Raw genomic sequence first — 62,512 nt, forward strand, 5'->3', positions numbered from 1 at the left:
ATCGGGGAGTGTTTCGTGAAATTCACAGATAATTTTAATATTTGTCCTGTCATTAACCACAACTTGTATTCTTTTTGAAGTGTTGATGACAAACATGGGTCTCTGTGCTTTGAATTCATCTGGTGTGTAATACATGTCAGTATTGCCAGTAGTGACCCTTTTGAATGCTGAAAATGCCTCATATAATTTGAGGAAATCATCCTTGGACATGTCTAAATTATAATTTTCTCTAGGAAATACCTCATTTCTGCCATTTTTAAGATATATGTTCTTGATGTTGCAGTTATCAAATTTACTTGAATTTTTTTCCTGAATGTTGTGTCTTCCAGTCTGAAACAATACCACCACAAAATCCGGCATGTCATATTGTATACTGGAGAATGAATTTGTAGCATCAAACTCATAATAGGTACCAGATGCGGGCTTCTGTACACATTGATATGTATAAAATTGTAGAGGAATCTGTGGATTTTTTATTATATCAGCTTTGTATTTAAGAGCATAACTGGCCTCATATTCAACAACAGGGATTCTTAGCTCCATAGTCTGAATAATACACTTGCCTTCATCAGGTAGGGTATTAGGCAAAGCTACCCCTGTAGAGTTTAATGTACTGTACCTCATCAAAGCATTATTATCATTGGCAGCTCTTCTAAATGTGATTCTTAAACCACCCTTCCACATAATATCTTTGTAATCTGAGAAGAATCCTGGCAACAGGCGCATAGGGAACAGCACTGTGTGGCTCTTGGATATAATTTTTTCACCAGCCTCAAATCCACCTATTTTGTAGTAAGAAGCCTCGGTTTTGGATAATTTTAGTGTGGCCAAAGCTGTGGAGGTAATGCCGGGATAATCTACTCTGTTTATAACAACGCCATGCTTTCTGATCTCAATTTCAGAGAACAGATGTGGCACAAAATTGTCCACCAATCTTATATTTGAATTTGCCGGATAATCTGTTCCATCGAGCTTTACAACATCAAATTTGATGTATAGATCTGCTCTGTGGGGGTGTATAAAGCCATCCCCTACATCAAGATCAACCTCAATCTCTGTGTTGGGTTGATTTAAATTTGCAAATGTCCTCCTGTTTGGAGGGAATGATTGTAGCTCATAACTCTCAATATTTTCCATTTTTTTCTTGTATGTATTTTTATTTAAATATTAATTTCTATGATAGCAGTTGTTGTGGCTCCAGCAAAATCAACTAATTCTTCTTTTTCATTAGTGACCATCAACTCAATATAATCTATTCTATTATGGCACACAGGAAAATATAATGTTGGTGATGGATTGTAGATGATGGGCTCCATAAATTCAGAGTTAGGTTTGAATGTTGCAATGATGCCAGTTTGTTTGTGAGTGCCTATGCCATTTGATTTGGTGATCATACCCTCGGCCACATTACAGTCAATATTTAGAGTCTCTATGGCCAAGAATTTATGTATATTCATAGCAGTGTGTTTGATGGCCGGTTCAAGTTTTGTGTTGTTCTCAAATCCTAACAGCTCTCCTATAGTACCCAGATCCACTGTTTCTGTAGCAGATATAATCTCTACTCTGTGAGTGACAGAATTTTGACTTAACACTACACCTCTGGGTAATTGAGCATTTAGAGTGGACAGATTATATTGCCCTGGAGTGATGACAATTTTTTGATCCCCTACTGCAATTGTGTTGTTGTGGTGTGTAATATTAGGGATCAAGTACATGCCATAAAATGCTCTGAGAGCTATTGTTTTGGGATACACTATATCATCATGTAATTTGAGTTTCAATATTGAATTTTGGCTGGTGAGATGGAATACCCCCATGATGTTTCAGATACCACAAGGCTTTTTGAAAATCTTCAATTGATGGTTTATTTATTTGAGACATATATCTAAGAACAGATAAACACAAATGTCCGCAATTAACATCTTTGAAGTTTTGAACACGGGCATTATTGTAATAAAGATTAGTTGATTTTAGATATTTTATTAAATTTTCAGGTGGAACACCTCCAAATGAATCAAACACAAATGCCTCATCTTTTAAATATTTAAGATAACAGATCCAGTGAGTGCCCTGATTTTTGTACTTATCCAAATTAACAATGCCACACTCTTTGTTGAGTGGTTGTTCTGGTAAAGAATCAGACATGTACACACCTCTAAAATGTTTGATGCACAGTGGCTTGATTAAAGCTTCAATATCTTGGTTTGTAAGCGGCTCTTGTTTTTTTTTAAACTTATTCATGGCTCTCTTAACACCTTTGCCTTGTTTCTCCATGGCCAGGTTATGGCGCCTCTGCTCATCTAATTCTGCCCTATTCTTCTTGGCATCTATTACTGTTTTTGCTATGGCAGCTGATCCCCCAGCCAAGCTCCCCACAGCCCCGAGAGCAGCTAAGATGGCCGGGATGGTAAATATAAATCCACCCACATATGATTTTTTTCTTGATTGCTGTATTTTTTTTTAATTGGGGGGTACTAAGCAACAATTTCATACCATGTCCTTTTGCAAGACAAGAATTTTTTTTCTTGCGCTGCTTTTTAGTTAAAAGGCTGTCAATAGTTTTAAGAGATTTAAGACCTGCATAAGGTACTTGATACATAACACCCTTGGCCTTCATCCTAGATTTATTATATACATATTCACAACCCCCACCCCAGTTTTTGTTTGGTGTTCATAGCTATGGTGGTCCCCAATGCTGCTATTTTTTCACTTAAAGAAGCATCTTTGCTTACAAATCTACCAAATGCAGCCTCTTCTAATTTCTTGTCTGCAACATGTCTCTTGTCAAGATCAGAATGTGTGTTGTATGCTATGTCATGGTCTCTACAAGCAGCATCTAGGGGATTAACACCAGGATCACCTCTGTTTAATCTATGGTCCAATTTTGTGCCTGGACCACAATACTGATAACCTGGAATGTGTAGTTCAAATGGCAGCTTGTTTATAATGTCATTAACCAAGCCCCGACCCTCAGAAATATTCCAAAATTTAGGTGGTAGAGTATTAATAATTTTTATAAGATATCCAATCCCCTTAGTGTCATTTACTATAAAATTAGACAATTTTGTGCTTATCATGTCCATAATTCCAACTTTTTCATTGTAAAAATTGTGGTTGCCAGCATTTTCCTCCCCAGCTATCACCAATAACCTATCTACAAGTTTCCTGACATCATCAACCCACACAAATTCTTTAGGCAGGGTGTTGTATTGTTTGATTCCACTACCTGTCTTGATCTGTGACCATATGGGCTTGATTAAATTGTTGTATTTTGCCCCACTGCTAGAATTGACTCTTTTTTGTGTGGGATCATTGTTCTGGTATAGAGCATCTGATTTTATTAATATTTCTTTGTAATACTCATAATCTTGATCTGTATAGCTGCCAGGTCTCTTCCGAGTCATCAGTTCCCACAATCTAGGTGTGCCGGGGTACTTAACAAAAGCACCTTTTTCTCCAAGACGAGATTCTGAATATACAATCAGATCATCTCCCATAAATGTTACTCTGAAATTGCCAATTCTATGTATGATGCTACCATCACGCTCTGTGTGAGCATATAAGCCAAAAACCTCATCTTTGTTGTCTTTAGGTGTGCTTAAATATTTTTGAGCAAGAAGACCCAATTCAATAGGATCCTGAGTAGCTTCAATTCTTCTAGGAGCAATAGGACTAGGTGTATGAATACTAGAAAGTGGGGTGAATGGATAATCTAATATGTTCCTTGCAGCTACAGGTACAAGCTCTGTGATCAAATTTTGATTTTGCTCTGTACCAGTTTTGATATTTTTACCTAATTCACTAATAGCATCAATAATAGGCTTTTTTGTTTGTTTGTGTTTTTCATAAATTCCTCGGTTGTCTGATTTCCATCCCTTAAATCTCTTTACAAGATAATCTCTTAATTTAAGATCATCAATGATTGGCCTTTTCATGTTTATTTATATATGTTTCAATGTCTAGAAAATTGTTGATTTTATTTCTATATTTACCACTATTGGGTGTTCTTGTCATATCAATTGTGACAAACCCATAACAGTCCTGGTTCCAGCACCTGCTGGAAAACTTAGAAAAATCATTGTAGCTCAAGTCCCCACCTACATATTCATCATGTATGTGTTTGAGGTTGGTATGATCCTGATGAAACACACATATAAAATTGCTGTTGTCTCGGATCAGTTGCTTCGGTATTTTTGAAAAAGTCTGTGCCAGGTAGAAGCAATCAATGTTTTTGTGTCGGCCCTGTGTAAAGAAATTTCTAACCTTGTTTTGATTATCCAGTATAATGTCATCAAACACAACAGAATTATCGAGACATTCATGAAGTGGCTTAACATCTGGTTCAAAAGTGGCAATATCTAATCCATCATATAGCTTCATCAGCTGCTGATATTTTAATTGTTCCAAGCTCTTAGAAAAGACATACAAGTGCCTGTTTTTTCAGTCTAACCAGTTGGGTGCCAATAAAAAATTATCAACCATTAGTGTAGTTTTACCACAAGCAGATGGCCCAACAATAAGACATCTAATATTATCAGGCAGCAAGTTGCCATTTCTCTTATTCTGCTGTTCAGGTTCTGGCAGCCTCTTTATAACATCCCAGGTGTTCATATTATTATTTTGTTTGCATCGATCCAGCTGTGTTCTGGGAGTCCTAGCCATTTGACAAGTAACTTGTTGCCTTTTCTGCGGATGATTTTTTCTATGAGATATGTGTCAGGCTGTTTAGTTTTGCTGAGCTCTTCTTCATAAAACCTGCCTTTGAGAATTTCTCCTCGGTGGTCTTTTATTATATATGTGTTAAGGGTCCCAGGTTTAACTTGAACCACTGTAAATAATTCAGTGCTCCAGTTTCTTGTAAAGCCTCTTTTGAATAAGTGCTTATATTTGCTGATTCTTACTTGATCACCCACCTTGTATTTGGCTTTTCTTGTTGTTGGCTGGTATCTAGGATAATAAACAGTGCTGATCAATTTTTGCACATCAGATGAAGTTACTTCAGAGGGTTTCATGTTGATTGTGGAATGGACCGAGTTGTTATATTTATGTAGAAGTTCTGGAAGAATATTAATCCATTTATAATTACCTTGCAGGGTAAATTGCTTATACATATGATTTTTTAGGGTTCTGTTGAATCTCTCTACAATTGAGGCCTTGAGATCACTGTAACTCGAGTAATGTTGTATTGACTGGCTTTTAATAAATTGTTGGAACACAGAATTATAAAATTCTTTGCCATTATCTGTTTGCAAATAGCGCGGTGATCTTCCACTCTGATTGATGATTGTCCTGATGGCTTCTGTAACACATGCTCCAGTCTTGGATTTGAGTGGCACAGCCCAGGCAAATTTTGAAAATGTATCTATTACAGTGAGTAGATACTTGTAGCTCTTGTTGATTTTGTCTAAGTTTTTCAGCTGTGCACTTGCCATCTCAATCAAGTCGCTCTGCCATAAATCATCTATGCCTTTTGTGACTACTGGCAGTCTCTTAAAATTATGTCTGGCTTGTCTGTGTAATTCATCAACAATAATTTGTCTAGACATAATATGTAAACAAGAATATTGCAACTATAGGGTGTTCAGCAGCTGATACTACAGGATTTTCTAAATATAATTTGTCCCCTATTTGTATTTTAAATTCCAGAGAGCCATCATCTTCAACATAGGCTGTTTCTAATGTATTGGGGTCTGTAAAATCCTCTAATTCTACACTGGTGATTTTTACTTTGTTATCAGCATTTGTTATTGATAAGGTAGGGTAGTGGTGTGCCTGTGTTTGAAGCCAATATTTGATCTTGATTGGTCTCAGTGTGCCCCCAACAAAAAAATGGTAATAAAATTGTGCAGGGGACAGCATATATATTTTGCCACCTCGTGTAAATGGTGAATCATATTCTTTGTTGGGGATGCTGTACAATTCAAGAATTACTGTATGTTTAGGATTCTCGATTATGCCTGTTATTTCTTTTTCTGCTGTGAGCAATCTACTTGTTACAGATTCAAGGTGCTCATTGATAGTCCTAACAACATCATCATGGCCTGGCTTGATTTTTATGTCCACAACAAGTTTCTTGTATTGTTGCGCAATCTCTTGTAGCTGGGTGGCAAAAACAGACAGAGCATTTGCTTGATTGGATTCCATGGTCCCTAGCTGTTGCTTGATATTAGCTACAATTTGCTGTAAATTTTCAACAACTGCCAATTTTGAATTTTGAGCAGTAAGATCATGGACCTGTCTTCTGATATCCTCAAACAGGGCATGCAGTTCATTAATATGTTGATTGGTTGGAAGAGTGGCCACTGTCTGAGTGAGTTGTTTGATCTCTGCCTGGATATTCTTGATATCTTCTGATTTCAATATGCGATTCACTGCCCTCTTTATATTTTTAAGTTCCTGTGATGTGGGCAGATTTGATACAGTATTTTGCAAAGATTCAAGTGCCAATTTCACATCATTTAATTCAGAAGCATCAACCACACCACGCATAGCATCTTGGAGCAGGGCTATATCTGCCTGAGAGGGTGTTGATTGTTGTAAAATTTCAAGTTTTGTTTGGATATCATCGATCAAGTGATGAAAATGAGATAGCTCAAATTCAGTTTTGAGGTTTTCAAGCTTTGTGATTTGTTGCTGGACACTGACAAGGGTATCTACAATACCGGGCAGGCGGGATTCTAGAGATTCTTGTACATTTGTCAAATCACTTTGCACTGCTGCTATTGTACCTTCAAGATGGGTTATGGTACTTTGAATTTTTCCAAAATCTTCATATGTTTCAAGTTGCAGCTTAATATTGGCAACACTCCGAGTTATTGCACTCAAAGCATCAGAAGATGGCAAGTTGTTCATAAAATTTTCAAGTGTCTCAATTTTTTCTTTAATCTCGGCTATGGCATTGTTCAGAGGGTCCAGATTAGGTATTTGGAGTGATTGAATCTGTTCTTTTAGAGTGGAAATCACTAGATCAAAATCTTCTTGTGATTTTATGCTTTTGACAATTGTTTGGAGCTGTGTCTGGACATTATTTATTTGCTCTTCCAATTGTTGTTTCAATTGCTCAGAGTTGGTGGCCTGGGTCTTAAATTTGGCTTGAAGAGCTGCTACAGCTTCTTCTAAACTTTGAAAATTATCTAATGTGGCCAAATCAGTATATTTCTGAAGCAGCAATTTGAGTTCAGAATCAATTTTAAGAAGAGGGTCCATGCATTGTGATTGCAAATTTGTAATTTCTAATTGAAGACTGGCATTGAGTGTAGTTTGTAAAGCTTGTAAATCACTTCTTAATTTCTTGACTCTGACATCAAGCATCAGAATCTCATCACTGTGATCTTCATGTCTTGTATGGCCAAATATATCATTAGGCATTTTTGTTTTAGTGGTTATTTATTATTGAATATCTAATTCTTAATTCTATAAAAAAAGGTATAAGCTTGTCATAGGATCCAGGGACCTCAATATATAAGCAGTCACCAGCAGAAACAGTATAAACAGTGCCAGAAATCATGTTTGAGTGCTTAATTCTATAAATATTTCTCCCTACTGAAATTTTAACATCACCCTCAGGGGTTGTAATAAATTGTAATTGACCACCTACAGGTAATTGGTAATAATTTAAATTATTGTTAAATATGTACAATGTTTTACCTGTTTCATCATCAACATCTGTAAGTATGCTGTTCAGATGAATAATTAACAAAGCACTTAGTTTAGATATTATATCAGAAGAGGCTTGTGGTGTTGGCAGGTCCATAATAGCCTGTTTTTTGAACCCAAATAAGTTCATAGGCATGTTTATTTATTTCAAATCATGCTCTGTAATTGGGCATTGATTCCCACTTTTCAAATCACAATGACCCCATGGTAGAGTATGTATTCCACATGACAAAATGCATCTCTTATCATCATGTGGGTCCAGAGCCACTTTCCTTACAATATTTGTAGTCAACAAGTGATCCACACTCTGAAGTCTGGATTCTGATGTTCTGATTGTGCTACATGATTTGAGGCAATTTTTATAATCTTCAAATTCAAGCTCTTTTTCCACAGTTACTCTGCCAATGCCCTTGGCTTTTTTGGCAACAGCACCACTACATGTTTCAAAACTGTACATCTTGGCCCTTAACCCAGCAAATGCCACAATAACATCACCAAGTGTCTCATCTTTTAACTTGCCAGGCACCTTTTTGTTGTGGGGTTGAATCTTTGTATGTTCACTGGTATCAAAATATTCAAGCAATTCAGGCTGTGATATATCTTGATAAACATCTTCTGTTTGAATATCAAGAACAAAACTATCAGTGTCCATGTACATCAATTTTACACAATCACCATAAAAAGGTTTCAACATATCATAATACAATTTTAACATGTGTAATTTGGCCAATTCCAATATCACAGCCCCTACATAAATAGGTTTATCAAACTTAATTTTTGTTTTTTTTCATGTTGAAAAGTGCAATATTTTCATCATAAATTCTTCTATAATTGAAATTAGGCTTTGCAACCAATTTTTTGCTCAGGCTGGGGTCAGTAATTATTTTAACATCGGTATGTTTTCTGACATTTTCAATAGTTTTGCCATACACAGAATTGACCATCAAATTGGCTCATTGCTGATGTTCGAAGCTCTGTGTTTGTATCAATATATCGCTTCAACCATCTTGAGTGCCTGAACCTCAAAACTTTTCCAACTTTGGTCACTTGAACACCATGATTCATCAGGAACTGGAGGTTTTTGTAATATATGACATAACCCTGTTTTGGCTCCAGTGTCATCATGAGCTTCTTCTGTTTAGAGCCAGGTGAGCACTTAACCTCAGGAATTGGGGGCAGATCAGAAAATTTGTTGTGTAAATCATCAGGAATTGTCAGATCAACCTCTAAGAAGAGGCCATAGTCACTGTAATCAAAATCCTTAAGATCTTCAATATTGAAATCTTCAACCCATTCAAGCCCTGCATGTGGCAGTTTTTGCATCATAGCATAGCCATACAGGCTGTTTGCATCCACATACAGTATATAATTTGATGGCAGTGCTGGATTATAATCGGGAATATATTTGTTATTTGCTCTGGCATATTTCTGAGAACATTGCACCATCCCCCCTCTTATACATTGCTCCATAAACAGATACATGTCTTGATCTTGGATCAGATCCAAATGCTTTTTAGTGTTTAAAAACATTGCAGCCCATGCTAGGCCTGGGGCACTGTAAAAATATATTGGATCTAGTTCATAATTTTTCATGGAAGATTTTCTGAATGCCTGCAATATATCAGCTAAGAGGGTCACATCAAGTTTTAAATATGCCATGTGATAATCACCAAATGTCTGGCATTTTAAATTGTTCCACATCAATTGGGCATGGTGATAATCTTCATCAGTGATTCCAGATCCTCCGATTTTGCTGCAAAACTCTTGTTGTGGTGGCAGAGAACACTCATCAAATTTAAAAAAATCTGTAACATAATCATATGGATATACACCCTTCCGCCTAATTAATTTCAGGTCCTGATTTGGAAACAAGGCACATGTGATTTTGAATTGATCATCAGATAATTGAGTGGCCAGTGTAGCCAGGCTAGCAGATAAAATTCTGTAGGAATCAAGAAATCTTAAGTGAATAGGAACACCATTAACTTTAATTATTTTGCTAATGGCAATATATTTCTCATCATTTTCAGCTAAAATATTTAAATTCTGCTTCTCAAACCCCTCGTATCTGATCAGATGATGGAAATCATAATTGGATGCTCCATGGCAAAATATTGGGACAAATTTTGGTCTCTGGATCTTAATATTACAGCTATTACACAGGGCCATTTTGAATTTACCATCTGTATGAGAATGGTGTTTCACCTTGATTTTTGTATCTGAAAATTCAGAATCACATACCGGGCATTTTTCAGCATTGTTGAAATCTTCAATCTGTTTCTCTGTCAAAGGCAACATGGGTTTTGATTTTAATAAGACATTAGATGCTATGTCACGGCACTCAATTTCTATTCTATGTGCAAATTTTTTGATGGCATCTGGTCCCATGTATGAATCTTTTTTACTAACAACACCATCCTGTACAATCACATAACAAAAGCTGGAAGGTTCATGTAGCTGGTATGGTGTAATTGAAGATTCTTCAGGATCTGGATTGCAGAATGCAAGAGGTTTGAGATTTGATTCAAAATCACAGACTATATATGCTGGGTGTTCCAACAAGGCTTCAAACTTTTTGAATTCTGCATTTTCACTTGGATTAGGCATCACCATATGAACAGGTTTATGGTTGCCACAATATTTCAGATGCTCAATTAACTTGTTTTTAGCAATTTTTGCATTTTTTTCCTGAACCCCATTTACCATTTTTTGACCATCAAATACAGTTAAACATCTTCGGCACAACTTAAATATTCTATTAGATTTGTCTAGTTGTGTTCTGACTAAAGCTTCAAGATTATGTATCAGAGTGTAATGATATGTCCCATCCCCTTCAATTAAGAGCAAATCAATCGGAATAGCAGATTCATCATCAAATGTACTGATTCTGAGAGGTGCTATCAAGCAATTGCCACGGCCAGTGGAACAAATAAATACATTAATAGATAATTGTTTACCATTAATATCCCGGGCCTTTTTTTCAAATTTATCAATATTCTGAATAGACATTGGATATTCTAAACCCTCCATTGCTTCATCAAAATTCTGTTCATATTGTTTATAATAACTTATTCTCTCTGGATTCCTTGAAACTGGAAACAAAGCAGCTAAAATACACCACAAAAAGCATTTCTCATCATTATTTTTTATATTAACCACGGCTGTTTTGTTTTTAATATTGGCAGGTAATGGCAGATATGTAGATCCTTGTAATGGGCTGAATTCAGAAATATTAACATATAACTTGTGTGGAGATCCGCATAGGCTCCATCCAGACTCTTTTGCCGCAAATTCAGAGTGTTTAATATTCAATTGATCTATCAAACTGCTTATTATTTTGTCTGAATTTGCATTTGAATATACCGGTACAGTTTCTGTTATGTGGGGCTGTGTAAATTTTGTGCCATTTGGCTTCTTATATTGTGTAAACAATTTGAGGGACAGCTTATAAGAGCCATTTTGTGTATTTAGAATTGCCTGCAGATCAGAATTTATACTGTTCAAAAAATTCTTAATGTCACATCTTGGCTCTGATACAAACCGGTAATCCCTTAATTGGCTATTAAAACTGCTATGGATGGGTTCATAGCGTGGCTGCTTTGTTGTTCTAGCATTAACAGGTGCTTCGTGCTTCCTTTTCAGACCAGATGTAGACGGTTGTGGGGGCAATATTGATGACTGTGCAGAGCAAGTATCTTTATGTTTATATGTGAAATATTCCATGCTATATTTTCTATGGCATTTAGGGCATATTTTTGTGGTAGTTCTGTATTTGTCTGGATTACAATTCCTTTGATGCTTAGCCCAATTGGGGCTGGATATATTTTTTTTGCATTGATTACAATGTTTTTGATTTGGCATTTTTATTATTAGTTTATTATTTAAAATTTCTTGGGGTCCAAATCAAAATTCTATGCTTAATAAAAAATATCAGTTGGGTTCAGCAGTGTGATTTGTGTGTGTGTGTGTGTGTGCGTGTGTGTGTGTGTGTGTGTGTATGTGTGTATGTGTGTTAATATTTTTGGCTTTGGTATTTATATAAAATTTCTTGGGGTTCAAATCAAAACTCTATACTTAATAAACCTATGACAGGTTGTCAAAAATTCTGTATATTAAATCAAATAGATTTGTAATTCAATTTATACAAATCTGCAATATTTTTGTGTTTAAAAAATATGAGCAGCACTGCAACAACACACCCTTTCTCTTCAACAACTCTCACAATACTGGCTGATATGCAATGCAAAATCTCTTTATATAGCCTAAACACGGACCGCATTGAAAATATCTGAAACAATAAGCCAATCAGAATATAACACGTCATCACATTATGTCATAACCAACCAATCAGAAAACAACACGTGTCTAATAATTTATTGCATAATATTAGGTAATAATTTGTTGCAAAACTTGATGCAATATAAATAAACCAGAAATAGGCCACAAGTGGACTGGAAGTAGGCAAACCGGAAGTGGACCGGAAGTGGACAGGAAGTGGACCGGAATGAACCGGAAGTGGACCGGAAGTGGACCGGAAGTGGACGGGAAGTGGACCGGAAGTAAATATGTGTGGGTGTGTGTGGGTGTGTGTGGGTGGGTGTGTGGGTGGGTGTGGGTGGGTGTGTGGGTGGGTGGCTTTTTGGTTTAGTTTTAAGTGTGGGCAAAAAAAAATATCAAGAGGGGCATATTTTTTGACAGGATTATGGACAACAATCTCACAGAAGTGCCTTTTATAAGTGTAGGCAAATCAATCTGAGGGGGGTCATACTTTCCCGAGAAATTCCCGAGGGCATTTTTACAAAAATCTTGGATTAGACAGGGTTCCACACTTGAGCAATAAGCTCATATGCTCATGTTGAGCTAGTTTTAAGTGTAGGCAAATCTGCTTGAGGTGGGTCATACTTTCTCGAAATGGTTATAGCATTAATTATACTACTGTGTGAAACCCCTGTCGAACGTTCGCTTCAATTTACTGATCCTCACCTGGTCTCCAATTTTGTATTTAGCTTTTTTCGTCGTGGGTGTGTACTTTGGACAGTAAACGCTAGAAATTAATCGCTGCTCGTCGGACTTGGTAACGTCAGCTGGCTTCATGCCTATCGTTCTGTGCACCGTGTGATTATAGTCGTTGACGAGTTCCGGAAGAATGGTGACCCACTTGTAGCTTCCCTGAAGCGTGAAGCGTGACCACATGCGCGATTTCAGAGTGCGATTGAATCTTTCCACGATGCTGGCTTTGATGTGACTGAAAGTCGAGTAATGTCGAACGTCGTGTTTCCGAATAAACTTTTGGAATACGGCGTTGTAGAATTCCTTCCCCTTGTCCGTGTGCAGAAACCGAGGTCGTCTGCCGTCGCTTTCGCGAAAAATTAATTTGAATGCTTCCGTGACGCATGTTCCCGTTTTGGATTTCAAAGGTAGAGCCCATGCGAATTTCGAAAATGTGTCTATGACGGTGAGGAGGTACTTGTTGCCCTTGTTCAATTTATGTACGTTTTTTAACTTGCCGCTACTCATCTCGACGAGGTCACTTTCCCAGAGGTCGTCGATGCCCTTGGTTACCACCGCCAAACGTTCGTAGTTGCGGCGTGCAGGTTTATGCAATTCTTGGACGATGGCTTGCCTAGACATTTTTTTTTTTTTTTTTTTTTTTTTTTTTTTAGAGATTACGTTTGAAAAGAAGCACCAGCGTGATGGGATTCAAAGAGGGTGGCACCTCGCTCGTGTTTTGAATGATCAGCTTATCGCCGGCACTCACGTCGAAAACGGTAAGATCTTCGTCTTCGTGTATTTCATATATGTTGCGCGTTTCGTTCCAACGTGCCAGAGGAATGTTTCCTGCTTTCTGGACACCACGATTCGATATCAAGGTCATGGTAGGGACGCTAGCTTTTCTGCCGTGAGACCAGTACGAAAATTCGTTTATCTGAATCGTGCCATCGAGGAGAAACTTGTAGTACGGATGATAAGGATGTAACATGTACAGTTTGTTACCTTCGACGAACGTGGAGATTCTCTGTTGATTGGGTACGCTGTTGATTTCGATGGCTTGCAAGGTGAACAATTTGGCGAATTTAGTGTCGACACCGAGCAGATTACTGTGAACGTGTCCGAGTTTATTTTCGATGGGCAACAAATGCTCGACTATGGTATCCTTTACGGCAGAAAATGACGGTTTGATTTTCACCTCCACGTTCAACTGCTTGTAGTTTTTGTTGAGTTCTTGCAACTTGGCACCGAAAGAGGCCAGCGTCGATTCCTGCGTGGATTCCAGCACTCCAACTTGATCTCTGATGTTGACGACAATGTTCTGAAGGTTCTCGACTTGATTCAATTTCGAGCTCTTCTCGGTAAAATCGTTCACGATGCTTCGCATCTCTGTAAACTGCGTGTGAAGGTCGGCGACGCTCTGCGAAGTGGGCAGCGTCGACACCAGCGAACTAATTTCGTCTCGAATCCGTTCCACGTTTGCCGTTTCCGTTTCCAGTCGTTTCAGCATACGTGATATGTTCCTTTTCAAAGCGTGCAATTCTTTGGAGGTGGGGAGATTGGCCACCCTACTCTCGAGATCGCTCAATGAACTTTTGATATCGCTCGAATCGGATAGTGCCGTCACCGCCGTTTTCAATTTTTCCAAATCTTCGCTCGAAGGCACGCTCGTCCGTAACGATTCCAAGTCACCCTGTATGTTGTCGAGTACGTGATGAAAATGAGCAAGATTGGATTCGACGTTCAAATTTTCTAAATATTGGATCTTCTGCTGAACCGTGCTTAACGTGTCTTGAATGCTCGTCAACGCGCTCGCTTCAGCGTGAATATTTTTAATTTCTTCGTTGATCAACTCCAGAGACGCCTGAAGCGTAGCGATGGTGGTTTGAATGTGTTCGAAATCTTGATAAGCCTCCAATTGAATTTTTATGTTCGCGACGCTTTTACCGATGACCTGCAGTTCGTCTGACGATGGTAGGTTCGTCATGGTATCTTCCAAAGTCTGTAACTTGGATTTGATTTCTTCCAACGTGCTGGTGAATTCTTCTTGTAATTTGGAAACGACGACATGCAAGCGTTCTACATCGATATCGTTCACGACGGTTTGAAGTTCAGAGAAATTCTTTTCGATTGCGGAAGTTCGTTCTTCGATTTCGAGTTTCAATTTTTCCAAATCTTCATTTTTCGATTGAAATTGCTGTAATTTGGTCAAATCATTTTGAAGCGAATCCACGCTCAACTGTATATTTTGAACGTTGTCGTAAGAAGGTACGTCGACATAATTTTTTATGAGTGTTTTCAGTTCGGAATCGATTTTCAGAATGGGGTCGAGACATTGCGTTTGGAGCGTGGCGATCTCCGACTCTAAACTTTTGTTTAAGGTCTCCTGCAAAGCGATCAAATCGCTCCTCAACTTTTTGACTCGAACGTCCAACATGAGAATCTCTTCTGCGTGGTCTACACGCTTGGTGTTGCCGAAAATGTCGTTAGGCATTTTTGGTTAACGGTTATTTATAATAGGATAGACGATTCGTAATTCTACGAAGAGAGGAACGAGTTTGTCGTAATCTCCGAGGAGTTCCACGTAAAGACAATCTCCTGCGGAAACATCGTACGACATGTTAGAAAGCACCTTGTCGTGCTTCATTCGAAAAATGTTCTTGCCGGTAGAAATTTTAATATTTCGCCCTTCGTTCTCCGGATTCACGGTGATCCGAAGTTTCCCGTCGATCTGAATTTCGTAGAAATGTAAATTGTTATTGAAGACGTAAAAAATCTTGCCCACGTCCTCATCCAATTTCGTCCAAATGCTGTTGAGGTGAATGATCAACAGACCGTTGAGTTTAGTTAACACGGAAGGTAGAAATTCATGATCTGTCGTTCGGTGTACAGTCTCCATTGTTTGCTTTCGGAAAGCAAAGAGATTCATTGTCCTTGCTATTTATTTATTGTGTATGTGAGACAGTTAAAGTTTATTTTTTTTATTTTAGTTATAGTTATTTAAGTTTATTTTTTTTTATTTGCATTGCCTACAATTTTTACTAATTTCTAAACGATAGTGTCCCCAAGGCAACGTGTGGATTCCACAAGACAAAATACATCTTTTATCGTCATGCGGATCCAGCGCAATTTTCTTAACTTTGTTTGTGGTAAGCACGTGGTCTACGCTTTGTATCCTTGTCTCCAAACGTAGAATCCTCGACTGTGAATAGAGGCAATTGATGTAATCCTCGAACACAAGCTTGTTTTTCACGGTATTTTTACCAACACCTTTGGCTTTTTTGGTGATGCTGGTTTCTGTTTTCACCACATACATTTTGGAACGTAAGCCGGCGAACTCCAGAATGATTTCTCCGTTGCATTCATCCTTCATTTTACCAAGCACTTTTTTATTGCGAGAAGGGAGATCAAATCTGTTTGGTTGAGGGAAGGAAGATGTGTCTAAATGATCAATCATTTTCGGTTGTTTTTAAATTGTTTTAGGGGTCAGATGTCTGTACGGAATAAATAAAACTGTCCGTGTCCGTGTACAAAAGTGTTATATTTTCATTATAGAAGGGTTTCATGACATTATAATGAAATTCAAACATATGCAGTTTAGATAAATCCAAAACCGTCGCCCCCACGTAGATTGGTTTGTTGAACTTGATTATTTTTTTATCCATCACAAACAGGGCTAGGTTTTCATCATATATATTTCGTGATTTGAATGTCGGCGATGCTATCAATTTTCTACATTTATTTGAATCGGGAACTAATCTCACGTCCACGTGCTTCCTGACATTCTCCATTGTTTTTTCGTAAACAGCATTATTCATGAGTTTAAAAAAATCTTTATCTAAATCTGACGTGGCGCGTGTTCTATGATACGTATTTTTTCAATGTAAGGTTTTAACCACTCGGAATGTTTGAATTTCATTATTCTTCTCACATTTATTACTTGAACTCCCTTCTCAATTAAGAATTGAAGATTTTTGTAATGGAGAACGTATCTCTCTTTCCTATCCAATGTTAACAGAAGCTTACGTTGATTTGAATCAGGCGAACATTTTAGTTCGGGTGCAGGAGGTAGATCTTTGAAGTAATCGTGTAGATGGTCGGGGAATTCGAGGTCCACCTCTATAAACAAGCCAAATTCACAGTCGTTGAAATTATTAATGTTAATGGAAGTGGTATCCACCCATTCGAACCCGCCGTAAGGAAGTTTTTGTATCATAGCATGTCCGTATAAATTATTTGCATCCACATAAAATATGTATTTCGATTGTTCGTTAGGATCGTAGTCTTCTGTCATGTGAACGTTATTTGCTTTTGCATGTCTCTGTACGCATTGCACCATTCCACCTCGTATCCCCCTCTCGATAAAATATAACATGTCCACGTCCGGTATCAATTCGAGTTTTATTTTTGTCTGTAATAACATGGCAGACCACGCTAAGCCCGAGAGACCGTAAAAATATGCAGGATCTAATTTGTAAATATTCGCTGACGTTTTCCTGAATGCTTGAAAAACATCCGCGAGTATTGTCACGTCCAGTTTTAAGTAGGCATCGTGATAATCGCCGAGTGTCCTACATCCTAATTTGTCCCACATCCGTTGCGCGTGTTCGTATTCATCGTCCGTGATTCCTTTCTCTCTGAGTCGACTGTAAAATTCTTTTTGAGGTGGAAGAGTGTCGTCGTTAAATTTAGAATTATCACTAACATATTCGTATGGATAAATCCCTTTACGTCTAATCATTTCTATGTCTACGTTGGGAAAATTAGCTCTCGTTATTCTAAATTGTTCAGCCGAAAGTTTGCTGGCAAGAGCATCCAGGCTGGCAGATAAAAATCTGTAAGAATCTAAAAATCTCATCTCCACAGTTTCGTTTGTTCCCGGAATCAATACTCGCTTGCTGACACTGATGTACCTTTCTTCATTCTCTGCTAGAATATTTATTTTTTGTCTATCATATCCAAGATTCCGTATTAAGAGATGGAAGTCGTAACCGCTGCCATTATGAAGGTATATGGGGACAAACGTAGGTTTTTGGATCTTTAGATTACACGTGTTACAGATTCCACCGATGTAGTTTCCGGTGAAGTGATTATGGTGAAATACTTTCCGGTTCTCGTCGGTGAAACGTTGATCGCACACCGGACACGTTTCAATGTTATTGTGAGATTGAAGTTCATCGCTGGATAATGGAAGCATTGGTTTCGATTCGCGTAAGAGGCTGCCAATAGTCTCAACCTCTTCAACCATCTTTTCAAAAAAATGTTTGATTACGTCTGGTCCTCGGTAAACATACGGTTCATCTATCCTATCCTGTCGCACGACAACATATCCGAAACTCGAGGCTTCGTGCAACTGATACGGTGTTGTGGAAGAAAGTTCTGGGTCTGGTTCGCAGTACGACAACGGTTTGAGAAAAGACTCAAAATCAGCAATGATGATTGCGGGATGTTCCAACAATGCCTTATGCATCCTAAATTCTTCGACCTCTTTTGATTTCGGCATCAACATGCAAGTCGGTCTGTTGTCACCGCAATAAATTTTATGTTCGGCAAGTTTATCGATAGCAATCTGACGTTCAGTGTATTTTCGATATTTGAGTTGTTTTCGATCGTCGAACGTGGTTAGGCATCTCGGGCAAACTTCGATGTGGTGTGCATACTTGGTAGTTTGACTTCCGACCAAACGTGATAGAGAACGAATTAGCATGTAGTGATGAACACTGTCGTTTGAAATTAGAAGAAGATTAATCACACGAGCATCGTCATCGTCGACATCGCTTATCCTGACGGGATGCACGAGATATTTATCTGACGTGAAGGAATATACATTAATAGCGATGCGTTTTCCGGCACGATTTTCGAACTTTGTTATATCCGACAATGTCACCAGGTATGCGATGCCAGACATTACACTTTCAAACTCGGACTCGTATTGTATGTAATGTCCAACCCACTGTGGATTATTTTTGCAATAAACAGGATGCAGTGCAGCCAACACACACCAAAGGAAACACTTGTTATCGCTGTTCTGTATATTTAACACAACCCTCTTGTGTTGAATGTTCGGTGGAAGAGGAACGTAGCTGGAAGCACGAAGAGGCGAGAATCGGTTCACGTAAACGGTTAACGTGTGAGGAATTCCACACAGAGACCATCCCGACCCTTTAGCCTCGAAATCGTCGTGTTTCTTAACCAGCTCGTTGGTAACTTTATAATAGAAGTTGTCCAAATTTTCGACGTCAGCAAAATAAAGAGTCTGGTTTTTTGTACGATGATAAAAAATACTCGTTGTGCCATCAACTTTCTCGTATTCAGAAAACAGAACAACGAATACTTTTATAGAGTTGTTTTCAAGTTTATCTTTCAAAATATTTAGTACAGATGTTTTCGTTTCATCCAAGAAACTAAGGATGTCACGACCTGGTTCTGACTTAATTGAAAAATCCTGGAGTTGGTCGTTGAACGCAGATCTAATTGGTTTTCGTTCATCGGATAATTTAATTTGCTTGGAAGTGGAAGCTTCCGTTTCTGAATCATCGGTTTTCCTTTTCGATGCTTGTCCGGTCGATGGTTTGCAAATTTTGAGGTGTTTACTTAAATGTGCAATGCTGATCATCTTTCCGCATCGAGCACAAGGCTTAGAAGGTAACGAACGATTAATTCTCGAACCTGTTTCGCTACATCTTGCCCTGTGTACCGATAAATTGTTCCTTGAGATTAGCTTCCCACAAGTAACACATTCAGTTTTATCATTTTTACGATGGAAACTGGTGGTGGATGCCATTGCGCTTTCTCCAAAAAAATCACAGAAATCAAAAAAAGTCTAGTATATATAGCGTTACAATTTTCAGGTATGTTATTTTTATATAGAATTTCTTGGGTATGAATACAAAAAAAAACTCAAGAATTCAATCTATACTGTGAATAGAATTTCAGGTATGTTATTTTATATAGAATTTCTTGGGTGCGAATACAAAACTCGAAGAATTCAATCTATACTGTGAATACAATTTTCAGGTATGTTATTTTATATAGAATTTCTTGGGTGCGAATACAAAACTCGAAGAATTCAATCTATACTGTGAATACAATTTTCAGGTATGTTATTTTTTTATAGAATTTCTTGGGGAAGGGCGAAAAATTTTCTCGGGGCCGCAGCCACTTATTTTTTTTTTCACCGCGCGCTTTTCTTTGTCAACAGTTTCAACGATGCTCTCCGAGCCACGACATGTTCCATGCATATGCTCGGAGATAGCAGCATTTCCTTGATAGCAATTCATCTTGCCGAGAAACGAAAAGCTTTCTTGGAACTTGTAAGTAAATTGAATGTCGAAGCTGAAAATCGTTCAAATGCCATGGAGGTCGACACCGAACCCACAGCTATTACGGATGCTTCGAACGAGGAGGTACAATTTCATTTCACCTCTCAATTTTTTGGTACGAGAATTTGTTGAACCTTTCGTTACGGCCCCTTCCCTCCGTACTACGTTTCAACTTTACAACAACGTCCTTAATTCGATACTCGAAGCTTCCGTGCAGCAAAAATACATATCGATATTCATGGGTGCGGCTGTTTCGAACCTTCTGCGCTTGGATAGCAGGTACGAAGGCAATCCGCCCATCATCGAGCAGGTGAATTCGATTTTGGCTCCTCTCACGGACGAGAAGAACATGCTACACATGTTCATCGCGTTGTTGGAGATTGTAGTCGAATGTTTCGTTTTTTCGATCTTGTACGGGCTTCACCATCTTGCGCTCGCTGCCAGCATCAATTTCGATCGTCCCAGGGTTGGGACCACAGCCTCCTGTACTTGCGAGGCGTTGAAATCAGCATCCCTGCCTCCCGGACACATCAACCATTTGGACGTGGGAGCCCTGCTCGAATTGTACGAAAAAAAAAAAAAAAAACATAGCTTGCGTTTCGAATCGCGAGCACATAAAGCAGCTCGTGCAGACATTGACCGATACGTTTTTGATAGCCGACGAGAAGATGCGGACGGCCAGGTTGCAGCAGATCATGGCCGAAACAGTAACCAAAGAACTTTTCATCATTGCGATGGGTTGGGCCAGATTACAAGCGCGTGACCGAGGGAAGCGTGGACGTGTACTACGCGCCCAGCGAATTCAAAGCACGCAGGCCGATGTTCGTCATCAACACCACGAAGAGGAAGCAGGTCGTGGTCAACGATCGCACCAACATCAAGATCGTCTGCGAGTTCCACGATGCGCTGCCCGATGATACTCTATGCAGCGTCATCCTGGTCGCAGAGAAGTCCTTCGTCCACGACGTGAAGAACGAGAGGGTCACGGAGCAGTTTTAAAATATATTCCTAAAAAAAAATTGCCACATACTAAAAAAAAATCAACAAGGTTATATAAAATATAATGTAAGTTAGTTCGGTGCGCAAATAAAAAAAATAATAGGTTAAGTTATATCACTGAAGATCGTAAAAAAAATCGTAAGATAGGTTAAGTTATATCACGTAAAACCATTAAGGTGAACCCCAAATGAGTAAAGTGAGTTTTTGATGTTTTGGTGCTGTTTTCTTCGCTGCGAAACATCGTCAGCGCAATAAATGAGGCGCGGAACGTGGAGAGAAAGTGAGTTTTTGAGGTTTTGGTGAACGCCACTTGATGTTCTTGAACTCTCTATTTGGGTCTACTTTCACATCAGACAGACACTTGAAAAAAAGTGGGAATATAATCAAAATGTCCATCAGCTATTCATTGATTTCAAAAAAGCATATGATTCGGTCAAAAGAGATAAACTATATAATATATTAGTCGAGTTTGGAATACCTAAGAAGCTTGTTAGTATGATAAAAGTATACACCAGTGAAACAGAAAGTAAAATTCGTGTGGGTATTAATATGTCTGACAAATTTACAATTCATGATGGGTTAAAACAAGGAGATGCATTATCTCCATTGCTCTTTAATTTTGCCTTAGAATATGCTGTTAAGAATAATGAATAATAATTAAGAATAATGCTAAAATATTTTTCAAAACTGCTAAAGAGATAGGTTTGGAAGTTAACAAAGAGAAAACTAAATATATGCTTACAGGCCGAAACCAAGTGTTAGGTAATAATCAAAATCTAATTATTGATAACAACTCGTTTGAACCAGTTTCCAAATTCAAATACTTAGGAGTAATATTAACAAATGAAAATTATATTAAAGAGGAAATAAAAAGTAGGCTTAATTCAGGAAATGCATGTTACTTCTCTCTTCATAAACTTTTGTCTTCTCGTTTAATATCTAAGAAACTAAAAGTTAAAATATACAAAACAGTAATTTTGCCTGTAGTATTATATGGATGTGAAACTTGGTCCCTTACATTGAAAGAGGAACATAAATTGAGAGTATTTGAAAATAAGATCCTTAGGAAAATCTTTGGACCTAAAAGGGATGAGGAGACAGGTGAGTGGAGAAGGTTACATAATTTAGAACTACATAATTTGTATTCATGTCCAGATATTATTAGAATAATTAAATCAAGAAGACTTAGGTGGGCAGGCCATGTGGCACGAATGGGAGAGGAAAGAGGAGTTTACAGGATTCTTGTTGGGAAACCTGATGGTAAGAGACCTGTAGGAAGGCCAAGACGAAGATGGAGGGACAACGTTGAGATGGACCTAAGGGAAATCGATAGGGATGGAAAAGAGTATATAGATCTTGCTCAAGATAGGGACAGATGGAAGGCCTGTGTTGCTGCAGCCATGAACCTTCGGATTTAAGAAGGCTAGAGAGTTAGTTAGTTAGTTAGTTGGCAGCGATGCTCAAATGATGGCGTAGTTCAACTTCTGTCCAACATTCAGCGCCGCCATTAGATGTGCGACGCGTGTCACAACACAGGGCCTCGCGCTCCCAAAGTACAATTCTATCGAATTGTTTATTCATTCATTCATTTCTTGTGAAAGCGTGATCCCATTCAAATAGAACGTGGAAGAAAATTGAAAAAAAAACACAACAACATACATATGTTAGCAACCTACTACTACATAAAACGATTGATTGATTACTTCGCTTTTCTGCCACCTTTGGCTAATCGCGAAGATGAGGATGGTGAAATTATGAAACGACACTCATAAAGAACACACATGTCCTGGTGGCCTGGATATTAACCTGGGACCCCTGGCGTCGTAGGGCGTTGTACTAACCACTCCGCCACGTAGAAGTGATTTCAAACGGGTACAGCAAGATATGGCAACAGCCAAAAATCAACATTATTGCTATAAAAACATGTGAAAATAAAATTTTATCCGCAACACAGTTGAATTTCTTGATTCGGAAAACGGTGTTCATTTTTGGCAAGTATTTGTCACTCTTATACTACCACTACCAGTTAGTTCAAGTTCGCCGATAAGGAGCAACAAGCGACACTTCTGTTGTTTGTGACCCTGACGCTTTCTACTGGTTTCCTGTCATAAACCACTGCTCGAGAGGGTGCAGGTACCGTAATATGGTCTCCAAATTTGAGGACATGCCGCCCCTCGTATCCTTGGAAACTTCACCACATTGGGTATGTTGTTCTTCCCTTTGTAACAAATATGTCCTCATAAAGATCTGGAGATACTTCTATTTTTACTTCGTGAAAGAAAACACCTCCCAGAGAAAGGACGCTTGCTTCTTCAATGTTCCAAAAAGTTTCAAGTCATAAGCAGTGGCGGATCCAGATCCAGAAGTTACAGTTGGGAGGGGCGAATTTCAGTCGGGTATCTCACCTTACCCAGAATCAATTCTAACCTACACTTGCTCTGTATTATATAAGCGAGACAGGCCCGTAGCTAGAATTGATCTCCAGGGGGGCTCACGGGTTATCAGGGGGGGCTTTGTAAACCAAGTCAATTTTTCAAAAATTTAACAGTATTAAATGAAGGTAAATTATTTGTGTGTGTATGGGAGGCTCATTAATTTATAAATATCATATACTACACAAATACTACATTTTTCTACATCTTTTTAAACATCTGTTGAAGTGTTAATTGACTGGTACTGAAATCATCCCTTACACACTCCATACTAGTTTAGATTATACAGATATTTATATCACACACAAAAAAATGCACAATATTCAATCACAGTCTAATGTATATTCCACCCACCGGCCGAAGCAATTAAACTCCCCTTCGTTCCCAAAACTTGGGACATCGCGCTGCGACGCCAAGGGTCCCGGGTTCGAATCCCGGTCGGGCTTGGTTGTTTGTGAATGTCCATTCATCAATTTCATCATTTCATCACTCATCCCCATCTTCGCAAATTAGCCAAGAGGCACAAAACGCGAAGTAAAATAAACTAAATCAATCAATCAATCAATCAATCAACCAAAACTTGGGAGCTGTTGACCTTCGACGCAGATGCGTAGGAAATTTGCATGATGACATCAAAGTCACAGATTTCTGTCTAAACGGGAGGTCGCAACAAGGACAGTGAAGGTACAGATAAAGAAGCTCCCATATGAAAGAACTTTCTGAACAGGTACTTCTGCTCATAAACAAAATGAGCGAATGTAATAGATGCTGTTCATTTTTTGTGCATTTATCCTTAAAGTTGTGAATTGTCTACATTTTCACTTTACTACAAATAAATTATGCAAAATAGTTTACCTAATGTCAAGGAGGGCTGATGGAAGTGTCAGCGGGGCTGGCGGCAGTTCCAGGGTAGCTGAGCCCCCCCCCCCCCCCCTGGCCCCTGCCTGGCTACGGGTCTGAGATCAGTACAATCTTTTTCATCCCATACATATTTCTTTTAAGTTCTTTTCAACGTTATGCCTCCATCTTCGTCTTGGCCTTCCTACAGGTCTCTTACCATCAGGTTTTCCCAACAAGAATTCTGTAAACTCTTCTTTCCTCTCCTATTCGTGCCTCATGGCCTGATCACGAAAGTTTTCTTGATTTAATTATTCTAATAATGTGGACATGCATACAAATTATGCAGTTCTAAATTATCTTCTCCGCTCAGCTGTCTCCCCTAAACTATGGAAAAATTGCTTTCAAAGAGGCCACACAACGAAGAAAAATGGATGATATTTGAACTCTCATGTAAAAATATGACTAACGATTTGACATAATTTACCTTAGAAGTTATAATTGACTGTAGGCAGTGCTCGAATTGAAGAATAGGAGGAAGGGGGTTGAGCCATGGAGTTTTGCCCTTCCCACATTTTATTTTCCAAACTCTGCATGTTTAAATTAATTTCTAACGAGGGAATGACTTTTTTCTCCATTCCGCCATTGTTGTTATTAATTTTATAAATTGAAGTAATAATTATCGGTTAATTTCAAGTTAATTCACATTAATAAAACAGTCTACATTGTAACTTTTGTACTACATTTTACATTAAAAATCGATGATTGTAAAATAAATCTATGTAATACTTGTATTACCCTGGTCTGTAGGTGAAACATTTTTTTTCTAAAAGTTATATGAAAGTATTGACGCCATTAAATTACTATTTTTGATGGTTTACCATATGCATAAATAGCAAATATCTTACTCTGAAATTTATCTGATTAAACAAAAAATTCGATAGAAGTAATAGTTCACAGAAACCCTCGAGATATGGAAATAAGTCGGCCATAAAGTTTGAGATAAAGAATTGTTGACACCTCCAACCTCCGAAATTCTGCCTGCACCTTTGGCTTCCGAAGAACTACATATCAGGGAACAATCTCAAAATGTAAAAATAGGTAGCTCTGAAAATTTACCCTCTTTCCACGTTTACTTCTAATCGAACACGGGGGAGTAAGGGCGGGGGGAGGACTCACGTTAGCCTCCACATAAATCTGGGCCTGGCAATGGGTGAGTTGAAGTGACAACGTTGGGACCGTCTTCACAAATGCATCTTCATGATGGGCATCGCGAGTCATCTCATCTACAATCTATCCAGGGAATCTTCTGGAGCAAGGCCGCGCATAAGGGTAAAAAGCGAGTGCGAGGAGCGAAGCAGTACACGTTGCTGCAGAGGCTGGTAACTGCAGTTGCTTCTCTCCCCTCCACGAAATCCCGTTCCCTGGCATGTTTTCACTGGTTGAGCCATTTCACGTCATGACTTGTGCAGAGTTGCTTTCCTTCGCTCCTGGACAGAGTATAATGTATAGGTTATGCGGTTATGCGGCGGCATACGTTAGAACAATTATCACCAAATAACCTATGCCAACAAATTACCTTCTTTATCCTCTTATTGTATTAGCGATTCCTGTAAAATGTAATAATTGTACTAAGTACACTACATAGTAGAGCCTTGTATATAAATTACTCCATAAAATTAGAAAAATAAATAATATTTGTATTTATTTGCATTTTCCTTGTGCGAGCTGTACGCTGTACGCACTACATAAATTTTACTTTACACACACTTTCTCTTCCCTTACAGTCATGTATTAATATTGTACCCTCTTTACGTTAATGTAAAAATACTCTTAGTAATTGATCAGATATAAGAAAATTAGACATAATAAGTATAGTTTAGCAATCCAAATCTTGCACATGCAAATAAAGTTGTATGTCTGGTTTCATTATGCAGAGTCCATTTCTAACTTCTTGTCGGGTTACACTTTTATTTCAGGAAGTGAATTTTTCGCTTGATATAAAACACATGTAATTTTTTCTACTGATTACCAGAAGCAGAACGCGTGAATTTGTACAGGAGACACCAAATTCTATTCCATTTTTAGAAATCTGAGTACGGCTCTATAATATATATAAAATGTATGAAACAAATTGGAGAAATACGATATACATTATTAATAGGGTCAATAGGGTACGGGAGGGAGATATGGGGAGCAAAGGGGGGCGATGCACTAAACAGAATCCAATGCACATTTTACAAGAGGGCTTTGCATATCAGCATGGGCACTGCAAACTGCGGGGTACTACGGGAACTTGGATTGGTAAGGGAGAAAACGTGGAGTATGTTGAGAAGGGTTAAATACTGGGCGACATTAATATCGAGAAGGGAGAACTCGGTAAAAGGGCAAGCGCTGATGCAACAGGTACAAGGGGAGGAAATGGGAACATGGGCGAAAGAGATCAGAGGTAAACTACACGAAATTGGGCTGGGATTTATCTGGGAGGGGGAACAGGAAATATAGCATTGTTCGTGTGACGAGTATTGATTAGAATATAAAAGTTACTGACGCATGCCAAGTTGACCTTAGTAAGGGAATGTATTGACGTACGTTAGAAGCTTGCACAATATTGCATAATAAATACGTATGTTTTCAACGCTCTTCATGATGTCATCTTTTAGTCAATGGTAAGTTTTTTAAATCGGGGTTTCCCCGTTTTTATTTATATTGCATTCGTAAGGTATAAAAGGGATCGCATAAGAATGCTCGGATATTTCTTTGTAGCAGGGGGTGGTGAACAGACATGCTTGCTATAACTAAAAGATATGTGTTAAAAATATATATAGAGAGAGGCACAGTTCAGAGACTTGCTTCCTTCAGAATTTTACATACTCTACATAGCACTGCTGTACTCATAACTTAGAATATACTATACACACATTTAAGAAATAATTACATACGCAGCACTGCTGTACTCATAACTTAGAATATATACACACATTTAAGAAATGATTATTTACGCAGCACTGCAGTACTCATAACTTAAAATATATACACGCATTTAAGAAATAATTATATACGCAGCACTGCTGTACTCATAACTTAGAATATATATACACACATTTAAGAAATAATTATATACACAGCACTGCAGTACTCATAACTCAGAATATATACACGCATTTAAGAAATAATTATATACGCAGCACTGCAGTACTCATAACTTAGAATATATACACACACATTTAAGAAATAATTATATACGCAGCACTGCAGTACTCATAACTCAGAATATATACACACATTTAAGAAATAATTATATACGCAGCACTGCTGTACTCATAACTCAGAATATACATGCATTTAAGAAATAATTATATACTCAGCACTGTACAGTGCTCATAACTCAGAATATACACACATTTAAAAAATAATTATATACGCAGCACTGCAGTACTCATAACTCAGAATACACCCACATTTAAGAAATAATTATATATACGCAGCACTGCAGTACTCATAACTTAGAATATATACACACATTTAAGAAATAATTATATACGCAGCACTATACAGCATTGTAAAATAACTCAAAATCACTATCAATATATCTATTTATCTTAAAACATGTAATAATTGTAAATATATGCTTAAAATATACTAATATAGACTCAAAAGTAAATTTTGTCCCCTATGAGTGAGCTTTGATAAAAAAAAAACATAATTATTTTTTATTCTATAAAATAGTAAAAAATTGGATTTTTTGGATCTTTCCCCCTTAGAAAATTAGCTGAAATCAGGGTAAAATAAATAAATAGCAAATAAATTTTTACAAACGAACCATTATCTCTACTTTTTACATTCCCAATTTCGCCTTCAAATAAACACTCAAAGAATCTGTTAACAATTGCATAGGAAAGGTAACCTTACTTTCGAGTAAAAGGTTCCGAAGAATTTTGCGGTGGCGGAAACGCATCACCCATCCCATCTCTTCACCACACCCCTAACAGCGGTGCTTGGAAGGGAACCAGCGAAAAAGAAAGTCCTTGCCATTGGTAACAGCCTTGCTGGGATACAAGAGATCTGACCAATAAGGACGTTTGAAACCCACGTGACTGTCACCGAAAGAGCTCTCCCCCCAATTTGTGCTGGAAACAGCAAAAGAAGATGGCCGCGCCATCTATTGGCCACCGACGGAACTGCAATTTTCAAGCGCAGCGAGGTTTAAATATAAGGTAATCTTCTATACACTAACTATTCTATGGTTATAGCCCAAGGTGGTGTCCCTTATCGCACGACGATCAGACAACCTTGAACAATAAAAATTACCAAAAAACATATATTTCCCAAACAAATTGAAGGAAAACAATTTAAAATAACGAAAATAATTTACAGCTAATAAAAAATAGATACATCAATATCCAAAAATAAATTGAAAACACGAAATAAAGAAAGTTGAATCGTAGTGAAAATTAGCATCTGTATCCACGTTAAAAACCATAGTTCGACCTGGCAATACTGTGTGTGTACAGCATGAATGTTTACGTAAGGAAGCTATGGTAACTAATGTAAAGATGTTTGTATTTCACAGAACAGGATCGTCTAATTGAAAAATGCAAAGTGCCAAATCGGAGCTCGAATTAAGTACTACGAGTGAACATATATTTTTTTACGCCGAAATGGTAAAACACAAGGGTAGATTGTTCAGTATACATTCTTAATTATAATTTAAATACTACACATCATTGGCTAAGTACTGCCTGTGGCACTCTCATAAAACGCTATAAGTAAATAACTCGGTAACACTTTACTATACCGGAGACGGATTTCTTCAAATTTACAGGAGAAAGTACTTCCGCAAATCATTTTCTGTAGCGTTGTTGATGTTCCGGAATGTAGTTTTGATCCATTTTCATGTGTATACATGTGATTTTCTACGAAAATCTATTTCCGACGCGCTATTGCTTCTGCTACAAGCCGATATTGTCCGTATATGCTAAATTGAACGAAAGGAATGCTAATGGAACCTAACCTAACAGGCATACCTCATCCCTGTGATGGTTCGTGGGGCTATCGTGAATTTTTGGGCTAACGTCAATGGTTTTTTGGGACTACCGGTGGATGGTTTGTGGGAAGTAAGGAACAACAGTAAGTACTCGTTAATGTATGAAATAGACATTATTTTTGTTAGAAATTCATTATTTCACTTAAAGAAATGTTCCGCAATGCAGAATAGTATGTTAGCTATGTAAAAAATTGCAAAATAAATCATTGATAGGTGTCTCCGGTATAGTAAAGTAGTACCATCTCGAATAATCCCTGTTCCTGCATACCCTTGGTACAGCACTTGGGTCCATGTCGAAATCTTACACCCTCGATTTCGCAGGAGATTTTTTTTATATATATAAAGAGTATGTCCTGCTAATTGTGAATAATAAAATTCTGGAGCGCGTAAATAAGCATTTACAACTTTACAGCCGTTTGAAGTTGCGAGGTGGTTGCTGTGTTGAAATTTCCCACTGATTCCGGGCCCCGGCCCTGGGGCCATTAACCTACCACTACCGCAGCCCTGTCTTTCTGTATACAGTCCCTTTTAAAGGTATGTTAGAAACTGGCCGGAGCCACCTGCCCCTAATACTATTTTTTGCACCGACACATTTAGGTACCAAAGAAATAAGGCTAAAATTAAACCTCAAATGGTAACTTACCTCTTTATCTCAAGTGCAGCCTGATTTGCTGGCCGGAGTTAATTTGAAAGTTCAAAAGAGAAGTCAGTTGTATGTCAAAAGTCTTTGTTGTCCTTTTCCACAGAATACTACCCTCCCCTGTCCGTACCATCATAGAAATAAGAAGTTGCAAATTATCCCATACCACAAGTCATGGCTATACTCTACTTTGGATCCTTATTGTAACCAATGGGAGTTAACAACACTGCAGGCTCGTCTTTGTGTCTGCGTTGTCAATGTGTGTGCTTTGCTCATTTGCATTCTGCGTGGTGAATGCTTCTTTGTGTTCTCGGTGCGTTGTGCATGTGTATGGTGCATGAAAAAGAACAGGTTCCAAAAAACTTGTACGAGGGACGTTCATTAAAGATTTCCCCTGACCCAGTTCTAGTTAATGTAGAATACTGAAATTTTATATGGGTAATAATACATATGTGCATAGGTCATGAGGTAATTTGCAATTATGAACTCCTCTTAGTTTTTCTCTTACAAGTACTGAATTGAGACAAGGTGTAGTGATGGATCCAGTGGAATACCGAGCATTCATCCAGTTTCTTTACTTGAGAGGCTGCACATCAAAGGAAACGTTTGATGAGATGAAAGTGACCTATGGAGAGGATGCCCCATCGTATGAGATAGTGAAGCACTGGCATCGTCAGTTCAAGTGTGGTCGGACTTCAGTAGAAGCAACCCCATTCCCGGGTGACACCAGTCAGCCATTGACGAAGACACCATTGGGCAAGTGAAAGCCGCCATCTTGGAGGATCGCCGCATAACCATTCACCAACTAGCTGAAGATGTCAAGATCAGTGTGAGGTCTGTGGAAAAAATCATCCATGACCATTTGCACATGCAGAAGGTGTCTGCCCGATGGGTTCCTCGGCTACTCACACCTTTCCAAATGCAGGAACGAGTCACGTGCTTCCAGGCTAATTGACCATGTGCCACGAAAACCAGGAGGAAATTTTTGACAGACTAATCACCCAGGCTGAAACATGGGTCCATCACTATGACTCAGAGACCAAGGCCCAGTCAAAGCAATGGAAGCATGCTGACTCACCACCACCAAAGAAGGGCCATGTCCAACCCTCAGCGGGCAAAGTGATGCTCATGGTTTTTTGGGACCAGCATGGAGTAGTTATGATGGATTTCCTGGCGAAGGGTACCACTAATACCAGGACGTATTACGCTTCACTGCTGCAGAAATTGAGGAAGGCCATCAAAACCAAGAGGTGTGGCATGCTCGCCAAAGGCATCCACATCCTGCAAGACAATGCTCCAGTTCACAACTCGAATGTTGCCCAGACAGAAGCACGGTCCTGCAAATAAGAAATCCTTCCTCATCCCCTGTACTCTCCAGACCTCGCACCATCAGACTTCTACCCTTCCCAACCATGAAGTCATTTCTGAAGGGGACGCACTTGCACGACAATGAAACGTTGATTTCTGAGGTCAAGTCATGACATCTGGAACAACCTGCAGACTTCTACAAACAAGGTCTCCATGGGTACATAAAGTGATAGGAAAAGTGTGTGTCCATTGGTGGTTCCTATGTAGAGAAGGACTAATGTCTGTACCAATTTTCGTTTGTCTCCGTCCATGGGAACTGGTTCAGGGGAAATCTTTAATGAACGTCCCTCGTAGATAATGTAAAATACGTTTATCCCCAGTAATAATTTAGTGCATCGTTCAAAACCGTGCTTTTCTTTTTACACTTTCTGTTCACGATAGTCACACTAACCATTCACGGGTAGCCCCACTAACCATTCACGGGTAGCCCCACGAACCGTTCACAATAGCCCCACAAACCATTCACGTTAGCTCCAAAAACCATGCACGGGTAGCCTCACAACCCATTCACGATAGCCCTACGAACCATTCACGGGGACATGGTATGCCTACGAGGTTAGGTTAGCACTCATTTCACCCCTAAATATGTGCTTCATCATCGAAAAATTTCCTCAGTATGTTCAATTACGCATATCTGGACAACATCGGTTTTTATCGATTTCCTCCTCCAGGTAATTTTTCCTTGCTTTGGGATTTACGTTGTTGAATTCCTTATACAATAAGCTTTCCAACGATATATGACACGTATTCCTTAGGAAAAGGACGTAAAGTAGAGTCTTACCTCATTTCTGGCCCACAGTTCCAAAGAGAAATGTGCACGATGTTCCACAAGATAACGTATTTACACACGCTGAGGATACCGTTCAACAATATGTTGAACGATATTCCTCATCGTGTCTCGTCGCTGTTTTCCATGCCTGTCAAACCACATAAACTCATCCAGATACTCCTCCAAAAAATGTCGCAAATTATCCCATTGCACAAGACAATCATAAGAAGAAAAATAAAATGTTTAGATGTGCACCTGTGACATGAATCCAATATGGAATCCCTGAAAAGCCGTATAGACGCAACATACGTTAGGAACTTCAATATCAAAAAAACGTAAGTTTCGTCGCCGTAGATGTAAAAAAAAAACCTTCCGCACTATTTAGATACACCCTTTGTTACAAGAAACTTATTTATTTGACGAAAACATTTGAAATGTTCGCGTAATCCAAGGTGTAAGATTTTGGCACCGAGCCCAGCACCTTGAATACGTAATGTGGAAAAGGGCAATGTTCTGGCAACAAGCGGCTAGGGACAGCATTAGCACCTTAAAAAATATATGCTAACAGCACCAAACCCGGCCTGCCTAACCTTTCCATGTAGGCACATAATAGCATAAGTAAGCATGTAAATAGGTTTCGTAAGTTATATTTTGCTTATTTAAGCTATTGTATGCATACGTGGATAGGTTAGGCAGGTCAGGTTTGATAATGTTAGCATGTATTTCCCAGTTGCTAATGCTGTCCCTAACCACTCGTCTATGGCAGATTCAACTCAGATATGATACCGCTAGAGGCGCTGGTGTTGGTCCCGCTACATGGTATTCATCTGCTTATAATGGAAGTAGCTAAATGCAACGTTTCGGTGCAACATCAGATTCTTTACATGAAGCATTTCTATGAATGTGATAATTGCTATGATATTTGGTACAGTAGTTGCAAATATATTAACGAACAGTCGACCACATCCTGTTATCGTTACTTTCATTAATAATAATGGGAGAAAATATACGGGTGGAATGCTCTTGGTAACTAAATGTTTGTATATGAATTAGGTTCATTATTATTATCATCATCATAATTTCTTTCAACGATATACATACTGAAGCATTTGTATTTTTTATATTTACTGTCTCTTTTCTTCTGCTTGAAACTAATCGCAGCAATGATGATAATGATGATTGCATGAAACTACAAGGGGAAACCCACAAAACTTTCTTAGTGCCACGTGGAAGTGACACGGGATGTTCACACTGATGTGACTAGTGACACAGATACTTCCAGACTGTAAAATAGCATTTATTGCGCATGAGGGTCCAAAGAGCAAACGACACGTTCAGGTTCAGCTCATGTTCATATGCCGTATTTGCGTGCTAATTGTTACTTTGTTCGGAAAGCTCCTTAAAGGAAAGGTACTTAGACCGAAGCAATGGGCCACAGGGGAAGTTGCCAACGAAGTGACAAGTGACATTGTGCCTTCAGTCTAGCAAGCATTTGCTGCTAATTTGCGAACAACAGATTTAGGCAACACAATAAACCACACATTACAAGAACAGATCTAGGCTACACGATAAGATGCATGTGTCGCTTGCATGTCATTCAAACTGGCCCATTTCCTCAATAGCTTGCAACGTGTTGCCCTGGTTAGTTGTTCGTGCATGCGCGATGCAATGAGTATCTTGATTTAGGGAGGTTGTGCATCAAAGCAACAAGTGGCAAGCGACACTTATCGCTTGAGGATTTCATGAACCGAATGCTGGCCTGTGCTGTCCGTCATGCCGCTACGATGTAATATGTTGCTCTTGATTGGCTTGTTTCCAAGCAACATGTGTCGCATGTCGCTTCGGTATGAGAGTTGCCTTGGACAGAAGGACCTGTGTCACTTTGGTGTGAAATCCCTGTATTGTTTGTCGCATGTCGCTTTGGTCTTTTATCTCCTTGAGGAAACGGTGCAGCCAGAGATTATGTCCCTACAGTTCGAGAGGCTGCATTGATTACCGACCTCTCGCTTTCAAACGACACTTGTGGTTTGTAGCCTCAGTATGAAGTATCTCTCAGGATACTATTTACATTCTAATAACATAGGAAAATAACAATCCAACACCTGACGTCCGGAATCACATTGCGATGTTTCTTCTTGTGTTACGCACGGATTCTATTTATTTATTCATTTTATTTTACTTTTCCTTCCAAATTAATGCCATTTCGTGACTGCAAATCACTCCACAAATATAACTGTTTCCATCAATTCACGTACCGCCTTTCAAGATAAACAAATCTACGTAATATAATCCCAAAACTAACTAAGCCACATTACTTTCATAAGGAAATTAGCAACGATACTGATTGCACTGCCATCTATGTTATATTCCATCTCGGGGAACAGTTTCTTGGGTCGTTTTCCACACTACGTACCCTTGGTGTGGGGTAAACCAACAGTGAAGTAGACGAAAGAAAATTATCAAAATAGAATCTAAGTCATAGAGATTGTAATTTTTCAGGAAATTTTCTTATCATTTAGACCACAGTGCATTTTTTTATATTTTCTTTTACCAAAAAGCACACTCGTATTCCACATTCACTCAAGGATTTTACCCTTGATATACTTCTAGATAATAAGGTATTCCTGGTTGCTTCTCAAACACAACACTGTTCCTGAACCTAATAGGATTACCGCATGAACTGTTTCCATCCATGTCTTGCAAAGTATTTTATCATTATTTTCATCGTACTTCTCTGGTTGGTGGTTGGAGAACTTTTTTTTTTTGTTCGAAGATTTCACATTTAATCATCAAACTATTTTTGTATCATCTCTCTTCCTTGAATTCTTTACATCATTATTCCTCACTATTTGGATCCTAGTTGGTAGAGGGTTGTGTCACAAAATGATCAGAATGTCAGTGAAGCATTTCATTTTATCTAATGTAATTTTTGGATCTAGGTAGTTCATGAAAATGGAATTTTTTGTGGTTTCATTTACAAGGAAATCAAGGATGCTTTCATCCCCCAAGAGTTGAAAGAAGCAAATGAATGATATATTTCAACATGTATATTTTCACAAACATCATTAGCATTGTTATATGTCATGCTAGACAGATAAGAGTTAATCTGGAGAACAGCTGAGTATTGATCATGGCATGTGTTAGTTTCAGTTATATATTTATTTTTCTTTGTAACAGGGTAATTGTTAAAAGTCTCTCTAACACAATGGTATTTGAATGTATTTTTCATAACAAATCATGTCAGTTAGTGAAACTAAGCATGTTAACTAATAACTTCTTAGAAGGGTTTATGGAAGAAAAATAATAATGCATTTTTGGAGTTTTTTAATATTATGTATACAGAATGAACCACCAACTTATGTTATAGGCCTAGTAAACATATTGTCAACGGTTCCGATTGTTTTATGATTATTTTTTTTTCAAATTATTTTAGCAGGAAGACTAATTATCGTAGAATTTTCGCAATCATTGTCACACAAAATTTGAACCTTCCTTAAAGTAATGAGCAAAAGGTAAAAAAAAAAGGTAAAGTGTTCCCCTGTGCATAGCACCACGCCATGAAGGCATATAGGGGGTGTGGGGGTAACGCCCCACACTTTCTTGATCCGGTCGTGAGTGGGGGTGATGTGATTAGCATCACGCCCCTGACCGCCTTTACCCCCCAGGGTTTCCCTCAGGTACCCATGTCATTCGACGCTGGGTGGGCTCCGGGGCCGCTTCCACCGTTAGAAAAGTTCCCGGATTGAACCGGCCGGGGATCGAACCCGGGACTTTTAGCATGGTAGTCAGACGCGTTACCGACTGAGCCACCGCGGCCAAACAATTATGGTTGGGAATGAATTGAACCCATAACTGCATAACGTCACCTTAAAATCACTTATGTGAGGGAGTAATTTCTGAAAAGTAGAGAGGTTACTGAACCCTGTGTACATAAATAGATGAAATGAAAATCGGTACTGTCGACGCTCCGTACACCCGCGATAAGGTGATGATTTTTGTGTCATTTGTGAAGATTACGTTCTATACGAATGATTTGTGTTATTCTAAGCTTTAGGAGATGTATTATAGTGGAGTAATGAGAGTTTTTTGATGGGACTATTTATGACATGATATGAAGGAACATGTTGTTACGTTATTTGTGTTTTGTAACTTGGAGCTGTGTTGGAAATATCTGAGATTGAAGGTTGGCAATCCTGGCGTTACGTCAGGCAGCGTGAGATTTACTGCAGACCATGTTTCGGTTCATGTCATATGGTACTGGGATTCTGTTTGGAAGGTGGGCGTACGTTTTAGTGTGGAAAGTGCTATGCATTGAAAATGCATATTGGGGTGTGTATAGACATTTTCAGCGGAAGGAAAATGAAAGGTTGTGTAAGTATTGAGACATGTTGTTTCCCAGCCTTTCTTCAAAAAACTATAACTCCGGCTGTAGGGGACGGAAAGTTATGGAACTTGGACATTCAGGTTCAAAATGTCTTGCCCCATCTTATGATGGACCTTAAAGTGGTGAGTTTTATGAAGACTTCTTGCACACAAGAAAAATACAGAACTTGGCATTCAACTTGCATGCCACAGTTTCTTAACTGTACAAACATTGCACTCCTGCCATTGGCTGATTGCCACAGGTAGGCTTTGCGTGGTACCGCTTGATATTGCTTCTAAATCCGTACGCCGTATAATAACTGATGGTGCTGAACTTTTGAATCACCCTGTATACTTACATAATTTTTTTTTGCAAACTAAAATAATTTGCTCAATTAAAAAGGAGTAAAATACTATAACACAATTGATGAAAATCAACAAACCAAATATTTTGTGCCACTGTATTAGCTCAGTGTTCTGGTCTTCACTTGTCTAGAGAAACAGTGTTGTTTTGTTTCTTCACATTTCTCCATTATAGAATTTTGAATTGTTCAATGTACATATTAAGCTATCACTGTAGCAATTTTTATCCATTTCTAAAAATGGAGCTCATTGTGAAAAGCTATTTGGAAACAAACACTTAAATTTCTTAAACAAAATTTCTAGGGGTTCAAAATTTCATAAAATTGTATACAATTTTGCTTATTTCTTCAGCTCTATTGATGCTCAGGGTGGTGACAGACCTGGAAAACCGGGAAATGTCAGGGAATTTGATAGGTTAAGAAAAGTCAGGGAATTTTGTCTTGATTGACCTGTTCTTCCTTTGTTGCGATGGAATGAATGTGCCAGGCATTTACTTTGAAATATGTCATTATGAAGCGCTGCATGGGAACAGAAAATCTTGTACTTTAGTCTCGACATCAGCTTTTATGCCCCTTTTATGCAACACAACCACACCTCCAGAAATCAGTGATGGTAGGATAGGAGGAGGGGGGGAAGACATATCCGGAGAAGCAGAAAAATTTGATAAGCCTCTAAATATTACATGGACATTGCATTGAATTATCATTTTTTCATGTCTGTATGGAAGTAGAAAGGGTACAGAACTGTCAACAGATGGAGGGGAAGGGGGGTACCACCACTGTGGCACCGTCCGTTGGTTGTTGGACATCATAGTACAGCATTTTGTCAGACATTCTGAAGCAACATGGAAACAAATAAGGGTGCTATGCAACCCTGTAATTTGTTGAATGTTGTGGTACAGCATATGTCGGATGAACAATTTAGGCTCCATTGATGCGTATGATTTTTATAGGATAACCTTGTCCAACTACGTTGAACTTTGAGAAAATGTCTCACTACAACAAGCAACAAAAATCGCATGCATGGCACTCATATGGGATTATGCATCAGGGAAAAATGTAAAATTTATCCTGGAAAAGCCCGGGAACTTAGTTTCTGCTAGTTTGTAGCCACCCTGGATGCTGGATGGACCAAATTTGGAGGAAAGCACAAGAGAAGACTTCTGTGACAGGATATGTGATGCTCGTGCCTCAATTTTTAAAAATAAAACAACTTACAGCATTCGGAAATTTAGCATAATTTCTAGGGTTGAGCGGATACCAATACTAATTCCAACCGATACCAATATTTGTATAATTCCAGTTTAGAATATGAAAGGCTAGTTATTGACTCATAACAACTCATCACATCACACATTCTATTAATGCTGTTAAATAATTCACAAATTATTCTCATGGAGCATTATAGCACTTTAAAATGTCTTCCGACATTTCATGTGAACCCCTTTCTAGACCCAGATGCATGGACGTCCGCAGAATTTTTTCCAGGGAGGGGCAAGGAAGGTATTTTTTTTCCAGGGGGGCAAAAAAGTCACATTTTCCCCCAAAATAGTGTAATTCCCTAAAAAAAACATTGCTTAAATTTAAATTTATGATGTTAATGCAATAATTAACACATATTAATGTGGCTAAAATGAAATTATATGAGTGAAATACATAATTTTTGGTTGACTTTCATTTTCCAGAGGGGGGCCACGGCCCCCCCTTGCCCCCCTTCCGGACGCCCATGCCCAGATGATACAAGAAGAAAAAGTTTTTGAAATGCTGCAAGCCTTTTTGAAGTGTTGCAGTTCCACCGAAAAATTGGTGAATTATTATAAGTGTTCCTTCTTCAAATTCATGTAAACGACATTCTCATCGTTCAGGTTAACCTGGAGAGGGAGAAAAGCAACATAAAAATACATACAAATACATACAGAGCATTCCTTGACATTCGCTACGAGACTCAGCAGCAAGCGGCCCAGCATCAGCGCTTGTCTTTCCCGGTGAACTGGGTCCGCAACAGTCGCACGCTACAGTCTGTTGTTTTTTTTCTCCCTGCCTACGCTCTCTTTCCCTTTCTGTTGACATTGCAGACTGATGCCAGTCGTGTCCGTGTGTTGAAGATTGTGGCTTAATATGGCACCACAAAACTTTACATTACAACAAAGGATTTATCTTATTGATTGTTACTTCGGAAAGAGGAATTGTGGAGAAGTGCAACGACGTTTTGCAACGCAATTTCCTGGTGTTCCCGTTCCACATAGGACCACTATATTGAACCTCATAAAAAAGTTTAGAGTAACAGGATCATTTCTGAATAAAAGTGGAAAGAAAAACCCATGTGTACTTACTGAGGAAAAACTCGATGTGATAGGACAAAGGTTAGAACAGTCTCCTTGGAAATCTATCTGCCGCCTCTCACAAGAAACGGGTTTTTAAAAAACCCACAGCATTTAGAGCTGCTAAAATTCTTAAATCTAAAATATAAAGTATACAAAGACAATCCGCACACCATCCGTGAGTTAAAAGAGAGTATTGTATGAGAAATCGGGAGAATTACAATAGACGAACTTGCACGTGTACATGCCAATTTCCTTCGGAGATGCCAGGAATGTGTTGCAGCAGAGAGACATCATTTTCAACACCTTCTGTAGTCAAGGTTATTACACAACATGAAAACTATAATTTTAATAGCCGACTCTAGCGACTGTCACGGACCCCGTTCACCGCGAAAGACAAGCGCTGATGCCGGGCCGCTTGCCGCCGAGTCTCGTAGCGAATGTCAGGGAATGCTCTGTGTATATATAATAATGCTCATTTGGCTGGCTCTGTTTATGCCCTCTTGTCATTTGCAATAAAAACAAGTCGCTGCAGTGTCTATATCGGCCAGCAATCGCACAAAAGACTTACAGCAGTTCAGGTTTCGATGACATGAACAATTTACTTAAAGCATTCCAAACTCACATCTGATGGCAGCATTTGAAACTATGAAAATAGACTTGCAACAAAGTCAAGAGCGGAAACTGGAGGTCAGAAGTAGTTGATGAAAGGAACGTGACAAGAGTTTTTCTGAAGACAATTTCTGTCCTTTGAAATTAAGTTAATTGTCAATATTTTGTCTTCGCTCGTCTTGTCTCAGAAGAGCAATAAGTGTCGCTTATTCCTCTGATGTGTAGAAGGGATTACAATAACTTTTGTTTTATTTTAAGAAAAGCACTTTGTCATCATCTGCTATCTTTCAAGTTACAGGTGTTAATTGTTTTCCACAATTCCGGTGTCTAGTGCTAGTGTCATTTTCAACACTTTGCCGAATTCACAGTTACTGCAGAAATACCCAAGTGCAGCAATTGAGAAGAAGCTGAAAACTGAAATGAAAATGACGATGGATTCTACAATCTAGTGATAGAAGAATTCATAAATGACAGTTAATGAGAATCATAATAACAATAATAATAATAATAAAAAATCACGGACCGCCCCTGCTATCCACAATGTAAGCTCATGTACCATACCTCACCCAAGAATCAGACCAAGGCCTGAAATGTTTCATGTTCAAAAATCTTGAACTAACTTCATAAATTTCTCCAAGTTTGGAGCATTAATATTAGTTATCACTTTTGCATTGCCACCGATGGCCCGATTTTGAATTCCTGGCCTGGGTATACATGTTTCTTTGCAAGTGTTCATTCATAAATGTCTTCAAGGCCTGTAGCGAGGGGTAGTCTAGGTGCCCATGCACAGAGAGAGTGCTAAAAGAAATTGCAAAAATGGTAAATTGATGTGATATAATAGATGATTTTTACTTCATTAAAAGAAATTTTACTTAGAATAATGTGTTTCACATAATTTATAATGATGTTATTTATTGCAAGCAGAGTTTAATAATTTTAAATTACAAAATTTTCTAATGAGAACGTACAGCATGCTATATTATTTACTTTAATTATTATTCTTAACATTTTTCCTCTTCTACTTGTAGGCTTATATTCTGGTAAAACACTGCTGGAATTTTCTGATTCCAAAAGTAGTAGTAATGTTTTTAAAGATATTCTTCAGGCACTAAGACATGACTGAAATATTATTAAATAGGCTACACTTATCTTTTTAAAAAAAATCATAAATGCAAACTACGAATCTTTAAACACAACTTACATTATTTTTAATGTGTGTTTGTTTCCCCATTTCAAACTTTGTAGGGTATATATAGCACAAACCATGGCATAAGAAGAAAATATCGAAGGAGGCACATAAAATGTCTGTTCTTGGTGCCACACCACAATCTTGTGTAGGATGCCAAAATACCTAGCTCCGGTGCTGATATCATCTAATCACCATTCACTCTCATTACTGCGATTAATTAAGAGTGGTAGAAAGTGTTTGGAAACTCATCCATAGGATTCATTAATTTCATTTGTGAAGCAAAGAACTAAGTTTCTCCATGGGTGTGGGTTTGCAATAAGTAGCTTAGTCTAAATATCTCTAAAACTTTGTTATTTACAGTTAAATTTGTGATTGAATAATTTTTTTATCTTCTTATAGCATTTATTGTCATGTATTTTATGCAATGTGTTGTTTTTACTTTCAGTTTTTAGTATTATGCAGTCAACACTGTCAACAGAGCGAAGCAAATTTCATCAGTGTCCCAGGTAGTAGATGATTTGTAAAGACTGTAATTATTAACCATGGATACACAAGACATATTAAGTGCTTTGGGATTGTCAGATAAAAATATGGACACGGATTTTGAAATAGCGATAAAAATGGAAGTAGGACTTAAGTCTGATGCAAGCCAAGATTCAGAACAGGTTGATTCTGCTCCAAATCAGCCTGTAGAGATTTATAAGACAACATTTACAATTCCCCTAACTCCAAATGATATGAGTGTGGAAAATGTATGCTTTTCAGAGAAAGTTACCAACACAATAAAAGCTAATATCATAGATCAGTTGGCTTCCATGGTGGAAAATGCAAAGAGACTAAAACAGAAAAGTTTGAAGGCTCCAGATTCAGAAAGTGAACGTTTTAGGAATAATAAAAAGGGTACCTGTGGGATCATATCTGACAATGAGAATTCAGGCCATGATGATTCTTTGCTTAACATGAAAAGGGAGCAATTGATGGATATTATCTGTGATGAGCTTGACACGCTGTTAAAGCAAGCAGATAATAATTGTGAAAATATCCCAATAATGCAGCAAGTGAAGCAAGAAAGTAACGAGGACAGTGAAACAGAGGAAGATGATCCAAGTTACGTCTTTCCTGCTGAATCATCATCATCAATAGTCAACAGAAAATATGGTTACAATACCAGAAGCAGGAATGCATCAACAATTCAGGCCTACACTGTGAAAGAAGAGTAAGTACTTGAAGAATCTATTTCTGAAAAGTTGCTTTTACAGTGATAGTTAAATTACCACTAAGGAACACAATTTCTTTTTTAAATATATTTTAAGTAAGTCATTTTACAAATGATGAAAGTCAACCATAATTTGAGGTGTATTTTCCAAAAATCTAAAGTAAAGAAAAATACTTGGTGTAGTATAAATTATATTGTATAAACAATAACACTAAACATTTACAAATAGTTCTTGATACATCTTGATAATATATGCCCCTCCCCCTTCCTATCCTGAACATGTCACAAAACTAACAATTAGCATAATACTGAACAGCATATATCCATGGGAGAGAGGTTAGTTAGCACAGCCTGCTACAATGACAGGTTTCCCAGGTTGAAATCCTGGCTTGTGAGTGTGTCTTCATTAGTTACATCATATCATCACTAGGGTGCAGATTTGCAAGCACTAGAAACCTCTGAAATAGGCCCCAAAAATAATAGTCATTGAACATGAATTTCATTTTTTTTTTTTCAAATGCACAGTTCTACTGTAATTACATTTCAATTTATTATTTAGCATTACAGTTTATACATAATACTATTTTAAACGAAATTCACCTTTGCAGTGAGTCATAAAACTTGGTCTAACAATGATTGTTCCAATTTGAACAAATGCCCCAATTGGGTGTGCAATTGTTCTCAAGTTGTGAAAGAGCAATTAACACTCATCAAACCAAAAATAATTTCAAAGGACGTTACTATTACAGGGTGTCTACCAGTCAAGAAAAAGTCAAGAAATCAACAGATAGGTCAAGAAAAAGTCAAGGAATTATGCTTTTGTTCAAGAATTTTTGCTATTTTCTACAGTATAGTGAATGAACTTTCATTGTTATATATCTGTACTGAGATATAAAAGAAATTGAATATTTGGAAATCTGAAATTGAATTGAGTTTTTGTTAAGATTTGTTCATTTTGTTTCTTAAGAATTAAATTTCTGTATGCTTGAAATTTTGTAAAAAAAAAAATTAAGTAATGTGGCCATTCCCCAAATAGGATGAAGTCTGAAGCATTAACTTTTACATGCATTAATAATGAAAGCAAGTCTAAATCTCTTGTTGAAGTACAACTTCAGTTTTCATCTTAACCTGTCTTGGGTATGGGTTTTTGATTGAATTCAAATATATATTTTTCTTAATTTCCAACTATACCTAAGTTGGGGGCGATTATATAAATGTTAAGAAAGAGGGGAAAACTGTCAAGTAAAAGGTTAGAAAGGTCAAGAAAAAGTCAAGAAATTGGAATTTTGGTAGACACCATGTATTAATACTTATCTAAAGAAATGAACTTGTGTCACCTATTGTACTAATTGTGTGCATATGTTTCACAAAGAATAGGCAATAGTTTGAATCAAATCCTCATTTGCAGGGAAGCTAGAAGAACATAACCTGGTTAATTTAGGTCATTTGCATATTTTTTATTTTTGTAAAAGCATATAACCTGTTTATCTGTGTATACACATGAAATTATAGAAAACATCGTTTGACTTGGTGTGTAACAAAATATGAAAACTTAGCATTGTCACATTCAGAACTGATGTAATGTAAGATGATGCCTCCTCACAGTGTCCATTACTTACTATTTAAACTTGTTTCTGAAAAATGCAAGAGGTAGAGAAACAAACCCGGTCGATGAAACATTTTCAGAGTAGCCAGAAATCACATCAGCACCTGGTAGTTTTGAACAAGGCCATTATATATAACTATATAGTACAGTAGCGAAGCGTAGTCTTACGAAGGAGGCAAGCAATGTTTCAGTACAACAAAACATGTAGTACAACGACATGCCAAGGGGAAAGATTCAAGGTTTATAGCCTCATTTACCCAGTCGCTGGATTTGTCAAAATATCGTAATAAAGTGACTGTACTAAAAATAAACTATATGATCCGCAAACGTCACATTTACTTTTTAAAAAAAATCCAGGTAATGTTATTCATATGATATTAAACGTTTTGCATATGCGAACTTTCCGCATACGACTAAAGGGAGACGGAATTTCTTACTTACTTATTAGTACCTTTATTTGTTCATTATTATTTAATATGGTCAAACGGTGACAAAACCGATTTAGATAAAAAAAAATGGGAATAATTTGTTTATTTTACGCTGCATGATGTAATTTAGTATTTTTGGGCACCCTAAAAACCGCATTGGAGTAACTTAAACACTAAATAAAAAGTTAAACACAAACAATAAAAAATTCATTTCAAAGCAAAGAAACACATGCATAGACGATGTACTCACCACAATAAATTTCAAACTCTTGGTCCATTGGATGCCACCCTTAGTGACGATATTCATACTCCATTCTTCTTTTCTTCTCTAGAAAATGTTTAAGCACACAATCGTAAAATTTAGTTTCATCCATTTTGAGTTCCTTTAATAGTTCCTTCTCAATGGACAAATGAGCAAGGGCTGACAACCTTTCCTGACCCATGCTGTTCCTGGCGAATGTCTTGATACGTTTCAGCGTTGAAAACAATCTTTCAACTGACGCTGTTGTGGCTGGTATAGTCAGTACTAGCAGACACAGTTTGTGGAGTTCGAGCATCACTTGTTGTAATTCGTTGTTTACAATGTACTTCAAGATGTCCTTTACACTCTTATTGCGGAAACAATCCCGAGAATGATAATTCTTGACTACCAAGAAAGGTTGTTACACTTGCAAGACGCTTTAAAATATCGCGATTTTGACGAACAACTTTGTTATGGCGCTCGATTGTTACTAGTCTGTGGTGATCCAGAGCAAAATCCACACAAGATTTTCCGAATTAAAAATGCCCTTATGTGAGATTCTGCTTTTTCATGTCTCTGTAATGCATTGTGCACGTTATTCAGATCCCAGTATCCCTCACTTGACCACACGGAGTTCGTCTTGTGCACGGCGAACAATACGCATGGCCAACAGTACAACCTACTGCGTGCTTCACAACCTGCTAGCCAAATAAACTTGTGGTACAAATTGCTTTGGAAATGTCGCACAAAGCCCCTTGGGCTAACTTGTTTTAAGTCCGGTAAATGCGGTGTTGGTCGACCCCCTTCCACGATTTTCATTTTAACACTTATCTCTCTCGAGCTAAACGAAGCAATTTTCAATTGCTCAATAATACACCCGCACTTCACATCAACCGTTCCTAAATACGCGTTCATTCCGATAAATTCACAGCACAAAACACGAAGCAACAAACACTCACACTATCCCAAGCGCTTTCCACAACTGCAAATGCAAGCATCCACACAAGATCACTTTGAAAATCTCTGAAACAACAGAAAGTGATACCAACCTATTTCTTTAATTTTATCCGTCACAAAAGAAAGATATATCAGTTTGGAGATAAAAATTACGCGGAGGAATCAGAATCATTTCAGCAAAACGAGTATGTACATTAATATTTAAGTAATAAAGTGTCATTCAATGGCGTGCCCGGGGTGAAGGGGGGGGGGGTGGATGGTAGACATAACCCCCTTTTGGCCCAGTATATCTAAGAAAAAACGTCAAAGGAAGGAAAAGATGACAAAATGGGGACCGTAAAAAGACCCTGGGAACACCACTTGCGTCATAATAATAGAACTTAAAACATATTCGGGCCTCCCCGATGGCGCAGTGGTTGTGTCGTCGCCTTGTAATCAAGGGGTTCCGGGTTCGATACCCGGTGGAGGCACAAGTGTTTCAGATCCCATTTTAAACTGTAGGTCCAGTCCCGATTAGCCTTACTGTGCAGAAAGTGGACTTAAAACAACCAATCAATCATTAAAACATATTCTTGTGCTCATAATATGCAGAATGTATATGATTTACTTCTATGCCATGTACAAATATCAGTAGATAGTTCTTTCTCAGATAGCTTTATTTTCACCCCAAGTTTTATTCAAAAGCAGTCAATTTATTGATTGTAAAATTTGTGAAAGAGCTCACTTGAATTACTGCGTAAATAATTTGGCAGTTGCAAACACTGGTAGCGGTCAACACTTCTGGCGTAATTTGAGCTGGACTGACCAGGAAGCAGGGTGCAGGACCAAGGTCCATCCAATCTTCCCTCCCTCCCTGAGAAAACTCTTCACGGGGGTGCAGAAATTCCACTGCCCCAACTCCCAATGTCAACTTTTTTTACGTGTTTTGCATTTCGTGAAATCTAAAATAATTTGTAATATAATATGATATATATGGAATTTAGAACAGTGATAATAACTTCTTTTAGTTATTTTATGACTAACAATTATTATTATATTTGCGATCTTGTTTACGTGTTCATGAAGACAAATATTCGTTACTAGTTTTTGCTGGCAACGTACCCATAGATGAATCCTTCTGCTTTCGGTTGAACTCGGCTATTTTCGGGAATCACGCAAGCTCGGAAAGCACAGCTTTTTGTAGAAGCTTTGTGGACGGGTTCCACCAGAATTTCACGCTTCGCCATGTGACTCCTTCGGAGGCCTTATTTTCCCGCAGAATGGCTGCAAGCATTGAGGCTGGTGCTTGCTACAGAGCTGCTGGGGGAGTTTTGCGGCCGCATTTTTTCGCGAAATCTAGTGCGATGGAAACTAAATACGGTTTGAACATTAAGTACATTAAATGATATTCGAATTATGCAAGCAGTGCTTGCATTGCTTGTACTATATCTTCGCCTCTGATATAGTATATGTGTGTGAGTGCACATATATTTCCCACGGAAAGAAATTTTAATTCAGATGTAATCTAACAATTAAACGTAGCTCCTTTGTACAAGCTTGACAGAAAACTACTTTTCTATAGGTGTTAAAACAAGCTATGCTGCAATCCAGTGTTTAATTAATATACTTTGCTGTACTAAAGTAACGTACTACCCAGAAAGCAGTAGATTTACCACAGAAGAAATATTGTACTGTAGAGTTACAATGAAATTTTGTTGTAGGCAAATGCAGATGAAGAACATAGCCACGTAATGTCAAACTGTAACTTTTTTCATTTCATTCACCATAAGTTTACTTTGCACATCATCTTCTACTCATCTAACATTAAAAATCATCCACTATTCCAAAATATTTATATTATGTCTAGGTTTTCTCCGAGCCACTATATGGCTCCACTGGGTATCAAACTCGGGACCCCTTAACTAAAAGGTGACAATTGTATGAATTGGTTTATTTTACTTTGCTTTTCTGCCACTTTTGGCTAATCACGAAGATTAGGATAAATAATCATATGATGAAATTAATGAATAAAAAATAAAAATGTTAAAAAACTTACGTGAGTGAGTATAAAAGTTTTGCAGACGACGTTTCACGAAGCTACGCTTCGCTTCTTCAGGTCACTTATCAGTATTTAAAATACTTCGTCAAGAACATAAGAAATCCAGGATTAGGTTAAAAGGGGTGATAGGATATGGAATTAAAAATACCTGAAGTTAAAACTGCCATGTAGGCTAAGAAATAAATCTAAAAGATTAGTGCCCGTACTACCATATTGAAGGAGTGGCTGTAGTAGCATTTCAATATGGTAGTACGGGCACTAATCTTTTAGATTTATTTCTTAGCCTACATGGCATTTTTAACTTCAGGTATTTTTAATTCCATATCCTATAACCCCTTTTAACCTAATCCTGGATTTCTTATGTTCTTGACGAAGTATTTTAAATACTGATAAGTGACCTGAAGAAGCGAAGCGTAGCTTCGTGAAACGTCGTCTGCAAAACTTTTATACTCACTCACGTAAGTTTATTAACATTTTTATTTTTTATATATTTAGTGAGTAAATGCACAGTTTTCCATAATGGTTGAAATTAATGAAGGGACACACACAAAGAACACTCATGCCCAGGCCAGGATTCGAATCCGGGACCCCTAGCATCATAGTGTGCTGTGCTAAATGGCGAAGACTTTAGCACTGTGTCAATAATCATAATGCAATGAACAAAGTGGTTTTAAACTACCATTGAAATTAATATCTACCAAGAGTGATTATATCCAAATTTCAGATTTTATCTAATATGTGATTTTTACAAGTTGAGAGTGGACTTTTGAATCACCCTGTATTTGCAATAAATATGAATTTAAACATTAGATTCATGTACGTTAATTCAAACAATATTGTATTTTATTTCTGTTAGACTTTTACTTTTGAATACGAGGGTCACTATTTATATTTTGAGCCTTGGCAACACTGATTGAAGTTAGGCGCGATTTGACGTTTGCACGAAATCGTCTGGCATTATTGACCATAACGTACTTCAAATGTTTTGTCAATAGCTTCATTTGTGTTGTTTATGTTGCCTTGGAGATTGCGCGACAACAATAAAATGGAATTAACTCGTGAACATTTTCGTGCGATGATTTTTTTACGATTTTCGACGTGGATTATCAAGACAAGAGTGCATCGATCAACTTACTTCCACATTTGGCGATGAAGCCCCCCATCCTTTGCTACTGTGAAACGCTGGTATAACGAATTTAATCGTGGCCGCCATTCGCTCACCGACGAGATTCGCGAAGGTCGTCCAAAATCAGTTGTTGTTCAAGAAAACATTGATGCTGTGCAAAACCTAATACTGCAAGATCGTCATGTGACATACTGTGAGATTGAGGCAACCATAGGCATTAGTTCCACCAACATATATAAAATATTACATGATCATTTAGCTGTGAGAAAGGTATGTTCTCGTTGGATCCCACACAATTTGACAAAAACTCAAAAAGACACTCGCGTCAATTGGTGCAAACAAATGCTCAATAAATACAATCGTGGTGCTTCAAAAGATGCATATAAGATTGTAACAGGTGACGAATCATGGATATATGCATATGAGCCGGAACGTAAACAGCAGTCGACTGTATGGGTGCTTCAAGATGAACCCACTCCAACAAAAGTTGTTCGCGCTCGAAGCACATCGAAACAAATGGTTGCCTGTTTTTTCGGGAAAACTGGTCATGTGGCAACTGTGCCTTTAGAGGAACGTAGAACGGTCAACTCTGAATGGTACACAACAATTTGTTTGCCAGAGGTCTTCGGTCAAATACGGAAAACAAACAAACGCCGTCGGATCATTCTTCATTAAGATCTGCATCTCGTCTAACAACCGACTTTATGAACAGTCAAAAAATCGAATTGATGGGTCATCCGCCGTACAGTCCTGATTTGGCACCCAATGACTTCTTCTTGTTCCCGAATGTCAAGAATAAATTGCGTGGACAACGATTTTCGTCGGCGGAAGATGCCGTTGATGCGTTCAAAAACCATATTATAGAGGTGTCTCAAGAAGATTGGAAAAACTGCTTTGACAAATGGTTCGAACGAATGCAAAAGTGTATTGACCATAAAGGAGAATACTTCAAAAAACAATAAAGCAGTTTTCAATGCCAAATTCCTGTTTTTTCATTGTTAGGCTCAAAATATAAATAGTGACCCTCGTATTAGGAATTTGTCTATCAAAATATGTTACCTACCTACTCTACCCTATCCTCAACCTAACACAAAACCAGATCCCATTGTTGTCCAATTTTCAAATTTTGCACAGTTATAGAGTAATAGTGTATGTATGTCATATCATTTTTTGAAAAAAAATTAAAAGACCCGTTTTTGAGAAAATGGCTACCAAAATGTTCTTTACATCACCTTCAATTGGCTTTTACCCTGACATAGGCATTCAATATTTCACGTGAAAGAGCCCTTCAAGACCTTTCCAACACTATCAGAATTACTTTCGTAGGTGCCCTGATTGCCGAAATATTGCAATTTAAAGTTAACAAGATGTTGGAAGAAATGGTCAAAATCGCCTAGTTTGCAACACTGTAATTTCGGATATAAAAAAGATATGGATCTACAACTTTGCATATTCTCCTACCTCAGGTGGTGCTTCCAGTATGCCAAATTTCAAATGAATCAAAAATGTAAGGTTGAGGACCTTGTTGATTTCACAAGGAATGACCCTAATATGGCAATGCTGCTTTCCTTAAACAGTTTATCCCACTCCCCAAAGAAGTATCTGCTTATTTTCAATGCAACTTTGAATGGTTTCAGGAATATTCCACTGCTACATATATTATTGCATTCACCTTGATGCATTGCGGTGGTCGCAGAGGTATGCTGAATACAGTGGCGTGCGGTGCTAAATCAGGCAGGGGAACAGGTGACCTGCACTTGCCCCCTCCCCTCCCATACTTGTCGTAATATAATACAGTAGACCAAGTAAAATTCAACCCTTGTTGAAATGAACCAAATAAACATACGATACATATCTTACAAATTGTCAGAAGTGACATACATGAAGCACGTTAAAATTATGACAATACCAATGTTAAAGCAAATATGATATAATGTAAAGAAAACATTAAAAACAAAATTGTTGATGTGCAACAAATAAAAGCAATTTACGAGTGATCAGAGAAAAAATGTTTTGTCGAAACCTGTTTCATATCTCTATTTGTAGATTAAGTTGACTTTTTTTTTTTTGTAGTAGAGTTGAGCATTCTTGTAATTCAAACGTCCTCAATGCAATAATGGCAATCAGATGGCAGAGTTTTTTCATGACGTTCGCTAGATTTATAGAAATTGTGACAAAACCTAACTGTTCCAAACTCCCTTCTTGGAAACAAACAAGAACAACAATAATTTGCCACTGGAAGAGTATCCAGTTAATCATTTTACAGAGTTTGAACTGTTTGAAAATGCCTTGTGTACGATTTTGTTTTTATTTCGGTTAGGATAGGTGTTGGTTTGCTGTCTTTTCTGTAAAGTTCAATGAACTAAAAGCTTTCGTGTTCAGCCGGTCGATCATACAACATTCGCAACCCTACGCTCGCAACATTCGCTTTCTTGTCCTGCCTCTGCGTGAGTCTTGGCTTGGGGTTGGTGGAACAGGTGGATGAGAGCTGTTCCCTCGGAAGCTATTTTGCAGCATTTAGCCAAGGCATTTAGCAGACGCTTACACTGCAGAAGATTTTTCCAGTTTGTTATGCCTGGCAGACGCAATTTAGAAATGAGATTAGAAAACTATAGACTTACTACACTCAAAACTATCACTACGGCGCAATTAAAGTTTAGCACATAGCAAAAACTCGAAGGAAAATGAATTCGCTATGTCTCTCGTAGGGAACAGCTAGTGTGTCCAGCTTCCGTGGCACCACGGGGATCGTTTACCTTCGCGCGTGGTCGGAAATACTCGGCGTCAGACCAGAGGGTAGGTGAAATAAACAAACGTCCAGTCACGGTGGAAGTTTTTTTTTCGGCGTGTTAATTTCGGAAGAAAGAACTGTTATTATTATGTTGTTATAGATAATTTAAATAGCTAAAAAGGGCGATAAGTAGAAGGGAACAGCCTGTTCCCTCTGTTCCATGTTGTCAAGTTTCGATTTTCTTCTTCCTTTAACTTTCGTTATTGGGAAGTGAAATAAATAAATTTCACCTTCAGTAAGAGACCTGTTTTTCTGAAAATTAATTAGTTTTCTTGATACATTTTTTTTTTGCACATCATAGCAAGTTTGATAAGCATGCATGTGAAAAGATTGTGTCCAGAGAGGCTCTTGTCCACTAAATATTAAAATGAATGCACAGAAACACAAGGATCATGGTGCTGATCACATCACCTCTAAAATGACTGAGATCGAAAATATGTGGGACCTTACCCCCACATCCCCTACATGTGCATTCATGGAACAGTGCTATATGCATGTAGAATTTTACCTTTACAGAAACACAAGAAAGAGCAGGGTTCATTTTTCTTGGTTGTTGAAGAATCGCTTTGGATAATAAATAAATTATTAACCGTAAAGACTGGAATAATTGGGAGAGTTTTTGTTTTGACCAGGATGAAATGTTATCCACATGTAATTGGATTATTCTCAGATGTTGTTCACTGTACTTGCTTTGTACTAACTAGAATTTTCTGATACAGTTTATTTTTTGTTTCAGAGAAAAATATTTGGATGGGTGTTTTTCTGACATTGCTAATGTGGAGACATGTCAAGAAGATTGTAAGCCTTTTAAATTGTCCGATTTTGTACCTGTGAACTACAAGTTCCCTGGGAAAGTTGCTGAAGATAAGAAAAATGTTCATATTTCTACAAACTCAAGCTGGGAAGACAATTTAGAGGTAGACGAAACTTTGAATGGAACTCCAACGAATGTGTCTTCAGAAGTTAAAGTTTGTGAGGCTCCACCTGTGCATGATGATAAAGTCGTGAAGATGGATGACTCTTCTGAAAGTGTAACAGAAAAGCAACAACAAGAATATTGTGAACCAAGTTCCAGTAGAGTTGATTCAAGTGAGAAGATGAAAGAAACAAGTCCAGAAGTTTCGATTCAGAACCATGTCCCTGTTGGCAGGTCAGTAGTTCATAATTATATTTTTATGTGTGTTACAAGATCTTTCGTGTGCCAAAATATTTTGCATCTGACGTTTTCTAAGATATTCTTAAATACAATACTTGAGCTTTGAGAAATTCAATGGATGCAAAATGAGTAATTATTATCTTTGTTGTATACATTACTTTCAGTTTTAAAATATCAAAGATTTACAATAAGTGTTATGTAAACAATCAGTCACACGTTTTTTTTTTTAATTTTCAAGAAACTTAAAATTAGTCTCTAGTAATTACATTTAAATTTTGACTCAAAGGAATGACTTCTGATATATCTCATAGCGATTATCTTAAATTGAATGATGTTTATGAAATAATCAGATTTAATCAAAACTAAACTCAGCTCTGAGGAGCAACAGTCCTTTTGCCAATTAGCTTTTCATTACTTGATGGATGTTCTATGCATTAACTTCCATTGTCATGGTTTTCTGTCTTCTAGACCAGAATCCACTACTTGTACTATTCAGATAGCTTTTAATTGTCCCCACAATATTTGGGCACTGCAGAAATTTGGGAGCCCCATGTTACGATTTCTAAACATCTGGGTATTGAGGATGTATTTAGAAGGGTCCAGACCACCCCTTCCTGAAAGAGTTGACAAGAACTCAAAGTAACCTTTAGCAGACAGGAGCATCTGAATGGGAACTTGAAAATTGTTGGAATACAGTGCCCCCCCACCCCCAAACCTTTGACTGAAATGAATTATAGGGGGGGGCAAATATTGACGGCCAAGTATACCTGCAGGGGGCAATTACCGCCCACTACTTCAAATTTTATGCTAATAAAAAATACTTTTCGTAAAATTTTCTTAGTCTTATCAAATTCAGGACCTTAGCTAGGGGGCGGTTGGATTCAGTCCTGAGCGCCGAACGATCTAAATGAATATAAGTTGTAAGATTGATTGGCTGATTTTTTGTTTTAAGTCCACTTTATGCACCGAGAGGCTAATCGGGACTGGACCTAAAGTTTAAAGTGGGATCCGAACCACTGTGCCATGTGCCTCCACCGGATATTGAACCCGGGACCCCTTGATCACAAGGCGATGATGTAACCACATCAGGGACGCACAAAAGTTGTAAAAGAGAGAATGCATTGGCATCCCGTGAAATTATTTGCTCCCTATTAAATCAATATTGAGCCTGCAAAAAAATTGGATCCAAATATTTTCTTGCTCGCAATCTGTCATTTTATTAGGACCTTGGATTCGCAGACCTGCTGCGATGACCTGGCCCACCTGACACCATGCACTCAACACAAAAGGTAGGGGGACAGTTGGGCACGGAGTGTAGAACTGGGATCTTCTTTTGATGCACTTAACTAACTTCACTCAAATAAATTCCAAACCTTGCTCTTTTAGTTGATATAAAAATTGCAATTACTGATAATACTTGTTCTTTTAAATTTAATGGTTTATTATTAATAATATTTCATATATTAGTTTTATAATTTATTGAGGCTGGGGAATATTTAAGGGTATATCGGGATTATTATTATTATCCGTGGGTTGAACTGTACAAATGAAAGTCTCCCTCTGCATTTTACAAAGCTCTCATCAATGGCAATATCTTGCTCTGGAGTGTACATGTTGTGAAATGTTTTGTTTATGTAATCTAAAGGTTGCCTAATTTATCTTAGGGGTCGATGTCTTCATTGTTTACAAAATGCAGATATCGCATAATGAGAAGAAATCTCATGTAGGGCATAACAGTTGCAAAGAAAGTAGTTTCTGTTATTTTCCTTGTGCTCCAATAACTCTGCAAACTTTCTTTTTTAACTTGTGACTGGAGGACACACAGACAAATAAAAGCTTTAATTTCATCGGGAGTTGTGTCAAACCATTTTGTTTCATTACTGTTACCTGACTGAGTTTCTGTGTCTACTTGAGTTTCTATTTTGCTTTTTGCATACGAATTTGTCTCATTGGAAATATTTTTCCAGAAATCATGTTTTAGAAATTTGGTGAAAACCTCACAAGCTGTAGGACTAACCCCTAATGATCGTAAGACAATATTATCAAACCCAGGAGTACCTGAAAATGCTATTTTCCTAGGTAAATCATTCGGGAACATGAAGAACTCCACTTTCACGATTCTTCCTTGCTCTTAGCAACATGTGGTCCGCTCCCGTTACAAGCAACACTTTTACAACTTTCATCACCACTTTCACTGCCTGAACTTTCACTCTTGATAGCACTAGAAGATCCACCATCATTACTTTCACTAACTAATTCCAAATTATCTTCATCATCGCTCTACAAAAGCAGGTTTTCGATAACTTTATCATCCACAAGCCTCTTGCGCACCATGTTTCCAACAAAGGACAATCAACCTTTTGTTTATATGAGAAACAAAGCAAACAAAGCACCTCAGTAGTATGAAAAAGTTAGCAATACATTCAGCAAGAAGTCTAGCATAACGTAACTGTCAGCTTCTGCCATCTGTTGACAAAAAGAAGAACCACAAGGACAAATATAGCAGGCTGCCGATTCGACAACTAGATAAGGCAATGGGTTAAGTAAGGTCCGTTTTGCCATAGAAACGAAGTAAGTAAATGTTTTTCAAAAAAACCTTTATTTTCTGAATTTACATACACTTCTCTATTTTTCTACATAATTTCCTTGCCGGTTTAAACATTTATTGTAATGAACTCGAGTTTTTGGATACCCTTCTCATAGAACACTGCTGCCTGTGAGATAACCAGTTACTCATGGTCGTTTTCACTTTTTAATCAGTGTCTACATGCTTGCCGCCCAGTAAGGTCTTCAGATGGTAGAAGAGGTGGTAGTTGCTAGGTCTGGACTGTATGCGGATGATTGAATACCTCCCAGTCAATAGATTTGATCAGATCATCATCCCCATACAGTCCAGACCTTGCACCTACCACCTCTTCCGCCATCATAAGACCTTCCTGGGTGGCAAGCGTTTAGACACTGATGAAAAAGTGAAAACGACTGTGAGTAACTGGCTACAGGCAGCAGAGTTCTATGAGGAGGGTGACCAAAAACTCGTAGTTCGTTACGATAAATGTTTAAACCGGTGAGGAAATTATGTAGCAAATAGAGAAGTGTATGTAAATTCAGAAAATAAATGTTCTTTTGTAAAACATTTACTTGGTTTCTATTGCAAGATGGACCTTACTTAAAAAATAACCCTCTTATATATATATATATATATATATATCTTCCAAGTTGCTAACCTGTTGCTAGTTGCTCATTACTAGGGATGTGCCGAAGCCGATTACAGATGTATTAAAATTGGCCGAAATTCACACATCGGCATCGATATCGGAATCGGCAAAAATCCGATATTTAAACGGGTACAGATTATACTAAAGTTTTTACCTTCTAATAAGTTTTATATTCTAGGTTTGTAAGATTTATTGAAAATTTGGTTATGATTCGTCATTATTGTAGAGTTTTTGTAATAAAATTATTACAAACTCATTCAGAGGATCAACCTAACTACATATAAATCTGAAATAAAACAGTACATTGCTGAACCAGGACCTGCTGTTGTATTGGAAATTCAAAAATGAATATTCAAACCTGAAGCAAGTTCTGAGAAAATACTTGGGCATACCTGCTGCATCAGTATTCAGTGATTGAGTGTTCAGTGTTGTTGAACAGATTTGCGATAAGAGAAGAAGTAGGTTACTTCCTGAAGTGCTTCCAAATCTCGTGTTTCTGAAGTTGAATCTGGCAGAACAGGAATTTATTTTGCATTTCAAAGAACTGTTTGTGTACTAATTGTAAAATCTCTTGAGAATCCATGTTCTTCTTAAAGGTTCACATAACCACCTTTTGTAGATGCAAATGTACATTCGCATCTCTTGAGAATATATATGTATATACATATGATATGCAATAGAAATGTACATAGCAAATTTATTTTTGTCATGCTGAAAATAACATCACATTTCTGTTGAATAATCTTAAGTATCGGAATCGGTTAAATATCGGCATCGGTATCAGTTCCAAAAATTATCGGTGAGTACATCGGCATCAGTAAATTTTCAGTTTCGTCACATCCCTACTCATTACTAAGCCATGAACCACGACCGACATGAAACTCATAAAGTGATTTGCTGAACTTTCTGCACATTTGTGTTCTCACTTTTGTGTGTTCAGTTTCTGACATTTTTCCTATCTGGATTATGCAACACTAGGGCATAGATTTGGAATTTGTTTCATAGATAAATTCGTCTCTAACCATTGTTTCGTCATCACAAGGTAAACATCCACTGGCCCAACCTCTATACTTCTAATAACCTTGAGCTAACTAGGAAAAATTACATTTTAATCTTCATCACACACTGCAAGGAAACCAAACAATAATTGGTTGCTCGATCATTTTCAAATTTTGTTGTTGTAAACAGGGGGAAGTTGGGCAAAAACAGGCAAATTTACATTATTAGTTACTAATAAATATTTATTTTTAATGAACTATCATGCAATTAAAATTATTGTGTTTATTAATTTACCTGTTAGAAGCTGTTATGAATGAAAGGTGTGTACAACAGAGGTTTGTCTGAACAAAAACCTGTGGTTAAAGTTGAAGGACCTCTCCTGAAATATATTTCTAGAAACATGCTTGTTGCAAAAGTTTATAAATAATGTGATTTTGTTTTGATGGTGCTAGTAAACTGTGACAGTAACGTATGAATTATACAGCTTTCAGTTATTCTATGTGAAGATGTTTGAAGAAGATGAGGAATTACAGGAACAAACAGAAACCCAGAAGCCGTCAGCTGTGAAAATTGCTAACCAAGAACCAACTGCATCACTAAAGGTACCTATTCCAAGAGCATTTACAGCTAAACCATCTTTTAATATACCACAACTTAAGAGAAAAAAGTTTTTGAAACTTATACTGCCGAAAGCACCAACAAACACTGTGCAAGACCCAGCAAGAGTATTGCAGAAACCATTGGTGAACATATCATCAAATTATACAGTTGTGCAGCCGCAGTCAGTTACTAATTGCCCAAATTCAAGTAATTCTGAAAAACCCAAGGTTGAAATTGTCACCAAATCAGTAACACATAAAATTGATTATAATAACCGTGAATCTCCGGATGCTGTATATAGGAAAATTAGAGACAAAAACAATCTTGCTAGTAAAGTATCGAGACAAAAAAGGAGGAAGCGAGAGTTTAAATTGGAAGAGGAGCTGAAAGAACTCGAAAGTGTAAATGGAGGACTCAAATTGAAGATTGTTTCATTAGAAAAGAGGGTAACTATTATGAAAAACATGCTTCGTTTGTCAATTTCCAGACCAGATGTTAGATTTAATCTGGATGTCAGCTAACCTTGGAGTAGAAAATATTGTTAGTTTTGTTTATCATGTATTCTGGTGATACATGATTCTCCCTAATGTATGCCTAGCAAATAGTATATGATTAAGGATGTCTTCTGTAGCATTTGCAACATATCTCCCATCATAGAATTCACATATACTTGTATATAAAAGTACTGGATGATCAGAATTAAAGTTCGCCTACTCAAGAGTCCTCTGGAGCCTGTTCAAAGCATCAAATTGCTGTGAAACTTTGTATATTAGCTACGGAGATCATGGGGAAGCAAATTCTGATGAAAAAACACAGTTCAAATTTTCACCAACAGGTGGAAATGTGGTGCTGAAATAACAGCAAACAGAAGTCGGGCATGCAAAACTTTTAGTTTTTGTCAGTACAGAATTATTCAATATGTCTGCCGTCAATGTGACCTTTTGGAAGCATAAGCGTGATTTTGTTCACTGTGCACCAAATTTCCACCTGGTGGTGAAAATTTAGACTATTTTTTGTCCCATCAGCATTCTCTTTCCCATGGTCTCCATAGCCCCCATACCAAGTTTCACTGCAATCGGATGCTTCAAAAGTCAAGACTTGGAAATATACATTGACTGGGTTGATTCATGGTAAGCCTATTTGGCATCGCTTAAACACCCAATGACCTCAGAAGTACAAACACATGCTTGTTGTTACTTGAAAAACTACAATTAATGCATGTGGGTCATTCCATGTCAAATCAACCAATAAAATAATATTTTTGAACCTTCAGGATTCAGATTTTTTGTTTATTCATTGCACCTATCAAGAGGACAAAAACTGCCAAATTTTAGATGTTTTGGGCTCTTAGTTTTTGAGTTATTGCTTTCAAAAAAGCAAAAATACCAAAACTTTATGACATTCGGAAATCTTTAAATAGCTGTAGATCAAAAACTATTTGACATAGAGAGCTCAAATTGGTGTCATTCTCTTCTGCTTTTAAGGAGCTTAATTTTGAAATGTAACATGACTTTGCTGTTGGAATTTTGTAATTTTTCAGAAACTCGAAAAAACATATTTTTTTTTTTAAAGAAGATATGTTTTGAAGACATCAATTGACTATTTGGGTGCAGAATTTCATAATGGGACGGCAATGGGTTCCTATGGAAATTATTGTTTTTGTATTGTAATGTGTGAAATTTGTGAATTTCCATGTTATAACCATAACTATAAGGTGAGTGGTTGATGTTGACGTCTTTATATTAGTCTATTTTATAATTTTTTGACTACAAATAATATGAAAATACCTAAAATTTATCACTTTTAATATCAGGTAAGCATAATGGTTCCTCAGTAACACGCCACAAAGATGTCCTGACGATGGAGCAGTGGAGAGTGTACTAAATTAAAGGATTCGCTGGTCGATCTGCTGTTTCACTGCCTCAGTTGCAACGCAAACTGACCTCCCACTCTGGTGTTCATCACTGATATTTCATCTTCAATCTTTAAATCTTTCCACCCGTTCAGACACTTTCCCCTGACTTAAACAATTGTCTCTGTACTGAACCTTCATTCTGCTGTAGATTTCAGAAGGTTTCACTCCCTCTGACCACAAAAACGAATAACACTTTATTGTTCTTCTACAGTGCAAGTCAACAGTGGAGAGCCATGTTGTACGAGCTACTGCGCAGGCGCATACTGCTCCATCATCACATCATCTTTGTGGCATGTTACTAAGGAACCATTTTGAGTCCCGAAATACAAATTTTCATTGTGCATAAATCTCCATGAAGTTTAGGATAAAATTCCTGTTATTTAATGACTTCCCCTCGTACATTTTTCAATTTGCTTACCTTATATTAAAAGTGATAAATTTTAGGCATTTTCATATTATTTGTAGTCAAAAATTATAAAATAGACTAATATAAAGACGTCAACATCAACCACTCACCTTATAGTTATGGTTTTAACATGAAAATTCATAAATTTATCAATTTTCACACACATTACAATACAAAAACAATAATTTCCATAGGAACCCAGTGCCGTCCCATTATGAAATTCTGCACCCAAATAGAAGATTGATGTCTTCAAAACATATATTTTTTAAAAAAAATTTAAAAGGGGTGTTTTTGAGATTTTTTAAAAAAAAACGTTTTTACGGGTTTCTGAAAAATTACAAACTTCCAACAGCAAAGTCATGTTGCATTTCAACTTAAAGCTCATTAAAAGTAGAAGAGAATGACACCAATTTGAGCTCTCTAGGTCAAATACTTTTTGATCTATAGCTATTTAAAGATATCCAAAAGTAAAATTTTGGGATTTTTGCTTTTTTTGAAAGTCAATAACTCAAAAAATCTGAAATTTGGCAGTTTTCGTCAACTTTACTGGTACTACCACTGTACCAAAAATTATCTATTTCTGAGATGTCAAGGTTCAGACGATTGGTTGATTCGACATGGAATGACCCATGTGTGGTATATTAAGTGGCATAATTTTGCCAGAATTAAAAGGTATGTTCTGTGTGCATATTCCTGCTAAGTTTGGGTTCATTTCTATGAGGGTAATGTGTAATGTCCCCTTCATTGTTACTCTATTTGTTAAGATGTACTGTGCCATGTTTCTTTAAGTACAAACCCAGTTGCATACAGAGAGTGAGCATGTGAATGTTAGTATGTGTGTGTGTGTCCATGTTCATTCCAGTTTTTATTTCTATCAACGACTGAAGACATGTCTATTCTTTTTAAATGTGCGTAAAAACTTTTAGGTTACTACAAGAGTTAATATATAGTTCACATTTACAAGGGATCTGTAATCCTTAAAACTGTGGCCACACCGGTGCCATATTCTCAAATGTGACGTGGCTTACTGCAACAATTATTATTTTCTGTATATATTTATTAAATATCAATTAGATGAAATAAAAATTAAACACCAATGCAGGCATGCAAGTAAAGCAAATATAGAAGTCCTACCAATTTCAAATTTTCCGGCAGTTTTTATGTATATGCAATACATATGAAAAAGGGTAAACCAAATAACATGGGAGAATATGCTACTGGGCCACACTATATTTCCTGTGTGAAGCAAATATAGCAGGTGACAATGTGACTGGTCACACAGAGTTGTGTATGCTCAGGGTGTAGGGTGTTTGCAATTTCCCCCAAATGACTTTTCAAGGTTGTCCAGAACAAAAACCAACATTTTCCAGACTAAATCAAGAGTAATTAGTGGACTTAAACATGTCTGGAAGAAAAACACAATATTTTAGCTAAACACTCGCACTTAGAATTCCACTAAACCAAGTTTTAGAACATTCACTTCTCATGTTGAGGTAATAACGAGAAGGAAAACAATTATTGACCATTAGATAGGGGGAGAGAAGGAATTAAGTATCAAAGGTGCAATTTTATGTGATACTTGCCACATATTGACAGATGATTAAAAAAGGAATTTTTGTAAAAAAATTTAACAATTATAGCATAAATAATAATGGGTGTCCCACTCACTATTAACCCATTTTTTTTCCACATAACATGTGAAATAACCAGCACATGGAAGTGAAAATATAGGTGTACTCACCTTGGTCCATGACTTGACTAATGATTACATTAGGCATTTGAAAGTGGCTGCTGTTGGCATAAAGACACTGTTTGGCCATGACAAGCTCAAATTCGCAGCGAATGTTTTCTTCCAGTACCGTGATATTCTGTGGTTTGTTCTGGTATACTTTACCTTTCAACATACCCCACAGGCAGAAATCAGGGAATGAAATATCAGGCACCCTTGATCGCCAAAGTTCTTTCGAGATGACATGATCAGGGAAAAAACTAAATTCGAGCCATGCTCACCGTGAAGGTGTGACATGTCGCCCCATGTTGTTGGAAGGAGCAGGTAGAGCTTCATGTCATCCAGTAGCTCCACAAAAGCAGTGATTTTGATGAACATGGCGGCATTCACCATTGTGTGGAAGATGGACCAAACTGCCATGTGTCTGGAAGTGAATGATGGATCTAATTCTGCAGCGCCAGTCGTGCCCAATATGAACAACAGCCTTGCTTCCACCCAGAAATATACCATTGCCACCCACCCACTAAGAGGAATATTTAGATTCATTACACTAGAGTAGAATACATGTAGAGGCAAATAGGTATGTGATTTCATCATAAGCTGATCCTGATTATATAATATGCATGGAATAATTTTAATTTGAAGAGCTAGGTTAAATCTGTAATAAAATGAAAAGTGTACATGTAGAAAAAATAAGGTAGTTATGTTGTTTGTATGAATATTTGAATGAACAGAATGTATACAAGAGGGAGAATTGAAAAGAAGTCTGATTTTTTTAAACTTAAATATAACTTCTTTTTGTTTAGTTTACTGAAAGGAAGTAATGAAAATTTATTTTACAGTAATATACATGTATATTTGTAGAACTGTATATTTGTATTTTGTATTGCACATATAATTAATTTAAATTAGGCATTTAATAATGCAATTTATGAAGATGTACATTGATAAATACATGATATACTGATAGATATTCCAAATGAAATCAGTATAACTTAAAGATTGAAACTTTTTCAAATAATTTGAAGTATAAATGTTAAATTTTTGCTTTCAGACATTGGGAAATAAGTCACATTTACCTTTAACATGACTGTTCTATAGAAAGTTACATGCATACATGAGTATAAGATTATACATATTTTTTAGTAGAACAAAAGTAACAATATATGTTATATTTTCTAAAG

General features: G+C 37.5%; 1 protein-coding gene across 3 annotated transcripts; it reads left to right on the forward strand.

The window, feature by feature from the left end:
* The first annotated feature begins 28,759 nt into the window (after positions 1–28,759).
* On the forward strand, positions 28,760–58,038 carry LOC145988737 (uncharacterized). Of its 3 annotated transcripts, none has more exons than XM_083123857.1 (4): positions 28,760–28,912; positions 41,351–42,121; positions 52,045–52,458; positions 57,163–58,038. In XM_083123857.1, exons 2-4 carry the CDS (start codon positions 41,448–41,450, stop codon positions 57,797–57,799), a joined length of 1,725 nt encoding a protein of 574 aa, XP_082979983.1. In that variant the 5' UTR covers positions 28,760–28,912; positions 41,351–41,447; the 3' UTR covers positions 57,800–58,038. The 3 variants fall into 3 exon arrangements, with proteins under 3 accessions (XP_082979983.1, XP_082979984.1, XP_082979985.1); XM_083123858.1 differs by having other exon boundaries at positions 28,760–28,899; XM_083123859.1 differs by having other exon boundaries at positions 28,765–28,785.
* The last annotated feature ends 4,474 nt before the right edge of the window (positions 58,039–62,512 follow it).

This window comes from Lepisma saccharinum, chromosome 6, assembly GCF_977018435.1.
Source record: "Lepisma saccharinum chromosome 6, izLepSacc3.1, whole genome shotgun sequence".
Taxonomy (NCBI): Eukaryota; Metazoa; Arthropoda; class Insecta; order Zygentoma; family Lepismatidae; genus Lepisma; species Lepisma saccharinum.

Bases quoted from the DNA above. Each gene is read 5' to 3' on its own strand.
- LOC145988737 (XM_083123857.1), top strand. From the start codon at position 41,448: ATGGATACACAAGACATATTAAGTGCTTTGGGATTGTCAGATAAAAAT. The intron at 42,122-52,044 runs GTAAGTACTTGA...TTTTTGTTTCAG, and splicing joins GCCTACACTGTGAAAGAAGA to AGAAAAATATTTGGATGGGT. The intron at 52,459-57,162 runs GTCAGTAGTTCA...TGAATTATACAG, and splicing joins AACCATGTCCCTGTTGGCAG to CTTTCAGTTATTCTATGTGA.